The sequence below is a fragment of the Clarias gariepinus genome, chromosome 22 (assembly GCF_024256425.1).
Source record: "Clarias gariepinus isolate MV-2021 ecotype Netherlands chromosome 22, CGAR_prim_01v2, whole genome shotgun sequence".
Classification (NCBI taxonomy): domain Eukaryota; kingdom Metazoa; phylum Chordata; class Actinopteri; order Siluriformes; family Clariidae; genus Clarias; species Clarias gariepinus.
The window spans coordinates 21,528,431-21,589,421 of NC_071121.1; the positions used below are offsets into that span (position 1 = coordinate 21,528,431).

Here is a 60,991-nt window from a genome sequence, read left to right on the forward strand (position 1 = left end):
ATTGATGCGATCTGGAATCAGGGTGAGCTTTCTTTAAGGAGTGCTTGGTAAAGAGTTGAGTGGAAAGGGTGCAGAATATGTATCAGGAAATATAATATTTTAATCATTATTATATTTATAATAATTATTATCGTTAATTGGTGGGCGCGAGCGTGTATCCTGCGTGTAGGCTGTAACAGGAGAAACAGTTTTCGCGCGGCGGTGGCGCGCGCGCTCGGGGGTTTGGTGTGATCGCGGCGCGCGGCTCCAATCTCTTCCCACACTCGGCGCTGAGTGACGTCACCAGGCTGCCTCGGCTGAGCTCGCGGCTCCGTACGGCGCACACGGTCGGGAGAATAAAATGCTGCTCTCCGCACCGCCAAGGACAGGAACCAGCCCGTACAACGGCTACACGCACCGGACCGGCAAAAAGGTAAGCGCTGGACGGAGCCGCGTGACCGCTCGGTTTGTTTTTTTTTATTATTAATATTATTTTTGCGTGGCTTTTATTCTGAGCAGAATTTCCGCGGCCGCGAGCTGCAGTGTCCTTGAAAGTGGAGCGTACGGGAAAGGAAAGGAAGGTGGTGGTGGTGCTGTGTGTGTCGGGGGGAGCGGTGGGGTGGGTGTGTGTGTGTGGGGGGGTGAGAGAACGAGTGTGTGTATCCCGTACCGGAGAGCGTAAACCGCCTGTGTAGCGGGACAGAGAGGGAGGATGAGGTGCGGGAGCGCTTGGAGGAATTCCGGGTGTTTTTCTCGCGCGAGCTGTCCGGGGAAGTTGAGCTCGCGCGGACTGTGGACGGTGCACGCGGCCGGCGGTTTAAAGGGAGACAGCAAAGCGAAGCGCGTGACATCAAAGCGTGCAATTCATTAGGACGGATTAATGATTTGCGTTTCCGAATAAATGACATTGTATTTGTGTGTGTGTGTGTGTGGCGGGGGTTGTTTGTTCGGGGTGGGGGGTAGATAGTAAATGAGTTTAACCAAGTTTGAGTCATTTGCCCCACCCCTAAATACTCTTAGCATGATGCAAAAATGGCTTGTAATTATTAAGGGTTGGGGGGGGGGGTGTTTCAAAAAGACTCCTGTGTTCCTCTTATTACACCAAAAATGTCCCTAAACACTAAACACTGATTTAACTTGCTTAGTTAGATTTTTATCACTCATAGAATATAGTACATTAAACCTACATTTCGTTTTTCCACTTCAATGGTACTCACAATGATGCACCTTTTTATGCTTGTAGTTAATCTTACTCATGGAAAAGTATAAGGTTTAAAATAATTCAACACATTATACAGAAAACACCGTGTAGTCTAGAGTCCCTGCTTTCCAGTGGACGTAAGTAAACATTCTACACTAAACTACTTTTTTTTTCTGTAATCACGAATAAGGTTTTTGATAAACAAAGCAATTTGTTGCCTAGTACATTTCCAGATGTTACGGATGAACCCCCGAGCAACTGTTTTGGCACTCCGGGACGAAGGAGGCTGCTGCATGCTCAGCGCAGTGCTGAACGCCCTGGCAAGGTCATCATCTTCCCAGCTAAGGACAGCCAAACAACACAGACTCAGTCCCCGAATCCAGACCTGTGGATTACTCAGTTGGCTGAAGCGTATGAGTACAGGCTCAGGGGTTTGGCAGGTTACATTCGACGCCTTGAGTGTGCATGCCTAGGATGAAAAGTTGTGCTTTCATTTCAATGAAAATTTCAATCCAGATCTAAACACTGCTGGATCAACGTGTGCAGATGAAAATTTTAACATTTAAGTTAGCTTTATTAGTGAATAGAGATCGCTGCCAATGGGGTGGTTGTGATGATACAAAAGAAAGGATGTGTATTTTACGGAGCTGGAGGAAGAACGTCTTGTGAATAATTACACTGCATCCTTGTTGCTACCTGATATTGCAGATGCTGGATTACATTAGAGTGCATCAGCTGTGGCTTTAAGAACACTATTCTAACTGTCATCATAACCACAGCATCTGTGCAACTATAACTCTGAGATATGGCACTGTAAACTCAATGTTTGGACAGGAATAGTTTATAGGGAGCAAAAAAAAAAAGGTAAATCTGCTGATGTCTTGATAAACATAAATTTTCTTTTTTTAAATACTTACGCAATCTAAACAAAAGAAGTTAAGAAGTTTATCGAGGGACACATCGGATCACTTTCTGGCAGCGATTTTCTGCTATGTTTGCTAAAAAGCCGAACCAAAAAAAAAAAAAATTAGTTTGACTAAATAATAAAGCTGACTCATCATCTCACACATTAATGATGTTTCCTCTCCAGATTCCTAATGAAGACATCCAACTAAACTCTAACTAAACTGTCATTTCTTTTCTCCAAGACAAGGGATGCATTTTGTTGTTCCAGGCACAGAAAACTAAAGGAGGGGACAAAGAGTACTCTCCCCATGCAGGGCTGATAGAAAGCACCAGCGCAAGTGTGTATAGAGTTGAGTTTTGAAACGAGTCTCTGAGAGAATTTTGGCTCCTTCCTGCACGCTTGGCAGGGATGCAGATCGCTCAGATTAATGACTTGGAATTCCTGGAATTCCCAGCTCGAGCAACGCGCTCACATCTGGAGGTGTCGGCGGCTGCAAAGTCAAAGCTTTTTTATTTTTTCTATTTTTTTTTTTTTTCAGGAAACTTGACAGCTTCATACGTGAATAAGGCACAGGGAGGGGAAGGCTGTCGAAATTGAAGTGCAGAGTAACCCCTCATCTGTAGTTTTTTTTTTTTTTTTACGAGAAAAAAGTGGGAGGAGGGAAGCGGGCACAGAAGGCGCCGAGTGATTTTTCTTCCCTTTTGGTCTTTCTCTGGTGCTTTCAGTTAAACCAATGGCTTTGCATTTTATTCATCAGAGTGATGCGATTTCGAAATTAGGATCAGTTTCGAAATGCAAAACGGTCTGTTTCTGAGGTACTTGAAGGCGCCCAAAATACTAGACTAGAGTTTTATTTTTTTTTGTTTTTCCGTCTTTGCTTCAAACACACCTGATCCCCCTCAAAAGCTAATTAGGAATCACTCAATAAGTTGGATCAGGTGTGTTTTGAAGCAGAGAGGACTTGAAACAGTGCTTTCTTATGGATTCTAATGATATTTGCTTACTTGGTTCCTGTCCACTTTTTAGTGTTGGTCTGTAGTTAAACAGGATTAGATAAGTTATAGACATGTAATACATAGATAAATATAAACAGGCATTTGTATATAACTTTTGGAGGCATAACTAAAATGTCTCTAAAATGTCTTCTCCTTACAACCCAAGCAACACAACCTGCAAAAGATCATCCACATTTAAATGACCACTAGGCCAATCCACATGTTAGAGCCCCCAGGATAAAATATCCAACTTAACTGCAGAAATAAACATGTTTACTTTTGGTCGCCATAGCTAGATTTTCCATTCGTGACAGCTGTACAGAGGTAAATTTTTATGTGACTCATTGGTTAAAATTATATTAAGCCATAACATTATGGATAATTAGGGGCGTGGCTGATTTGAGTAACAATGAGCGACACTGCAGCTGTCAAACCTCTAACTGTATGCTATGCATCACTTTAGCCAACCATCTAAAGGAATGGTCGTATAACTTACCACAAGAAACGTAGAAGTTGACACGGGATGATGTGTAGGGTATTGATGATGCGGTTCAATCAAACGCAAAGTAAAGTTACCGTATTAACAGCCAGACCCATTCGTTCCACCCATTTGACCGTTTATGGATTAACATGGGGTTTAGGTGGAGTCCGCTCCTGCCAAGATGGCGACACCCAGAGCTCCTACAATAGAGCTTCAAAACCATTCTTCAGAAAACCTATGCGTGACATCACAGTGGGTTTGACAAGTTATTTTAATACAGAAGAATATAATGTATGAGACTTCTTTGAGACTTCATAGCCATCTGAGACCTTTTAACCAAACGAACATCTGGGGGAGATTTTGTTTTGGTGTGATGTGTTAGACAGCATCGTCCTCTAGAATTATTCAGATAAATGAAATGGTGTTCATCCCTAAAGTACAGCGTTATAGAGTTTCATTGCATTGAAAGCTTCAAATTGTTGTGGCTGAACACCTTATTAAGATAATTTACGGGGTTTAACTGCCATCAAATGATCTTCAAGTAAACAGCAGTAATGTATAATAAACATATTTGAATTATTTCTGCTCATATGCTACAGATAAAGTTTTTATCCAGGGTCGCTACAGCAGATCATCCCATCTGCACATTTTTTCGCTTTTGGCTAAGGTTTTTATGCCGGATGAATTCACTACTTAGTCCCAGTGTACTACATTTCCCCTGATCATGATTTTGTATTCAGCTTGCCCTGGTGTACCCATCCTGATAAAATACATCTGGTTTTCATAAAGACGCAGTGCACGATTTGCATGATTTTTATTTTTATTTTTTGCATAGTTGATAAAACATTCCCCTTCTCCAGCTGAAGAGTGTACCTCGTGTTCCTGGTGCTTCCAACCCAATAGCAGATATATTATCTGTCCTCTTGACTAGACTTTCATTATCAGACCACATATCTCTGGGATGTGATGATAGAGCCCTCACGTGTGTATGGCGCAGTGAAGGAGAGCCTCCGTGATTGAATTAGGCAGAGACTGAGATGTACCAGCGTGTGCTTTGCTGGTATTGATTTGTCCATGACCGGGTGTTTGCTCTGCAGCTTGTCACGATGAGCAAAGCCTCGCTCAACAGAAACGAGAAGGTTCAAATCGGCAGAGGCGCAGAGGCTCGTGGAACGTGAGAAAAACCCCAGGGCTTGCTGGGAGAATGTCTCTGACATAGATTTGACATTTTAACTATACTTCACCAGTAGTGCCGGTGACGGTGAAAGGAATAACTTTGCTAAAGGCATTCTTGTTAATTAAGTCATTTGTAATGGATAAGAAAACATCAGAACATGACTCAATGTATACACTCTTAAAGAATCCGCATCTGGTGCTTTGTTTCTGCTTATTTGTCATCTATCTGATGGCTTTAGGCGGGAGTCGAGTTGCATCTCACCTTGAGCAGGACGAATGGGTTTGGCAGACGGGGAGCTTTTCAGTCATCAGCTATTCTCACGCTGAAGTGAAGCAAGCAGACCGGAGACTGTCTTAACGAGACAGTGACTTCTCACTGCCCCCCAGCACATGAGAGAGATTAGCGCCGGACGCTAACAAGCTCAGCCCCCAATTAGACAAGCCTCAATGGCCAAGCCTGACCTGAAGAGGAGCGGAATGGGCCAACGAGTGCTGCATGGCACAGACAGCATCTATGTTGAAAGCGTTTCCCTGAATAGGAAAAAGGTCTCTCGAAACGGGAATAAGGCTCTTGAAAGGCTTTCAAAATCCTTTAAACATGATCCCTGCCAATTCCAAAGAGGAGGCTGAGAAACGTTAGATAGGGGTAATGCGAGTGCAGATAAATGTTTTTCTTGGGTGGGAGATGGCAGCTGTGGATATTTCAGCATACTTTCAGAGATCACAGAAATGGAGGAAACATGTCTGGTCCAGGGGAAGTAGGTGTCTGGTACAACCGACAGAGCCATTTTAAATTAGTTGTGGTTCCACCTAAAGCGTAGCACATATCCGAGGTCGTGGGTGTGCGTTTAGAGGAACGCCAAGTACATGTGAAGAACGTGCAAGTTTGAGGCGGATTACACAAAGGAAAAAGATATTTTATAACAGCGGGGTTCAAAATACAACCATTTCCAATAATTGGTGGGAGTGAAATATCTTTAGGTTGGATAATATTTCACGAGCGTGATCCCACCACCTGCGCGAAGACCAGAACTAACCTTACCGTGGGTTTTATGAGATTAGAAAGACCACATCGAGCACTTTTGCAGTCCACTTAGGAAGCTTAACCTTCATGACAGGTAGTCCCTGGAAGCCGCCCGTCCCGAATTTCAAACATCCGCAGCCACACAAGTGCTCTCGGAGCCCGCATTAAACTGGTCCATTGTTCTCTGTCCGTGGTCTGATTTCACAGGCCTTCTAATGAAATCTTCCATCCCTGCCTGCCCCTGTGACTGATGAGGAGTTAATTGGAAAAGTAAGCAGAGCCTTGCAAAGAGGGGGGAAAGTGGGGGCAAGGCCGTTTCCAGCCCTACACAAGAGATCAATCTGTAGTGCTTTGATTATAAAGAGTCTGAGTGATTCCTGCACCTGCACAAGAACTAAAAGCAAAACACTTATCTTGCGGGTTTTTAGACGGTAAGAAGCAGCAAAATTATACACTCGGGATGTATTCATCTTCAGTAAGTGCTTTAACCCAGGTCAGGGTTACAATAGAGCGTCGGTTGGAATATACCCTGATTAAGATGTGTATCATGCACCTATTCACACCTTTGGGTGGTTAAGAGTAGACAGTTTACCCAGTGTTTTTTATTTTTTATTTTTTTGGAGATGGGAAGGAAACCAGAGAACCCGAATTAAACCCACAGGCAGAGCATGCACAGAAAGTTTACGGACAGTAGCCTAACGTCAGGATTAAACTGGGGACCCTGAAACATACCGATGTCTTATTAACTGACACCTTAGGTTTTTATCTTTTTAAATAAATAAATAAATAAATAAATAAATAATCGAACCCCTTCGGCACCTCCAATACCAGAATTCTCCATGTTTCTTGTGAGTAGTTCAATGTTACTGGAGGAACCGCGTCTCAGCTTATTTTCTCCTATTTGTTTTTAGCAGGCGTATGTGTCCTCCACCCAACAGATGGCACCTCCCAGTCCCAACCCCACAACCAGCAGTAACGGGAGCAGCAGCGGAGGGGACCAGCTGAGCAAAACCAACCTCTATATCCGCGGCCTCCACCCAGGGACCACAGACCAAGACCTGGTTAAACTCTGTCAGCCGTGAGTGTAACATGCACATGTACAGTGAAGGGTAGGCTTATGGAATATAACTGAATATGAATCAATTATTCAAAATAAACAGATCATATGATCAAAGAAGATACAAGACAGATATGAATATATGGTGTACGGTTTTTTGTGGGACAAGAAAAAATACCTGGGTTTAAAACAGAAAACAAATGCAGATGTACATATTTGGAGCATTAAACAAAAACAGTGGGGAAATTTAAAACTGAAATAGTCGCAAAAGGATTTCTGTTAGAGTTAATCAATGCAATCGATTATTTGCGTGTACAGAAAAATATAGAGCAAGAATAAAGGAACTAAATGTCATTGGCAAGGTGGGTATTTAGATTTACATACAATATTTGGATCAGACTGAGTTGAGAGAGACATTTTTAGAGATTTCGAATGACACTTCAAATGTTTACCTTATGTAACATATGCCAGTAAAAAGAAATATACGTCTCGCGCCTTTCAAGAAATACTCCTAATCCCTTGCAGGTATGCTCCAACGTTTATTTTACATGCATGTATGCTTTAAGCATGATTTGTCTCTCTTACTGTTTTTCTTCTCATTTTACTTTCGTTACGGTGAACCCGGTAAACTCGTATCGCTTATCTTTAGCTTAGATGACCCCACTGTGGAATGAAACCCTGCAGCAGGCTGTAACTTGTGGTAAAGTCAACAGGGGTTTGGGTTTCAAACAAAGCTCTTTCTAGTTGGCAGCACTAAGCCTTTACAACAAGTAGGCATGATTGCGCTTCCCCTGAACCTCCCTCCTTCCCTTCCTCCCTTCCTAAGCCTCACTTCCTTTTACGGCTAGAAAAAAAAAACGAAGGAGGGGTCTCGACTCTTCCAACCAAGGAGCTCCGAAGCATTTCTCCTTATCCGAGCCATACATTGTTTCTATAGGACACCCTTGATTTTTGGAAAAACAAGTAAAAATTGCTTTACTCTATGGAAAATACTCTCTTACTGAGGCTTAAAACTTCAGCTTCACCTCTGAGAATGGGTTTTTCCTTAACTGTTGTGCTCCATCCAGGCCTTTTTTTTTTTTTTGAAGGGAAATTTGCTGTGGGAGAAAAAGGAGGGTCAAAAGTTAAAATGGTAATTTTTGGTAGAGATGAAGGAAGGCAGACAGAACAAGAGAAAGAGAGAGAGAGGCCCTCTTACTTTAACTGTAACAGTCTGGATGAAACATGGTTGATGTGGCCGCCCAGCCCTACAGGAAACTGCAAGCCCAAGGGGAAAGAGAAAGACAAACAAGGGTAACAACTGGGAGGGAGAGAGGAGGGAAACAGAGAGCAGGAGAAAGAAGGGGATGAGATTGAGAGAGAGTGGCAGGAAAAGAGAGAGGTAAGGGGAAGGTGACCGGGAATGAGAGTTAGAGTAGGAGAGTGAGAGATGCACTTTATGTGTCAGGTGTTCCCAAGGCTAATGGTGGCAGCTGGTAAAGAAGACGTTTGCAAGGGTAATGACTCTTAGAAATAGCCGAGCAGTGCTCACCGGCGTATTCATATTCCGCATCATGTTTATGCAAAGATCTCAAACCTGAAAAAGCAAAGCTAACCTTTTAACCCTTAATGATTAGGTTTTATTTGTTACACTGATTGAGCAGAACCTCAAACAATCCTGGCTCACAGTGTCTTCTCCCTGTCCAAATGATATGATGTTGATCCCCCAATGATAGACATGTGAGTAAAGAAATATTTCATCATCAATCAACACAATGTGTGCTCGTGCTTGTATAAACAGGAAGGCACCCGGTTGGCTCTGATGTGACATCACACTGCTGCCACTGTTCCGCTCCTCTTTTTAATCACACACATTTCATTTACATTTCCCGATCATCGCTACTTTGTTTGTTATTTGTGCTCTATCAGCATGCATAATCCTGTTCTGAGCATTATATGTGGTTAGGATGTTGAACACAAGGTCATGAGTCCAAATCCTATCACTGCCAAAGTCTCTCTGGATAGGGGTGTCCACCGAATGCCAGAAATCTAGGTGTAAACATAGTAGTGGTCACACTGTGAGATTGTAATCCAAACGTTTTAACGCACAATGCCACTGCTGGTAAGTCATAACACCCTGAAGCTGAATCATAAAATAGATCTGATCCAGTCCACATCCATCCATCTTCTTTATACACTGCTCAGCCAAAAAAAGAAAAGTCACACGTTGGACTGCTGAGATAAGCTTATAAAACTTTTTTTTTTTTTTTTCGGTCCAGAGTCGCATTAATTTCTCTCCAAGATCTTGTATTGATGATGGGAGAGTCGAAGTGCTGCGTAAAGTCTTCTTCAGCACATCGCAAAGATTCTTAGTGGGGTTTAGGATTGGATACTGTCCCAAGGACCATGCGTGAAAAGGATGTCTCATGCCCCCTGAACCACTCTGTCTTTCATGAGTCTGATGAATCCTGGCATCATAACATCAGGGAAGAAAAACTTACTTTAACTATTTAACATAACCGTAAGTTCTATTGTAAGTGATTTCTAATTACGATTATTAAATATTGCAGAAGAATAATTTGATGTTTCTGAAGCACATCAACATGTTTTGTGTCTTCAGACAGAGTGTGTCTTCATGCATGGTTGTTTAAGAAATGGTAAGCTGCATCTGTTAAGGTTAAATAACGTGTTACCAGCTGAAAACATATTAATCACTACAGTAATTGTCCATTGCAAGCTTCTTAACTATTTGCTTAGTTACATCCAGGTGGTGGTGTTTTTGGCTTGTGTGCAGAGTGTCTAGTTAATATTAACATAGTTGGCTTCTGATAGTACAGCAGGAGTATTTCTGGCCTGTTTTCGATGAGGACCAGGGATCGATTCTCAGACAGAGAACCCCTGTCACGATGGTGCACAAGTCACAGCACTCTCAGTAATGGGCCCAAGCCAGGATAAAATCAGGGAGGGGTGCATCAGGAAAGGCATCCGGTGTAAAAAGTAGTGCCAAATTAAATACGCAGGTCGGATGATTCACTCTGGTGACCCTTTCCTGACTTGTATATGCCCATACTTGTCATCTTTGCTATGCTTTTAAAAGGACATATTAAAAAAAAAACTTAAGCTGGATATCTTTAAGCTCTTTAAAAGATTTTTGTGCTCACTGGCAAATTTCCATTTGCAATTAAAGCTCTGTGTACTAATCACTAATTCCTAATTAAGCCAGCTCTGCATACTGTGTCAGAGTGCCTGGTTGATTTTGGCCACATACACACTTACGCACACACACACACACACTCACACATACACACGAGTCCTCAATGGCTTTAAATAAAGGCTGCACATTGAAGCTATAGTTCTCCAAGCCAAGTGCTCTACAAAGTCAGAAAGGCATTAGTTAGTCCATCAGGCATGTAATTGCTCCAGAGTGATTATCCTATCTTATGTTTGCCTGAAATCAGTTAATACCTTTCTGAAACAGGCTAATGCTATACTAGCTAGCAAGGCTATACTGTGCGGCAATTTGTTAAGGTGCGGTAGCTGACGTTAGAAGTATGTATGAAATACCATAACAGTTTTGGAATGTGCTTTGTTTAAAAATACATATCAAGAGTACATATAATTGTCCTGAAAAACTATTTAGTTTGGGTAAACCAGTGACCACTGCAGGCTCAGATTCCAGTCATTGGCTGACATGAGCAGAACCCAAAGTAGCCTACGACCGTTGTATACCGTGCACCGGGGGGTATTCAGCATGTTATGCTTTCTGAGATGCTTTTCTGTTTATCTTGGTTTTAAACAGTGTTTATTTGAGTTACCATAGCCTTTCTGGTTGTCTGTCCTTTTTTCTTTTACTTCTCTTCTTTACAGGGTGTTTCTGTCTGCAGATCTTTTTTTTTTTCTTCTTTTGCGCACCATCCTCTCTTAACTCTGGGGACTGCTGAGTGTGAATTCCCAAGAGATCAGCAGTTTCTGAAAACAAACTGTCTGGCACCAACAACCGTGCAACAGCCTGAAGTTCTTCTTACACATAGGATATATAACATCGCTGGCTTTCTTCAGTCTGGTAAACTGACAGGTTTCTGTCATTCAGGCATACATCACTTTTGCATCAGTGTTCTTTAGGGCTTCGCCCAGACATAGACAGGGACATCCAGAGTATGTGCCATGACAAATCCCAGACGGTATGATTGGTTACGAGAGTTCAGTCTTAATAAGATCTTCACTGAGAGTGAAATGTAAGCCAATCCTAAAACATGAATGCGGGGCTAAAACAGCAGTGTCCCTTTAGTGCATTATAGTTTCTCTAGCACTGTGTTGTAAATATTTATTTATTGAATATTTATTTATTTATTTATTATTAAATCTTACCGTTAGTGTAAAACCCTTTAACGAGTATCATTTAATCTTATTTTGGACAAAAAGATTGTTCGTTCATTGTCAGTCCTACGTTAGTACAAGTACATGTTAACCTTATGAATACCTAGTTGTTAATGTGTTGCGCATAGTTTAGATTTGTACCATATTGAAAGTAATCGGTCTATAAGGCTGCGTTCACGCTGCTGGTCGACGTGGGCCAAATCTGATGTTTTTCTCATATATGACTCATATCTGATCTGATTTTGTCATGCCAGTGTGAACAGCCCAAACCACATAGAATCAAATCTTTTCATTTCTGATGTAGGGCGCTCCCATATGTGGCCATAAATCACCTTTATTATTTATTTATCGTACCATCCACGTGCCATCGGACAATAAAAGTAAAATATTTGTATGCCGGAAAAGACAGCAGCATATTATATAAGCAACCACTTTTCAGACTAAATCAAGATGAAAGGTGCTGGGTTTTGCATGCAAAAAAGAAGCAGTTGCAACAGGGTAACAACGTAAAAATAATGTGGCGCTTCAGATTGAGCTTCGTGTGTAAACAAACAAAATTACGCACAGGTGCGGAGCGCACAGGTTTATTTACTCACTCAGTCATCGTCTATAAGCCTTTATTCTGTATTTAGGGTCGCAGGGACCTGGAGCCTATCCTAGGAGGCTTAGGGCACGAGGCAGGGTACACCCTGGACAGGGTGCCAATCCATCGCAGGGCATACACACATGGGCAATTTGGGAACGCCAATAAACATAATGGCAAGAACATGCAAACTCCATGCACACAGAGACAGGAATCGAGCCTAGCCGGGAATCGAACCCAGGCCCTGGAGGTGCAAGGCGACGGTGTTAACCACTACACCACTGTGCCGGCCAGGTTTATTTAATTCGGAACAATTTTTTTCCCATTGCAATCTAAACTGTTATATGAAGCGCCTGATCTTTGTCTGCATGGATTTCATTGTTAATTTGCGTACAGTTCTTTCTACTAATATGATTTCATTTACATTTAATAGAACCATAAACATATTTCTCTCAAAGATTATGTTGGATAAGATAAAAAAAAAGAAGGAAAAACAAATGTAATTTTCCCTCACAATGAATGTCAGGCTATGATCGAGTTGCCGTCTACTTACAGCATGTGCCATTGTGATATGGTCATAATGAGTTCAGATTGTAATCAGATCCTTGATGTCAAAATGTCTGTGATGCGAATGAGTCATAGTGAAACCTTTGTACTTTAGAGGAGTACCAAGGTTGAACCTTTTTTTTTCCTATAAAAGACGAATCCCAAACTCTCAGATGTATAAATCTCTCATTTCGGTTTCATTATATTGTCTTGTATATTGTTTAATATTGTAAAATTATACTGTAAATGCTAGGTGTGATGTTACTTGGAGCGGAGGGGCATTAGGACCCAGTGGGCTGTTAGCACTGTGGTGCAGGGCAGACAAGGAGAACTCTCAGGTTACACTGCAAGCACATGCCAGGGGAAAGGAGGCCTCTCTCTTTCCCTTTTCTCTCCCTCTCTCCAGCTCATCCTCCTTTTACCCTTTCTTTCTCAGCCTCCCTGGAGATCTCCTCTCCTGCATCCAATCAACACACCCATATGCAGCGTGGGCCATATATCTTTTATATCTCTGCACTCCCAAGATATGCAAAACAGGTCTGTGTGGACAATAGCGTCCATTATTGAGAGCATGGTTCCTCTATGTTGAGGTGACCCCTCATAAATGGTTCATGCAAACAATGCAAATGACGACAGGAAACAGTGGAAGAAGAAAAAAAAAACCACACACACATACACAAATAGCATTCTTTATGGACAAGGAATATCAATGCCAAGGCAACAGATGACAGCAGGGTGCTCTTGGCATTTCTTATTAACTAAACGTCTAACTTATACGGTTTCTGAGTTTATTTCTTTATGTTATTTGTAAATCATTTGGATAAATCACTGTTTAAAATAAATGAATAAATCCATGTCACGAGACATGCATAAAGTGTGCATACTAGCTGGGTTTCTTCCAGTATAAACATTCGGTGCATTTAAGACAGAGGCTACCTCATACTGGTGCACTTATAGCTTTGTACTATTTATTATTCCAGTGTACAAGAGAGGAAGAACTCCTCAATATGCTGAACGAATGTCTGAATAAATGAACCATTCCTGTAGCAATAATTCAAATAAATTATCCAGCGCAAAGCAATTTACCAGTCATGATTATATAGGAAAGTTCATTATCAGAGATCCTCCGAATGCTCACCTATTTCCTCACACACTTTTCTTTCTGAACAGCATTGCAAATATAACCGATTTACATAGAGACTACTTAAACACGTTTCTTATGCGTCTGGAACAGCAAAAGGCTCCAAAAACCTTTTTTTTTTTATTTATTTTTTTATTTAATTGGATAAAGGTGATTGATATTGGCCTGTAGTTTGACAGTTGACAAAGGTCATGGTCAAGCGTCTAAAATCAGTGTTTTGATAAGTACTGATTTATGAACATAGCCAGTGCCAAGACAGGCATCTAATTGTTTAAGGTGAAAGTACAGTCACACACACTGCACTGCATAACATCCATTTAGGCATAACGTCTGTGTTCTTATAGGGTTATAAATGAATTCAGAAATCCTGATCGAAGAACGTGATGACGCAGACATATAGCAGACAGCGGGTGTAGTGAAAGCAGCGGCTTCGACACATGCATCTCATGTCTCTTATATGCAACTAACTGCACTGCCATGTGGATGATTATAGAGTATATAGTGCATTACAATATTGGAAGCCCTTTTCATTAAAACGTTTTGATGATTATGGCTTACAGCTCATCAATATCAAATGAATTTATCAAAAAGATGGAGAAAAAGAATTAACCAAACATACATTCTAAAAAATTCTGTTTATTTATGCATTTAATACTCGGTCAGAGACCAGGTTGCTTTGACAGCTCGTCTTGACATGTATTGATTATAAAATATATGAGATTCACTTTTTGATGTAAATTCCCGAAAAGAAAAGAAAACAAATTGCTTTACTCTATTCAAATCTTTCATGCACTGTATATAATCTGTAATATGGTCATATGTACTGTATGTCCTGATAATCATATAAAACCTAGTTTTCTTGCCTATGTATAAACAGTATTATTATTTCAATGTGAACTTTCCATAGACTGAAAATTTTCTGTCTAACACAAAATGTTTTTTTTTTTTTTTGGTCATGGTTAAAAAAAATCTTCTAGTCTTTGGTATTTAAGCTTCAGTGGGTGTCTTGTTCCTAGTTAATTTACATGACCAGGATCTGGATTGTTCTGTCCAGGGTTGTTTCCCTTTTGTTCGGAGTCCCGGGGGCATGCTTGCTTTCCATTCTTTTTTATTTTCAAGCATGACATGCAGTGTTGACTCTAATCCATCTGTCATTTCCTTGAGTTATATGGGGTAAGAGAGGGTGAACCAATCAAGGTTGACTTGACATTACATCGTTTGAACGTCACAGAATCATGTATTTTCTTTATGCTGCGTAATGTGCTGTTGTAGTTTCAGTGATTTTAAGTGTTATACAGTCATTTCCATGAACACATTTATCTAAAGTAACTGGATATACTTTAGGAAGTTAAGAGATAAGATAACTTCTATGCTTCCATTACCCTAGAGGCTAACACACCACCTATCACAAGCAGACAACCTCAGCCCCTCATTAACCTTAGTTTGTTGTCCTGAAGGAGGCCGTTTCAAAGCCACCTCTTGATCTGCTCCAGCACTTAGCTCTGCCCTGACATTAACACTCAGGGTAAAAGACTTTGCCTCTAATTTAAACTTCTCAGCCAGATTATTCATGAACAAGCTATGTGGCAGATGAAAGGTGTAATGCGAAACACTGATTACCTCAAGCAATAATAAAAGGGTAAGAGAAAGGAAATGTGGAAAGATGTGTGTTTAAAAACAAGTTTGTCTGTGTGTTTTGTGCCCAAAAGGTATGGCAAGATTGTGTCAACCAAGGCCATCCTGGACAAGACCACTAACAAGTGCAAAGGTAGGATGTGTTCTCAATTTGATGTTTGCATGCGAGTCGGCCTCAAAGCCTTGTTTCCTCGGTGGCAAGTGTGTGTGTGTGTGTCTGTGTGTCATGATGTAACAGCACTGAGATTGCTGTTGATTAATTCCACATCTGTTGACCTGAATCATTACTGTGTGTGTGTGTGTGTGTGTGTGTGTGTGTGTGTGTGTTCTGTTCATGTGGTACAGGTAGCCAGATTGAGCTGATAGCAGAAAGCAGGAAACAGTTGTAGCTTAACCTATTGACTTCAACCAGATGCTGCTAAAAAACATCAGTTAGAAATCCTTTGGTGCACGTTCAGTAGTTGAGCTTGTATTATGCAGATCTAGTACTTGTCAAAGCTTACATACACTCAACAGCCTCTTCATTAGGTGCACCTTGCTAGTACTGGTTTGAACCTGGTTTACCTTTAAAACTGCCTTTATTCTTCATGGCCTAAGATTCAACAAGGTGCTGGAAACATTCCTCAGATATTTTGGTCCATATTGACATGAGAGCATGGATGCAGTGAGAGAGGACATGAAGTTAGTTGGTGTGAGAGAAGAGGATGCAGAGGATAGGGTTAGATGGAGGCAAAGGATTCGCTGTGGTGACCCCTGAAAGGGAACAGCCGAAAGACAAAGAAGATTGACATGAGAGCATCACGCAGTTGCTGCAGATTTGTTGGTTGTACATTCAATTCAATTTTATTTATATAGCACTTTTAACAATAGTCATTGTCTCAGAGGAGCTTTACAAAATGAAAAGAAAATTTAGGGAAGTGTGTATGAGTGAGTAAAAATATGTTTAGACAATAATGAGATTGTGAGGTCGTCCCTGATGAGCAAGCCGCTGCGACCGTGGCAAGGAAAAAGTTTCTGAGATGGCAAGAGGAAGAAACCTTGAGAGGAACCAGACTCAACAGCGGACCCATTCTCATTTGGGTGAAACGGATAACAGGAATTATATAACAACGTCATGTGTGTTAAGCTGCTGGAAGTTCAATATAACATAAGTTGTCCAAGTTGTCCAGTTCAGTTGTCCAGAGTCCAGTTCAGCACAAGGATGAGTCTGAAGGTGCAGAGGACAAAGTGGGGTCTGGATCACTGGAAGCTCAGGAGCAGCATGTGGAGATCGAAACCCTCATTAGAGCAGAATCCAGCTGGAGATGGTCCTTCTCTGGATGCCTCAAGATCTTCGCAGGGTTGGCCTCTGCCTACTGGAGCTGGCACAATCTGCAGATGCCTCTGGATGGGTAGAGAAAGTAAGAGGGTGGAAAAGAATTAGCGTAGATGCCGTTAAGGATAGTAGCACCACTAGATAGGAGTGTGCATTTAGATATACTAGAATATGAGGTTATGTGATAAATTATGTGTATGCCAGATTAAAGAGATGTGTCTTGAGTCTACTTTTATTTCAAAGCTTACAAGCTAAATATGAGAACACTCTACCCCCTTTTTTACATTTTGATATTCTGGGAACTACCAGAAACCAGATCATTTTAGCTTTGTGATATGGCGTATTATCCTGCTGGACATAAAGGGATGGAGATGGTCAGTAACAATGCTCTATGGCATTTACATGAGTCTTAATTGGTACTAAAGTCTCTCAAGAAAATATCCCCCACACCATACCACCACCACCACCACCACAAACCTGAACGACTGATACAATGCAGGATTGTAAATCGTCCGATTTTGGTGAGCCCATGCAAATCATATGACAGGAACTGTTTGCTTTTTTTAAGATCATTTTCTGTAAATCCTAGAGCTGGTTGTGAATATATCACAGTAAATCACAGTTTTGGAAACATACAGACCAGCTGTCTGGCACCAAGAAACACGCCACGTTCAAAATCACTTAAATCACATTACTTCCCTTTTCTGATGCTTTGAATTACAGCACATTGTCTTGTCCATGTCTACATGCCTAAATGCATCTATCCATATGTGTGCACTTCTAATCAGATATCTAACCCTGTTTGTGTTTGTGTGTGTGTGTGTGTGTGTGTGTGTGTAGGCTATGGTTTTGTTGATTTTGACAGTCCCGCATCTGCACAGAAAGCTGTTACAGCACTGAAGGCCACTGGAGTTCAGGCTCAGATGGCAAAGGTAAGGGGAAACTAATCTGAAAATGTCTGCAGTGCCCATGTTAAAGAAATCCTGCTTTCTACTCATTGCATCTGTGGAATAGGTCATTATTAGAGAAATGTTTTTTTTGTTTTTCTTCTTAAAACTTATCTGTCACTCATAGGATGGAGACGTATGTGTGTTCCCACAGTCTCTCACAGGGACCGTCATATCAAGTAGTCAAAAGTGTGCTGTATGCGAAATGTATCGAATATTCAATTTAGGCAAAGATAAGTCGAGAAATACCTTATCTCCCTGATCCAAAAACCTTGAAAAGGTTTTAATCCTAAACATTGTTTACATGCATCCTAAAGCACTTTAATGATCACTTTTCAGGCTGGTTATTCCAATTGTGATAGAAAAGCATGTATTTTTTTCACCATAAATAAAACCTTGATGTTGGTGAAGTTATTCTCAGGGGTAGCATAGAAATCCTGGTGTAAATCTCTTTCTTACTACATCACGGAATCCTCATTTAAATATAGTGAAACCTCTGATTGCGAGTAACGCGGTTTGCGAGTGTTAAGCAAGACAAAGCAAGAGCAAAGATTTTTAATAAATTTTGACCTGGAAAACAAACAAGTCTTGGTTTACGAGTACCGAGTATCATGTATCATGCAGATGCTCCTTGTTTTGACCCCAAGCGTCACGTCTGGCGCTGCGGAATTGTGGGTAATCGTCTCCCCTGCTCAGTCTTTGTACGCGTCTCTTATTGGTATAATCAACATCCGTGCACGCGTGTACTGTTTAATATAACATATATTATTTCTTATGGAAACTGGCTTTGATTCACAAGTGTTTTGAAATACAAGCCTGCTTCTATAACAAATTATGCTTGTAATCCAAGGTTCCACTGTATTGTGAACTTAGTACTTTAACTTTTTTCCCCCAGAGGCTATCCTTGTAAACAAACTCGTGGGCCATACCTCAGCAACCAGACACGATACACTAATTAGCCAAGTCAAGTCAAGTAGGCAACCTCATACAGTACTGTTCAGTACACTGTGAAACGAAACAGCATTTCTCCAGGATCAAGGTTCTGATTTGGTTTGTCTTAGCTAGTCAGCTGTCCAACATTATTAACATAAATGAAGAGAACTAACTAGCTAACTAGGCCACCTAATTAGCTGAGTAGCTAAGACAAATCAAACTGACAGCATAAATTGACAAAACTATTTAAGTACCATACAAAGACAACAAAAAAGACCACGTAAAGTGCAAACAAGAGCAGCATCTTGACAACATGACACAAAGCACAATACTGTGATAGTGAGTCGGGGTATTGCAAGTAAATGATGTAAAAATTGCAGCAGAGACAGTGAAGAGTACTTGTGCAAGTCACAGCTAGTGATATAAGTATTGTGCAAAAAAATCAGGTTGGTGTGTGAAATTTTTAACTTAATCCAAGTGAAGGTGGTATAGTGGGTAGCAGTGGTGCCAGGGTTGGTCAAGTTTCTCAAGTTGGTCAAGTTTGGTCATTTTTCCCTGCTTGCTTGATGGGTTTCCTCTGAGTACTCTGTTTCTCTTTGAAGTTGAGTTCAAGTGTTGCTGATTGGTGTTTCCACATTTCCCTGTAGGTTGACAGAGGTTTGGGTCCTCATCAGTATAACTTCCCCTTAAAGCAAGGCTGTTAAATCTTCTCCAGAAAGAGCCGGCGTTTGAGCAGGTTTTCATTCCAACCAAGAAAAAGCCACACCTGATTGTGAGCTATTGAAAGCTGATTAAGCTGGTATAATCAGGTGTGGCTTCTGCTTGTTTGGAATGACAACCTACACACACACACACACTAGACCTTTCTGTAAAAGATGTCATGACTGCTTAACAAGTACAAGAAAAAAAGTATTCCTTTAATGACAGTTCTCCATTTAAGGATGAAACTTTAGCTCAGTCTTAAACCAAGCTGTCTAGAACAGTAATAAGCATGAAGTTTTCTTTACCTAAAATAGTATGAAGCAGGATTATCTTTGGAGAAATAAAGGAATAAGAGGTAATGAGTGTTCTGTTATAGGGCTGCTATTTAGCCTGTGGCCTGTGAGACAGCGTGTGTGTGTGTGTGTGTGTGTGTGAGGGTGTCAGGCCGTGAAAATAGTGTCGTCAACTCCATTAAGCCCGAGCATGTTCAGCACTGAACTTACTCAGAATAAACAAGGAGTGCCAGAGGGTCCTGTTTCCGCACTAAGAGCCTGACTCTTACTCTATTACCCCTCTCTTATTCGCTTTCTCTCCATCTCTCTCTCCTTCTCTCTTTCCAACGCCACTCCTATCTCTCTCACTCTGTCTCTCTACTTTCTATCTTTCCATCATGTTTGTCTCTATTAATGTCCCATCCTTATGTTGATGCCGATTTTGAATATGTTTTTATAAGATTTAGGCTGTGGGTGAAGTTGATGTCACACAAGTTTGGAGGTGTAGCCTTTCCTCTCACATAATAATAAAGTGGCGTTTCTTATTACCTTCCACTCCAGACTTAATTACAACCATTTTAGAGTCTCTTAGCACCCTGACCTATTTAGGAATGTAAGAAGTGTGTGGTAACTGCCTCAAGCTTCAGAGCACCTCCCTTTTTCTTCCATAAGAAAAAAGCAAATAATCTCAAAATACGGTGCGAAAAAATCTCCTTCAGCACAGGTCACTGCAGTTACGCATCCATTATTCATGACATGGAGATGAAGCAGTAATGCATTTACAGCTTTTTAATTTCATCTCTACACCGGCGTAATTAATATGCAAAGCGGCGTCAGGGTGAACTGCAGGTCCGCCATATCCCAGCTGTCTTTACAATTCTTGGAGATAGTTTTGGGGGTAAGTGACACCGGGTGCAGCTGAGACGTTGGCTAACAAGTTGCACTTAAGCCGCATGATGGAGAGAGAGAAAGGTGTGCGAACATCCTCCTCGGTGAAAAGCCACCTCCTGTTGCAGCGGAATATGAAAAAGAAAAAAAAAAAAACTAATTGGCTGAGGGCATGCATAAGCATGCATTCTCTGGATGTATTTGCGCTCAGGTGAGGGTGCATATCATGCTATGTGCTGTCATGTTACAGGGCCAATTAGGATGTGCATATGGTAATAAGTTGACAACCCGAACATCTCCAAGCCGGTTTTCTTGGCATCTTTTATCTAGATGTAAGCTGAAGATGTAAGTCAATGAATAATTGTCTGGACTTGGTACTGACTGCCATGCCAGTGGAATACATATTCAAAGACACACACATACACACATTATAGCCGCTTTTCTTGTAATATTGAAGTCTAAAGATAGTAGTGCTGTTACGCTATTAACTCTGCCTCAAACCCATCTCAAACCCATCCTTCTTGCTCTTTTTATTCACTGTGGATCAAATTACATCTTATATTCCACCGAAACGTCCTTTACTCTCATATATCACACTTAGCTCATGCTCCTATAGCATCGTTAACCCAACCTCACATTCTTCATCATGCACTTTAATTCATTCTATACACTTTCATTCAACCCAATCTCAAACTTCCTTCATCTGCTATCTCTTACACGCGGCTCACGCTCTTCCTTCACCCATCATATTATATTCATACCGAACTCTTTTATCATTCATCATTCAGCTCAAGAACTCAAACTTTTTCTTCACGTCGTCCACTTCTTCATCCATCGATTTCTTACATACAGCTCAAACCCCTTCTTCATCCATCCATTTCTTATATTCAACTCACACTTTTCTTCCATCCAGCGTCCGATATTCATCCTGAACTCATCTTTCATTTGTCATCCAGCTCAAGAACTCAAACTCTTTCTTCACGTCATCTACTTATACAAAACTGAACCTTTTCATTCATCCGACGATTACATTCATAAAACTTTTTCTTCATTCACAGTGCTTTTATATTGAGCCCATACTCTTCCTTCATCTCTCATTCTCTTCCATACAAATCAAACCCTTAGTTCACTTTTTATGTGCTTATACATACAGCTCAAACTCTTCCTTCATCAATCACTTTTTTATATTCAACTTATACTCTTCCTCCATCTCTCATTCTTTTACATACAACTCATACTTCTACAAACTTAATTCTTTTGATTGTGTAAAGCTGCTTTGTGAAAATGTAAATCGTTAAAAGCACTATACAAATAAAATTTAATTGAATTGAATACTTATTCTTCATTCTTTATCCTCTCATACTCAACTCCAACTCTTCTTCCTTGTATTCATCTCACACTCTTCCATCATCTTTCATCCTCCAACATCCAACTCTTACTAAATATGTCACTCTTTAATACCTCAAAACCTTCATCTGTCCTTCTTTTATATTCAACTCAGTTTTCATCTATCATACTTTATTACTCTACTCACCTTTTTCAACACCTGCCATCCTCATGTTCAACTCAAGCTCTTCTTTTTTGCTCCTATAGCATAGTACTCTCAAACTTTTCTATTAAACTCTGTAGTAAAGGGCCTCCGAGTGGCGCAGTGATGAAGTGCTCGCCCTATCATTCGGAGATCGCGAGTTTGATTCTTGGGTGATGGTGTAACCTCTTGCAGCTGATTGGTCGAGCTCTTTCTGGGGGAAGGGATGAGAGGTAGTTAGTGCTCCCACATTAATGACGGCTCTACACCAACCAGGGACGCCTGCGAGCTCACGCAAGCGGAAGGAGCGGATCGCGCTGTCCTCCGAGTGTGTTACGCCGCCCCCAACGGTGCGTGAGCGAGCAGTTCGGTAAGATGCGGTCGGCTGGTGTCACATGATTCGGAGGAAACGCGTGACAGTCTTCGGCCCACCCGGCTGAGTGGTAGTAGAAGCCTTAATGTGGAGTGCCCCTAGTGACAGGGAGGAATTGGACATGACTAAATTAGGGAGGAATTCAGGGGAAAATCCCCAAAAAACTTTGTATTTTTGTACTTTTGTTTCATACTAAACTTTCCCTTTGTGTTTTCACAACAGTTAATGGAAACTCAAATTCTTGTCGTATTACAAAATGCTTACAGATCTAATATTCAGTCTCTTTCTGTAGCAACAGGAGCAGGATCCTACCAACCTCTATATCTCCAACTTGCCCCTGTCCATGGATGAACAGGAGCTGGAGAGCATGCTGAAGCCCTTCAGTCAGGTCATCTCCACACGCATTCTCCGTGATGCCAACGGTGCCAGTAGAGGAGTCGGCTTCGCCAGGTAAATTCAGCCTGCCTTTTTCAAGACACACACACACACACACCACACACACACACAAAAAGATATAATTCAAGCCTATGTGTTCTGTGTTGTGCTTTGATGGTATAAACATAATGAGTAAAATCCTTAACAGGATGGAATCGACAGAAAAATGCGAGGCTGTTATTCAGCATTTCAATGGGAAATACATCAAGACACCACCTGGAGTGGCAGGTAAATGATGATTTCAGTGTATTTTTGAGCCTGTTTAATAGATATTTGTCAGTTGTTTAATTCAGTTTTTTTTTTTTGTTCAGTGCCTACAGAACCTCTGCTGTGCAAGTTTGCCGATGGAGGACAGAGGAAACGTCAGAGTCAGGGGAAATATCTTCTAAATGGTCGGCCGTGGACGAGAGATGGGGATACGGTGAGAAATTATAATAATTAAAAATAAAATACTGTATAATATTTGTTTCTTGCACCAAACATTTGTCTTGTTTATTCATCCCCAGTCATGTCTTTTTTATTCATTAAATTTATAAGATTGTTTGGGCAATAACCAAAAACTGTTGATTAGTTTTCTATAACTGGAGTTCTTACACTCGGTTCTCTTCACCGCAGGGTGGAATGATGCTGACCTATGACCCGACCCCGACCCTACAGAATGGGTGAGTTATTTATTTTGTGCTTTTTTAGCCAGATATACAGTGCTGTGCAAAAGTCTCGACTCTGCGTCAGTCGTTTCACCATAATAAATTAAATTGAATGATGTAGATTAAAGAAACAGGCACAATATTTTACTGCAAAGAGCCTGAATATACAACTTTAAACTTGTTTGTTTACAACAACCTCAGCAGCAGCCTCATTTCCCCTCTTGACTGTTCCAATCATGCGCTAAATTAGATGTCTTATATACTTGAATGATTCACAATAAGGGACAAAAACCTGCCAAAAAATGGGAGGCAAAAAAAGAAGTCTTTCAGGAAGAGAAGCCTGGAGAAACTATTCCTCAAGACTACATGAAAAAATACTTCATCCAGCTCTTTGGAGGCGAAATATAAAGAGAAGAGGGTTGGCTCAAGCCTTCTGCGCAGTACTGTACTAACACTAACACTGCATCCTCTGCTAGATAATGGAGAATCATTTATCACCAGTACAGCTAGAGCTGTTAAAGTGGCATGTTTGTATTTGTGTGCGTGTCTCCCCCTGCAGGTTCTTCTCCTCTCCCTACTGCATTGCTCCCAACAGAATGATCACACAAACCTCCGTCTCTCCCTACATGCATTCCCCTGTTTCAACATACCAGGTCAGGGCTGTTTTCATGCCTCACAGTAGTTTTTTTTTTTTTCCTACTTAAAATCTTGTTATTTCTTGCAGCCCTGTCTGTCTGTGTGCCAACACAAAGTCCATATAAAGTTAATAAGAGTACGGAGGTGTTCAGTCACAGTGTTTGAAATGTCAACTATAGAAGGTCAGGGAAACTTTTTTTTTTTTTTTAAACCACATTTTTATTCAGTTTTGTCAAGGTTTTTTTGGAGGATTTTTAGATTTTCTTAGATCCATCTTTAATTCACATATTCTGTAGGGTTCCACAGTGATGCTTAAAGGTATTTTTTTTCCCAGTGTGCATGACCTAAGAGCCATTATTATTTTACTCTTGATTTCTAAAATTAATATTTTATAGTAAATTATTATTTTAAAGTTTCCAACATGAGGACTAATTCTAGGTCTAGTGCACCTAGAGCTGCGTATACGTTTAAAAATGTATTATTATTATTTTTCCAAATATATTTTAGCTCGTTTCATAAGGCTTTGGGCGACAATTGTGCAGGTTCACCTTTAAAGTGTTTCTTTTCTCAAGTGCTTTCAGTGCTGTCATGTTTATTTATTAATACAAGCGGCGTTCAAGTCAAACTGGGACGTGTGATGAATGAAACAGATTTGTAGAAGACATGAGATAAAAGTTTACAGAAATGTAATTGTGCAAATATTTAAAGAAGGCAGTACGTCTGTGAATGATGATCCCAGCTGAGGTGGCTCAGAGCCCACTGCAGTCATTCTCATAGGGTTATAATTGTGGTGCTAACCGCTACGCTAACATGCTGCCACTCTCATAACTGTGTTCTGTTATTTCGCGCAATTAAAAGGCCCGGTTTGACTCAAACACCCTTGTAATTAGGGATTTAAGCCTCCCTAAAAAACAAACAAACCAAAAAAAAACACGAAGCATATATATACAGTGTGTACAGTGCATTTAGATAGTATTCACAGTGCTTCACTTTTTTTACATTTTCAAAATGGATTAAATTAATTATTTTTCTCAGTAATTCTACCAAAAAATATTTCATAAAGACAACAAAAAAGAAAAGCGTTATAATAAATAATCACATGTACATAAGTATTCACAGCCTTTGCCATGACACTCAAAATTGAGCTCAGGTGCATCGTGTTTCCATTGATCCTCATCCGTGAGATGTTTCATCAACTCAATTGGAGTCCACATGGGGTAAATTCAGTTGATTAGACATTACAGTGGAACCTCGGATTGCGAGCATAATTTGTTCCAGAAGCGTGCTCGTATATCAAAACACGTGTATATCTCCATCTGATCAACAATTTGTTTAACAAACTTAAACAAATTAATCTGCACTTTAAATTTAAAGAGAATCGTGTCTGTAGACAAAATTTATGGACAATTGTTGCTCATCTTGCAAAACTTTCGCAAACCAGGTTACTCGCAATCCAAGCTTCCACTGTATTTGGAAAGACACACATGTCTATATAAGGTCCCACAGTTAACAGGGCATGTCAGAGCACAAACCAAGCCATGAAGTCCAAGGAATTGTTTGTAGACCCAGAGACAGGATTGTGTCGGGTTACAGAAAAATTTCCGCAGCATTGAAGTCCAGATGAGCACAGTGGCCTCAATCATCCATAAATGGAATACGTTTGGAAGCACCAGGACTGTTCTTAGAGTGGCCCGTATGGCCAAAGTGAGCAACCTGGGAGAGGAGGGCCTTAGTCAGGAAAGTGACCAATAACCCGATGGTCACTCTGAAAGAGCTCCAGCATCTCTGTGATGAGAGAGGAACCTTCCAGAAGACTAACCATCTTTGCAGCACTTCACCACTCAGGCCTGCATGGTAGAGTGGCCATATGAAAGCCACTCCTCAGTAAAAGCCACATGACAGCTGCTTGAAGTTTGCCAAAAGGCACCTGAAGGACTATCAGACCATGAGATTTTTTTTTTCTTGTTGAGGCACCTTTGGCGCCAATTACAGCCTCAAGTCTTTTTGAGTATGATGCTACAAGATGGTTGTTCTTCTGGAAGGTTCTCCTCTCTCCACAGAGAAACACTAGCTCTTTCAGAGTGCTCATCGGGTTCTTGGTCACCTTCCTGACTAAAGCCTTTTTCCCCCGATCGCTAACTTCGGCTGGGCAGCCCAGTCCTCGTGATTCCAAACTTCTTTCATGTTGTCTTTATGGGGTATTGTTTGTAGAATTTTGAGATAAATAATGAATTGAATCCGATTTGAAATAAGGCTGTAACATAGCAAAATGTGAAAAAAGTGAAGCGCTGTGAATACTGTCTGGATGCACTGTATATATATATATATATATACGGTATATACGGTATATATACTATATATATACAGTATAATTTTTTAATAAACAACTATATATATATATATATATATATATATATAATGTGTGCTTACTTGACAAAAAACAATTCTTTCCTTTACGACAGGTTCACAATCCATCCTGGATGCACCATCAGTCGTACCTCATGCAGCCCACAGTAGGTCTTCCACTGCAGCAGCGTGTCATCCATTAATTTACTGCTCCTACTGTATGCTTCTTATTTCATTTGCACATATTTTTGTTTGTGTGACTTCCACAGGGACCACTGCTTACCCCAACCATGGATCACGGTCTATCCATCCAGCCTGCTGCCATGATGCCACTGACCCAGCAGCTCAGCCATCTTTCCCTCGGCAGCAGCGGCACGGTGAGTCCCTAACGCTCAACACCATGCCAACCGCGACAGTCATGAGTTATGATGTTTTCTACCCCAGCGCTGTTCATTTCTCAGAGCAGATCGGCCAGAAGGTGTTAATTAACGTTCTAGAACAGCAGCTCTGACAGAAGCTCTGACTGCAAGGCAAATCACAGGTTTATATTAAAGGTGGTTGTTATGCACAGTATAATAGTTTGGCGAAGGTTTCTGTAAGGAGACATTATGATGTAACATTTATGGAAGACAAAACAGTTTTTATGTGAATGTTCAAGAGGATTTAAAACTTCAGGGCAGAATTTTATTGAAAAATAATCGACTTCTGAGTGGTAACACTTGGCCACATCTCAAACCCACATTCTTGATTATTTTCACCTAACAGCATGCCTCATCATGTTTTACTCCTGACATTTTTTCAATTGTAATACGATTCTCTCCTCTCGATGTTTTCAGTATATACCTGCAAACACAGCTATGCAAGGGACTTACATACCCCAGTACACCCAAGTGCCTCCTGCCAGTGTCACAGTCGAGGTAAAGCAGCAACAGTAACCGAGTAGAGTTGATTGTTTTCCCCGAATATATCTGTTGCTCACATGTTAAATAACACTGTAGGAAAACGGCGTCCAGCAGCCGCAGGTTACTATCGAGGCAGCCACGGAGCATCCGGCATTTTCCTACCAGCATGGCAAATGAAGAAAAAGGTGGGTTTCCTTGTTCATAAAAGAGAGAGTGATTTGTTTTGAGTGCTACAAGTTCTACCAGTCCAACATGATATAAGATGTATGAATTTATTTTCACCTGGGCTGCATTGTGGCCTCGCGCTTCCAGGATCGAGGGTTTGGGTTTGGGTTTGAGTCACGCCTGGGGTCTGCGTGGGTGGAGTTTGCTTGTTCTCCGCGCGTTTGGTGGGTTTCCTCCCACGACCCAAAAATATGCAGATTAGCCTAATCGCCGTTCCCAAATTGCCTGAGTGAGTGCGTGTTCGCTTGTGCCTTGTAATGTATTGGCACCCGGTACATCCCACTGTTACACTAGTGCTTGTATACCATCGAGGTAGAAGGTTTTTATCCATGAAGTCTTGTGCTCGCGACCCTGTACACGATAAGCGGTATAGAATGAATGAATGAATGAATGAATGAATGAATGAATGAACAGTTTCATCTGACCCAGCCAGTTTAGGATGTGCAAAATGTGTGTTTTGTAGTTACAACATTATTCTTTTAAAATCTTCCATGTGTGTCAGAGACGCTTTTCTGCTCCAGTACCAGTCTCATAAACAAAGCGTTTTTTCTCCTACAGAACTCCCGCTTTTCTGTGCGTTTTCCTTATTCTGATAATAGATGTGAAAGCTTTTGACCTGCAGCTGCATGATGTTATACTCTAAATTCCGAAAGCATTAATGAGCAGGAGTCCCGGTGTTCATCATAAAGTGCCCAGTGAGTGAGTGCAGTTACGTACCAAAGCCCCGTCGACACCTTGAATTTGATCACTAGGAAGATCTAGAACACTGAAAGCTGCAGGAAATTCCTTGTGCACTTCAATTGACAGCGTGTCTGTTTGGTCCCGCAGTTCATCCATGCAGGAATCAGCAGTCAGCGTGTCTCCAGTTTCTGCTGCTGTGGACATCAAAGGAGAGACACTGACATCTAAAGGAGCCTGTCCCCTAGTCAATTAAAGGAACCAGACATTAATTCTACTGGAGACTCTTTCAAGAGTACAGAGACCAAGCAATGGAAAGTTTAACCTCTTTTGGCAGCATTAAAAACAACATGAAGGAAGCTATTGACTCACAAAGGAGGGCAATGAAAGCTAGCAAACATTCACACATGTACAAACACACATGGTCTCTCTCTCTCTCTCTCTCTCTCTCACACACACACACACACACACTTTTTGTTTGGCACCTAAAATACACCTTTATTTGGTCATCCAGTGTGAAACAGAGACCATTTTAGAACAGTAGTTAGTAGTTTATTTTTAAACTATTTTTCTTTTTCTTTCATTTCCCACACTTGTTTGAAATCTGTGACTGCTTTACAAGTCTGTTTTAGAGGTAGTCTTTTGTACATAGAAAAGGCAATGTTTTTTTTTTTGCAGGTTTTGCTGCATTTTTTTATTGAATATCAAAAATTTTAATTAAATATGGAACAAGCTGCTTAAACGTGACTCGAAAGCAGTTAAAAACCCCGGTGGAAAAAAAAAAATGCTCCGTTGTAGACGTCCACATCACCCAGCAGTATGACGTGACTCACAGTTGCTATTTTTAACGAAGGTCAGATTTTATTAATAGTGAAATCAAGATCATAGACATGCTGTTCTGCCTCTGTCCCTAAAATGCTGCTTTGTCTCAGAATCGAGGTCCTACTCTTTTGAGATTTTTTTTTTCTTATTTAATAAGAAATTGTCTTTTTTTTTTCCAGAAAACTGACAGAAAACTTTCCTAAAATAATTAAATGCCAGCATAGCATGGACTTCTGCATACGTTTGTGATATTTCACATCCATGTGACTTTCAAAAACAGGTACATGATTTACACCCAGGCCCGGCACATACCCTGTCCCTGACCATTAAATGTTGACTAAAATAGTGCAATTCCAAATAGCAATGGATTTCCAGGTCCATCACCTGATCTGGAGTTGGGAGAACCTCTTTCGTCTGATGGCTCGGCTCAGTGCAGTCTATATGGGTACTGAAATGTTTGAAGACTATATGCACATAGCGTCACAACCTTTAACTAATGCCAAATTCAGGAGGAATCACACACACACACACTGCCCTGCATCAAGCAAAGAAAACAACTAAGGAGATTTTAAATGTGTAAAACTAGGTTAAAAACCCTTCAACACCTTATCAAAAGATGAAAACATAATTCTGAAACGGCAACGTTGTGGATGAAACATGGTTGGAAAAAAATTCATGAATGAAGATTACTTAAACACTTGGTGAAGTTGCATGGTAAATATATATATATATATATATATATATATATATACACACACACACACAATATGATGAGAACTTACAGGATTGGGACCTGAGTCTTTTTACCCGAGTCCATCCAGGTAAAAAGGGAAACGCATAAAGTGATGGAAAATGTCCACTGTACAAGTCTCTGGATGCAGCATTATGATCTGGGTTTACTTCAGGTGGTCAGGTGTAGGCTCAGCAACTTCACCTGATGATCTGAATGTACTAGATAAGCAGGTTGTCATATCTATGGAGACTTGGCATGGGTATATTACAGAAATAAAATCATGAAAGGGTTGTTCTGGGAGTACAAGGAATCATTTTCACACATGAACTGGCCATCACATCATCAAAGCTAAAGGTGATTGAATAAAATCCTAAAGCGTATGACTTTTTTTGGGGGGGGCAGGCAATGTATTTGTACATTGTCTAAGGCAATCACATTATGATGACAGGTCAAACTTCTGACAATGAATATCCTTAAGTCATAATAACATGGTTGTTTATTTTTTTTTAAACAGTTAATCAGCAGAGAAGAATCTATCAGTTGCTAGGTTACTCTTATATCTGTGTTACAATACATCAGGTAATCTGGTAGGTAGTCAAGCATGGTGTTATTATTAGTTTTTTGTCTATAATTTGAATGTTATTACCAACGAAAATATATAGCAGACTAATGTCAGTGTTATGCACCATGCACACACATTCTGTCACACTTTACTGGATACACAGCAATTACGTGGCAAATTGACTACACTAAAAGTTGGTCTAGCCAATTTGTCTACCTACATGTTTTGGCCAGTTAAAGGAAACCCAGATTGACACAAAGTTAAGAACTCCTTACAGACTTTCCCCTAACTCAGTGTTCAACCAGTAACCCTAAAGCTCTGATGTACATGCCAAAATCTCCCAAAAAACATTGATGAAGTGATCCAGGATATATTTTTTTCCAAAAAAACACCCATCATGCTGCTATCCTTAATGTCTTACCTCATACACATCATGTGGATAACTGACTCTTCCATGGTGACCTACTAATAAAAGTGGTGGCACAACATTAGAAGATAATATTGTGACAATTAGGTAGATCAGTTACCAAGGAACCATGAGGTCAGATGGTACACCTCACCTAGCAAAAATTGCCCCTTAGGTGAGCCCATCCATGGATAGCTTCCCTAGTGGGACTTCACAATGGTGAAGCAGAGGCACTAATGACAAGTTTTAGCAAGATGCAACTGAACCTCTTTGATGATGGCAAAACAAATCACTGACAACCATGGCTCTACCTGATGAGACTGAGGTTCTGCGCATCACTGTCACCTGTAATCATTATGTCTTAAATGGTTTGATACCTAGTTAATTATAATTCTTTGGTTGAAGCTGGACTTCCTCCCACAATCATAATGAACCTTACTAACCAATGACCTTTTCTATAATGGTGAACTTGCAAAGGATTATTTTTTGCCCAGTAAGCACCCTATAGTACAATTTGGACCAGATGATTGACCAGAGGATGATCAGTCATGGCTTCTCTTAACATAGTGTTATGTTATCTAAGGGTTTCACAGCACAGCGCTGAGTTCAGAGTGGTGAAATAGAATAAACATTCAGGTTAATTTTATTCAGAACAAGGGCAGATTTGAAGAGAAGCTCCAGGGAAAGATTGTATTTACATTACCACTTTCAGCACTTCATAGCAAAGTCTTGGTATGCACAAATATTAAGGGTGTAAGGTACACAAAAGTCACGGTTTGGTATTTATTAACTTTTTTTAAGCATGCAGTGTTTGTGAGCAGTACAGGCTTATAGGAGGTGTTTGTCAGGTTAAGGCGGCAGACTTTTCTCCCCTTTGTGGTTTAAACATTTAAAAAGCATTTAGGTATGTTTGAATTTAGAAGTGCACACATATAGTATATACACACATAAATGACTTTCAAACTTTTTGAAAATCTTAACACACTAATTAAATTATGTTAATTTATTTGTGAACTGAGTTAATTGAGGAAATTGCCCAGAATAGGTTACAGCTAGATCGTATTCACTCGGATCACAACCTCCAACCTGAACAGAACATTGTGTACCGAATGAAGCGGTCCAAATACATGTATTTTTAGTGTAGAGCATTTTTGAGCAATTATACTGTTTTTATATTTTTTCTGGCAAAATTCATCTGCAATCAATAAGCAAGCAAAAAATGAATTGTACAGCAAGTCAATCCAGGGACCCTCAGCCTCAGGATTTTATTTCTGGAAAGCCCAGATCTACATACAAAATAATAATAAAAGGTACAAAAAATGTATTAAATATCACTTCAGTTTTTCTGTGTTGACACGGTATGTACAATAGCTCCAAATATAGTGAAGACAAAACTAGAAACAGCTGCAAGTATCTAAATATAGTACACTTACATTAAGAGAGGCGAATATCCCCTGGGGTCGATATATAAAAAAAACAAAAAAAAAACAAGGATGCTATACTGCTGGTTTTATTTACAGGTCAAGCTGCCCTACACGGACCTCTATACAAATAAATCACGCTGATCCGATTTGCCACTCTGCCGCATGTCCCATCCTGTAGCAAAAATAACCGTCGCAAAGTGTTTGTTGGCTACCATGTGGAGCCTCGGCTGAATTAACCTTCCTCAGAAAGAAATCAGACTGAAGTCATAACTGCTGTCAATTAGACCTTTGCAGGTACAAGTGCAATTATGCTATTATGTAATAAAAAATCTCTGTGGCACATTAGTTCAGAAATGTTTTGTAAAATACAAATGTTTTTGACATCAAAAATATAGTGTTATTTTGCAAGTTTGGTTTTCTTATAAAAAATTGGGATTGTCAGATTTATAGCTTTATCCAAAAAAATAAAAAAGTCTAATTTAAAACAATAACAATTATGACTTTGAATAGGGAGTGAGAATTCTGAACTCAACATTGCTGAAAGAAAAAAAAAAGAAGAAATAAATAAATGTTAAAAAGAAAAAACAGTTGATGGAGCATACAGTTACAAGTTCTTCATAGGTGGCATAGAACTCGGATAGAAAACTTGCAGAGACAGAAAAAGGCAAAAGCATGCCAGGTAGTTGTTGAATGTTACAGAGAACATGAGTGAATAATTATGAGAAAAACACTTGGGCTTCGCAGGGTCCATTTGCAGGTGTCCTTAATAATTCAAACAGGCTGGGCATCAGCAAAATAGGACACCAGCTAAAAAAGTGTCAATGCACCACTTCTATGTCTGTTTTTTACTCAAGTGTCCAATCTGAGGTATCAAGTTCAATTTAAAAAATAAAAAAAAAAACCTCTGAGATAGAGCATTGTGTCATTGCTTTCCCAGGCACATCTTCGCAACACTGTCTTATCGCAAAAGTTTCCGGTTTAAGATCTCCCACACCATCCGCCTCCTGAAATACGGCATGTGTTTCTAAAAAAAAAAAAAGGCATCATGTCATAACGGCTCTAAAAATGAAAGAATAAAATAAAAAAATCAAATACCCACAACACACACTTCAGAAGCATCAATTAACAAGCCTACCTGTGTAAATGTGATTGGTTTGTCTTTGGTGATGTATTCAGCATACTTGCATGTAAACATCCCACAGTCACTACCATTCATTTGCTGGGGAATCTCCTAGAGGGTTTTATACAGAGAGAGGATCATAATTTTGCCACCTTTTTAATGTTGATCCGAACAATTATGCATCAGCGAACAAACATACAACAGCGTGTACTTTATAATGACAATTAAAATGTTTACACATGAAATATATTACTGAATTTGGCTTTGAGATTTAAAAAGGACCACATTACAAAGAAGCAAACCACCAAAAAAACCACCACTACTCCACTACGTGTTACTAGAAATGGAAAACATGAAAAGAATGACAAGCAAATTTTAACCGAAGGCAGATTAAGTTTTGCTGTACCATGCACATAAAAAAAATATTTTTGTATTATTTATCTTAATGATACAGGCTTCAGAATCCTGTGTGACTGTTTAACTTACATTGCGTTTTTTACTATGAAGAATCCAGTCTGAGGTAACAAACTCTTTCTTCTTTTTGTCCTCACTTTCCTGCTTCAAATAATTTCTGTGGAATAGAAACATGGCCATTAATTTCCACACAAAAAGTCTAGACAACAGTTATATGACCGGCATAAATTAAACATATAAAATGCAATGGATTTATGTAAAATGAGCCATCCCCGGTTCATTTTCTCACTCTGGAAAAGTGCTTACAGCAAAATCCGACACGCCTCGTCATTTTTCCCACCCATGGAGTCAAAATATGTGATGGCCTTTTTGCGGAAATCCACAACCTGACCGGGACACGAGAGAGGAAGAGAGAGAGAGAGAGAGAGAGAGAGAGAGATAACAAACATGGCTTAAAACTACAGAAACCATTTCATATTTTCATCTTTCTATTTCATACAGCTTCAGCATGTATTTATATCATAAGGAATTATCCAGGGCTTTGGAATAACATCTCAGCTAAAACGGAAAAATGCAAACCATGCGAATAAAGGAAACAATAATGAGCAGAAATCACTTTAAGTGTGCCTGAACTGAAAAGCACCGATTCTAGGAAAAGCTGTGTGACTTACAGAGAGACACCAGTGCACTCCTAGGTGGACAGGCACCAGGATAATGTCAACAGAGAAGATGTCCACCTTCTTGGTCCAGCGTCGGACAGCTGAATATCCCGAGCTGCGCAGCTTTGGAAAGAAAAAAGTGTTGAAGGTGTAGACAGAAGGCAGGTGGGGGGACTTGCTGCGCTCCACCAGCATATTCATGTAGAAGTTTATCACCTGTACATAAAGAGGTAGATTTGATGATTTCTCTCAGACATTAGCTATAATTTTTACACCTTTAGCAAAAAAAAAATATATAAAAATTAAGCATTAAGAAATAATGTATTAAAAATAAATTAAGCATATGAATTGGTCATGTGGCAAAAATAACATTATTCCTGCATTCTTGCCAGTGCAGGTTGCCTCCAATTTGTTGAAGTCACACTGACCTCATCGTTGAGCCAGTTGAGGTGGCTAAGGGTCTGCAGGTCCTTTCTGGTGATAGTGAGGCGGAATCCCTCGCTGAGCACATCGTCCTGACTTCCTCCTCTTAGTGCATGGCTTACCTCATTTTCCATGGCCTGCATGCCACATGTACAATTTTAATATTCCTTGTTAGAGCACACCATCACACTTATTATGTCTGTAAACTATAATAGGGTCATCACGTTTAAAAAGTGTGTTAAGGCAGCAGAATCATTTTACTGCACACCGGAACTGGTGTTGAAGATATCTGATCTAGGATAGCGTTATAATATTGATGTACAAAAGCTATGACCCGAGATATAGTGATTTTAATGATTTAGATACATTAGCTAGATCTTTGGCTGTTCAACTGTTATGTAGACTAAAGCAGGCAGTTTCTTTTTTACCTCTGTCAATTCAGGAAATTCCTGTTCCTCTGCTTCAGGCTTGGGTTCTTCAACAACAGTCGTTACAGGAACCTCTTTTTCTAGAGGGACCCGCACACGCAGCTCCACACCTTTCAAATTAGCTCTACCCTCGCCAGAAATACGCTATTTCACACAAAATTATGTACAGAAAGTGAGAAATAAGAAATGCTGCAAACACAGCGAGAAAAGTATGTATAGGGGAGGCACCTAGCTCACCTGACGCAGAAGCTGAAACGCTAGAGCCTCCTGCTCCTCTATTAGCTTCCGTCTCTCCCGAGCACGAGCATCATAAAGGCTTGTCCTATATGCACACGGGTAGGACACAAATGTAAACTGATGTTACGATAACTGGATTATAAGTTAACTGAATTCAAGAAAGAAACAGGACAGAAAAAACACTTACAGTTCTTTGATCCACAACTCTGCTTGAAAACATGGCATGCTGCAAAGATGGAGGAAAGAAACTTGTTAACTCCCGAAGAATAATAAGAGAGCATGTTTCCCAGACGATGGTCTTGCCATGTCTGGGACGGTATTGTTTCAGTGATTTGGGGAAAGCTCGTTCCGGACGCGGACTCCTATTCCAAGATACTCGTAAACCAAATTGAATTTTCCCATAAGAAATAACAGAAACTCAAATTATTCGTTCCACAGCCCCCAAAAAGAAAATTTTAACTAAATATTAAGTGAAAATAAAACAAATTAACCTGCACTTTACGTTTCTAAAAATAAATAAATAAATAAATAAATAAATCCCGACAGATAAGTGTTTCTGTTTGTGCGCACAGGCGTATGTGTGTGTGTTTGTGTGTGTGAGAGACGCTAAAGTAAGGAGCCCCTCCCCCACTCCACCATCTCGTCTTACAGTTACCCTTCCTCCCCTCTTTTCACACATTTGCGCGCACACAACAGAAACACTGTTTTATCTGAAAAAATAAACAAGAAATCTTTCTAACGACACTCGATTGAGCGACACACAAACAAAATTACTGATGTAAAGTAAAAATTAAACCTGCACTTTACCTTCAAAAAGAATCGCGACAGAGCAGTGTTTCTGTGTAGAGCAAAGAGAAAGAGTGTGTGTGTTTGTGGAGGTGAAAGTAGGAGGAGTCTGTGTGTGTGGCACGGTGTTCAATGACGCGCGCTCACAGGCAAAAAGAGCAGGCTAAGCCTTGAGCAGAAAGAGAAAATTTATTTTTTACCTCTCTAATGAGACTTGCTTTTGTTTTACACGCGCTGTACACACACGCATACGTACACACACAAAATAAAATGTTTTACGCGCACACACATGACGCTCTGCGTCAAAACTAAGACTTGTGCGTTTTCCGAGTCAAAATGTATTAGAAATCTTTGCTCGTCTTGCGAAACACTCGCAATCCGCGTTACTCACAATCTGAGGTTTCACTGTACATGACAACTTGTGTCTTCTAAACACTCTTTTTCCAAGAAATACAATTACCAGATAAATAGCTGTAAAATATAAAATATATTTTTAAGAGAGAGTGCTAAGGAACAACATCCACCACCAAATAATAAGCACCATATTATGTAACACTGTATAAGGGAATTTGACTAGCTAAACAAGACGGGATAAAGAATCTGTGCAATTTGCCTACATTTTCATACCTAGACCAAATAAGGAAAGCATTACACAACAAGTAGGATTTGCCTGTTGGGTGCATGGCTGAATTTACTTTCTTAGAAATGAAACTTTCTTAGTGTAGAAATTAGTAATGTTATAAATTCACACACCTTGCTGACCAAAAACAAACAAACAAACAAACAAAAAAATATATTCGTATTGCTCATGTAAAATTGTATACTTTGTGTCTCATGAAGAGCTGAATATCAACAAATCAGCTTCATAATCTTTACCTGGAGCCCTCTGTTCTCTTGCCATGTTGCTCCTTCACAAAAATCACAGAATCCCCATCATGAGCTGTTAACAGAAAAAGCACACAAAACAAATTAAAACACACAAATCTTCCTAAATACCATGTATACCAAGCTATACACAGAGCCGGCGTGTAATAATATTCATAATGCTTAGTCAAACATCACAGTTTACTACAGATAACCATAACGCTGTTGATTCGGGCTGTATATGGAGCTTTGGGAACATGACTGGATCACAGATGGCGGCCCCGCTGTGTTGCTCCTACGCACCGAATTACTCACATATGTAACATACTTAGCAAAATAAACAGGTTGTGGATCATTTACCAGCTTTTCTTTACAGTGATTAGATTTATTACAGAGCAAGTTGTCTAACATGGCTAACTAAATGAAGACAGTCACATGGTTTGGTTGCTATGCGAGCGTGTTACGTTAGCAATCAAAACAGCTGTCGCACAAAAAGAACGCATCATAAAATTTTACTAGTCAATAGTAATACTGAGGGGAAAATACTAAAAAAAACAAATGAACAAAAAAAAAACTGTATATATCATAACTGTCAGTGGGACATGCCATATCCAGAGTAAACATTTTACTTTTATAAAAGCTATAGAAGTACCAGAGTGCACACCAGATGACTGTGTGTCCTGAGAAGAAGTATCTTGGAGAGCCGGCGGTGATGGCACTGACCGCTCGGCCAACCCTGTTTTTCTTGTGATGTATTTGCCGTCTGAATCAGGATACCAGGACTGTGTTTCAGGCCCGTTGGAGAGTGCACAAGGACTGTGCATCGTGCTCGAGGTCTGGGGACTAGGTGACAAGCTGGATAAACCGAAAGAGGACTCTCCTGCTCCTGAGCCTGTTGGCGAGGCACACTGTAGCAGTCTGCGACTTGATGTCAGGAAACTGGAACTGCAAAGCCAAATTCCAGTAAATATACACAGTCCTGAATGATAATGTAGAAACAGTCTTGCATGACACTCACAAATCCCGATGTGATCGAATCCCTGGGTTAGAACTGCTGTCACTGACGAAGGATGACTGCCCACCGGACACCATGGATAGTAACTGTCTGTACACCTCCTTCTCCTCTTCACGGACAGACTGAAAAAATTAGCAACAGCGAGAGAGTGCATTCATAAGATAAGAACACTTGTTTTTGCCACTTTTTTGTAGCATGACTAGATCAGAAAGTGTCAGACCTCTTGTGCTGTGCAGTGAGTTCTGCCTCTCCAGTGACGACTGGAGGAGCCGACAGAGGGATTCTGCACAACTCGAATAGGAAAGGTTTTTTCATACATGCTGGTGTAAGATGTGTTCCCTGTGCTTGACCCAGGTGTCGAAAATTGGCTGAGGAAAAAAAAAAAAAAAAAAGTTGCACATCGTTACATCTTTGTAATTTTTGTTTCAACACAAAGCTAATATTGATATATTTCAGTAACCATAATCTATTTAAACCATTTGTTAAATGATGCTTAGTCATTAAGTCTAGGTATGACTGAATGTATTTATCAAAGGTTGAAACACCCGGTTTGAGCATCACATTTATGACTTATAAATACAAAAGGTTGTACTGTTAGAATGTTTCAACCAGAGCAAGACTTGCACTCCCATTGCATAATGCTCACTGTTTCCTTACATAAGAAATGAAGGGAAAAAAAACAACAAAACAAAAACATTTCACCATGTGCCATTGAATTTAATATATAATTAGCTTTGATGTTATTTTGCCAGATCCCTTTGCTCAACATCTATTGTTTTTTCCCCCCAACCAAATCAGGACACAGCCTCTTTTGGGGAATTTTTACTACATAAAAGTGTACAGCAAACCTAAGGGGACGTACTTTGGTGATCTTTGCGCTCTGATGTAAAGCGGTCGGCCGAGTCGTGGAGATGGGCATGGTTTAGAAGTGCAAGTAGTAACAGAATGACCGTTGGTTTTGTACGTCTCATGGGATGGAACACTTGCTTGTACATGTTGTTTGCTGACCTCTGTTATTGTGACAGACTTTTCGGTTCTTAGAGAGTCTGTAAGAAAAAAAGAGGAAAAATGGTAGAGAGAAACACCGACAAGAAAGAAATTTGAAGGAAAATATTTGTCATGCTACCTGATTTAATGATGGTCTTCCATTCAAAAGCTGTTGGGGGAGCGATGAATGCGTCCTTGTGCTTTTCATGGTGTCTTTCGACCAACTGAGAGGGAAAACATCCATAAATGAATACAAACATTAATTCCATAATGTCAGATAAATAACTTGTATAGAGAATGTAAAACAATGAATGTAATTTTTATCTTAGCTAGTCTATAGACATTAAAAGGTTACATGACCAAAGTAGACAGACTATTAAGCGGAAATCTAACGACAGTGGAAAGCCAAACGTAACTTAATTTCTACACTTTTAATTACATTTAACTGTGGCCATTTTCCCTCAACTGCAGAATATAAAGTTACCACAGAAAAACGCAACACAGCATAAGATTCATATTCACTGTACGTCAGGTTTCAACATAGTGTCTACAAACAGTGCAGCACCTTGCTTTCATTCCACACATTTCCTGATGAATTGGCTACATCAGATGATGGTATTTGGGTTCCAGGTGGGCCAGGGGAAGCAGGTAGCACGTTCCTCAACGTTGGACTGACGCTGTTGCGCATCCACAAAGCAACACTGGAGCCATGGGTCTTCACCCCTTCAGCAGCATTCTTCATTGTGTCCATAATATCTCCTTTAACACACATAACCAAGGGGACCATGTGTCAAATTTTGGTAAACGCCATAAACTGTATTGTCGAGGCTGAATGGAATAATGACTTACCCATTCTAAACTTTTTGACAGCTCTGTCATCTTCGTGATTAATACCATCCCCATCTTCCAAACTGTCAAACACAGAAGGTTTGTTACAGGTTGTGAAACAATGACAATAAGGAGCATACAAGCAGTTATATTTATTAAGTTATATATTTCAACAATGATGAACAATACCACACAACCATGCCTTAAACACCCTGAAGAACTTCTTAAGCTTCAGAACACGTAAGTCTACTCAGGAAGTTTTTTTTTTTTTTTTTAACATTTTACTCACAATAGCTGGTGCACCAGACACAAACTTGTGCTAAAGTGGTTAGTAAGGCTGACTTGTTTGTAGTTCTGGAACCAAATCAATACTCGGGATGGAAATCACCAAAGAAACAGTGGATTCTACGTATATCATGACATATAGGTGGTGATTCAATTTGTATTGCAATTCTCCAAATATAACAATTTTATAAAAACTTGAGGATTTTAGGGGAACAGCAACATTTTACCACCTCAAATGCAAACATACATAAATATATCAATTAACACACACACATTATATATATATATTATATGCAGTCGTCGGTATAAAGGGATACGAGCAGAATCACCACTGACCAGATGTTTGGATTGTTCTCAGCACACCTGTCACATGGTAGTGTGTGGCACATCCAAACTAGGTTTTCCAGCAACAAAATGATGTATAAACCAAACTCCACACGCTACCATATAAATACTAAGCATACCATTCCAAATTACAAATACAGGATGACCGGGACTTCATTTCTGCTAGTCCCTATCCTGTGATAAATTAGGAAAGGGAGAGAGGGTGGATAACCCGTGTGAGGTTACAGGAGCAGAGGTACAGTCAGTAACTATAGACCTCCAGCATCCTGCTGCTGCACCTGTGTGTCTAACCACGTGTCTGATTGCTTTCCCACTGTGCTGTACTGACTGCACGAGTTTCTTCCCGCCCACTTTTCAGTGGCTTCCTGATCCGACTAAAAGCCGGGAAACCAGCTCCAAACTTTCCCCCACATTACTCGTCCACACCTTACTAAAGTATAACTCAGACCTTCTCACCTCTCTAATGGTCTTTTTCTCTGTGAAGGAGTGTCTCGAACATGGACGGGCTCAGCAGCCGGCACTCCGTTGCGTAGAGTCGCAAGTCTACTTTCAATCCATTCGCAGAATTTATTGAACATCTTGAAGCTCGTGTGAGGAAACTCCAAAAGCCACACCGGTCAAAGACACTTAACGTCAACGAACTCCAGCATCCGCGGAACTCCCGCGCGCGCCCTGCGCATGCTAGTGGATAATTACCTGCTAACTTAGCTTTGTTAGCCGACTAGCCTACTCCTCATGTCCAGTAAACGCGCCTAGCTAGCTCGCCAAGCTTAAACCTAAAGCTATCGACAACTACCTAGCTAACTAGCTAGTTAGCCTACGATGCTAATACCAACGATAACTGACGAATTGAAAGAATCCGTCCAACTCAGCCACCTCAGAACCGTTTTCTGCCTACGTCACTATCTGTGGCTGTTTTTCCCCCCTACTGAGTCCGGAGTTTTAAAAAAAATACTCTGAATGAAAAAGAGCACATAAACTTATTTTTACACGATAACCTCTCCCGCTTCTTCCTCATTTAAAACCACAACATGGCCGAAAGCCGCGTCTTGACACAAATGCTTCTCATTGGCTCAGATGCGGCGCGCGCGTGCAGTATTCTGAGGCACGATTCGCCCAGCCAGCTGAAAAAAAAAAAAAGAATCCCGCTGTGTTACGTCACAACATCAATCTTTAAACATATATTTATGAGATAATGTCTTTTCTCCACCTGGCATCGTAGCACGCTATATAAATGTAGAATATTAAAAATAATTAATCATTAACGTTAATGAAAAACTTCTGGTCACAGAATATCAACAAATTCACTACTGCACTTTCACTTTCTGTCTGTGAATCCAAAAGGCATCTTTGCACCATTCATTATTTGTATATAATAATGTGATTCACAGTGGCTTAGTGGGTATCATTGTCGCCTTTCACCTCCAGGGTCGGGGTTTGATTCCTGCCTCGGGGTCTGTGTGCATGAAGTTTTCATGTCCTCTTCATGCTTGGTGGGTTGCCTCCGGGTATTCTGGTTTCCTCCCACAGGTGCAGGTGAGGCTGATTGACATTCCCAAATTGCCTGTATTTTGTGAATGAATGTGTGAGTGTAAGTGTGTGGGCCCTGCAATGGATTGGCACCCTGTCCAGGGGGTACGCCGCCTCATGCCCTACATCTCCTGGGATAGGCTCCAGGTGCTTTGTGACTCTGTACACAGGATAAAGCGGTATAGACGATAAGTGAGTGAGTACTATACTGTATTTTACAGACGTTCATGTATGTACATGTGTGTATTGCACATACAGTATGTTTAGATTATTTGAGCATGTTTTTTTTTCTTAGTACGTCTTTTTTTTTTGCAAAGTTATACTGTATATTACTATATATACCATACCTATGCACCTTCTGTACATTAATCACTCCTTCTCACCCCTGTACATATGGACCTATACCATTATTTACCACAATCATTATTTATTAAAAATAGGCAATTTTTGCACTTCTGGTTAAATGCTAACTGCATTTAACTGGCTCTGTACATGTATTTTTTTCACAATGACAGTAAAGTTAAATCTAATCTAATCAAATCCTATCTAATCTTGTTCTTTCTATATCATTCTATCCAAAATAACAAAAACTTAACTACAAAGTAAGACTTAAACCAACTATCAATCCACACATCCATTCTGCATTGGGTCACATGGGCCCTGTAGCCTGTCCCAGGAAACTTCAGGTATAATGTGGGAAAAACCCTGGATGGTGTGCCAATGTTTTGGTGGGCACAAGCACTCACACTCAGTCACATGCTACGGTGCTAAGTATGGCACTATGGCATTAATGCCAACCAGCCTACAATGTAAGACTTTAGTCTGTGGGAGGAAACAAGAGTACCCCGACCTTGGAGGAGTTTAAGTCAAACCAGATTAAAAAACAATCTTTATTTCTTGATATAATCTCCTGCCACACTGAAGCACTCATCCCAGTGTTTTACTAGTGCTTGGATATCATCATGGTCGAAAGTTTTCCCAGTATACTTGGAACTGGGATCAGACTGCTTGCTTCATGGCTCACATATCTAGAATGTTTAAACCATTACATACAGCCAAGACCCCCACCCCCACCCCACTACAGTCTTATTAAAAATATTTTTGGCTGTCAGCTAGTTTACATGAACAGTTGAACAATGTTAAGGAAGATTATCATAAATAAGTAATTTTCATGCAAGTCATGAGAATTATGCAAATACAGTACAAAAAAAATCTGTATAAACCACTCATGCAGAAACATAGTTTTCGAAAAAGCATTAAAACAAACATACAGTATATTAGCTGTGTATACAAGCTTTACCAAATATGTAACATAAAAATTACCTACAGTATGTGCACATTGATCTTATGTAGATCTACAAGAGAGAAACACAGAAACTGCAGAACAGCCTAAAGAAATGTATCTAGTAACGATTGTTTTATTCGTGTAGGTGTTTTTCATGTAACATACAGTAACTGCAAATCTATTTCAGACAAAAAGTCTTCAGTTTCCTGCTTTATATTACAGCACATGTGAGATACTGGCACTGTATAGGTAACATTTTTCTTTAGTTACAGACAAAATATTCTCTATTTCAAAGCTGTAGTTCTCAACATCCCATTTCAGAAATACAGAACAAAGATCTGGGGTGAACACCAGAGCAGAAGAGAAGCTTACCTCAAGGACCAAACAGTACAATGAAACACTGAGTGAACAGGATCATTCAAACCTGAATTATGAATCGAACAAAGAAAGGAGGCTACAGGGAACATGGAGTTACAGTACTTCATGCTGTATTGTGTTGGGAAGGTATCTCCATCTTGTGAGGCTCACTGCACTTCTTGTTAATATTGTTTTGAATATGGCAGAGGTGAAGTTTTAAATTACCATGACTCATCATGGATTAGTTGTATTTTTACCTTTTTATGCAATATGTCCACGTCCAAATTTTAGACATTTCTGCTAACATGCTTAAATATTTATTTTGTTGGCCTTTGATTACAACACACATTGGGTCGCTTCCAAATTGGGTCCTGGAATATGTCTATGCCATCAAGGAAGAAAAGACGGGATAACCTGGTCATTCAGTACATTCAGGCCGTCAGCTGGCTTCATTTTATTGCCACATAGTTTTGCTGAACGTAGGCCTGACCAACTGAACCAACTCCAGATCATAAAACTGTCTCCACAGGCGCTTTATGTGCTTCCCTTCTTATCCTGATCCACCCATCACTCTGGAATAGGGTCAAACTACTCCAACCACATACGTAACTGTTCTCCATCGTTCCAAAGTTCAATCTTTTAGTTAGTCTCACTAACAAGTCTTAGATTGGTCTCACTAACAAGTGGTTTTCCGATGAGCACACAACCATTTAGTCCCAATCCTGTGAGTTCCCATCACATTCTACATTACTGTCAATTTTTTTTTCTTTTCTTTTTTTTTTTACCATTCATCTCCAATGTGATCTCCAATTGTGGACATTCATGATTTTTTGTTTTTGACCGCACTTCTTCTGTGAAGTTGAGGACTAAGCACTATTTTTCCAGGTGTTAATAATGCTGCAGTTCAGAACCCAACAAGACTCAATTCAGCGATTTCTTTCCGTGTTTGCTTGATGCAGGTCAATAATATTTTCTCGAGCAAATTCAACAAACGTTTGACTGGGTAATTTTACATGTCTTCTGAATTTTTGATGATAAGCCGGAACTAATTCATATGCACGTAACACTGCCGCTTTAATCGCGTCATAATCCAAACTTTGTTCTAACGTTAGAGCAGAGCACACCTCCTGTGCTTTCCCTAACAGTTTACACCGCAAAAGCAAAGGCCAAATATTCCTAGGCCACTGTAATGTGGTCGCAATGCGTTCAAAAACAGTGAAGTACGTGTCGACTTTACTCTCCCTAAATGACGGAACTAACGAGATTTGTTTGCTAATATCGAACTCAGAGGAACTTAGCGGTGCTGTTTGCGACGCTGCAGGGAGACCCTTTTGCCTCTGGAAAGGAACTCAGAGGTTGGCCATTCTTTAACTGGAGCTCGAGCTCTTTCCGACGAACATCACGCTGCGTCTCAAGCTCTGTGCGTCTCGGATCTGTAGCAGCTGACTCTGATATTGTTGGCGGCTGAGTTCCAGCTCTAGATCTTTCAAGCGGACTGCCAACATTTTATCATCCAATAAAGATGGGGGAACGGCATCTATACCAAAGACTACGTCAGATTTGAGTTCCGCCTTAGCAGCACCCAAACCGTCAGATAGTTCAAGGTGAGAAGCAAAACCTGAAACCACACCCGCTTCCGGTAATATCCTTTGTTTCGTGAGCTCCGTGCGCAACACCTCTTTAATCTCCCTCTTAAGTGCAGTATGAGGAATGATAATATCAAAGAAATCCACAATCAGTAATAAATCATCCTTACGGCACTTTTCAAATTGTTCATGTGTGGGGGCGATTGTAAACTTATCAAATTAAAATTTCGACATCACGCAACCTGATTTTCCTCCCATGATGATGCTAAATTGACCTTGTTTTGCTGATGGAAAGGTACGTAGTGTGTAGCGGACGAGCCCCCAATTTATGTTACGCCCCGTCTAGGGTGAAGGCACAACATGAAAGCAATATAATTAACCTTATTAACGCAAATAAGCAATAGTTTAATAGAAAAACAATGATTTTTACAAATGAAAGTGGGAGAATTGACTTCAGGAGCCGATCAGGCCAAAATAACAAACAATAAGCAACTAATATTAAACCCCCTAATATCCCTATTTACAAATACATATAAGGGACGTAACACCAGCAAACACAGCTTGCAACCAAGGAACCTGCATAGTTAATATTGCAATACCGCTAAAATTGTTATGCAAACAATATCAATCAGGATGGTCTTTTTTATAAAAATTTTATACTTACATGACCAAAAGGAATAATAAAAGCCAGGATCAGTCCACATATGAAGAATGAGGTGCATATGACTGACAGCACACGCTGGCAAGAAGTCACAACAATCTAAAAAAGAAATGTGACTAATATCTTCTTTAGATATTATGTCTGTTAAGAGTCGTAAAGAAAATATAAAATAAACTTAAGAGAGTAAACTCTCTTTGTGCAGAGTTCTTTGGGTAGCTTTGTCACACTTTTTCATGCAAAACCCAGGAGCCTACATTAGGTTTTTTGTTTCCATCTAAAAACTGATCTGTTATGTTGCTTTTTTTTACAGGCATGCAAATATTCTTCTGTAATCTTCTTCATTTATCAATTTTTACATTATGTTTAATAATAGTTTTTTTATTTATTACATAATAATGCAAACATAATAAACATACATAAGAAAATTTGTACTAAAGATATTATGGCGCCTAAGACTCTTGCATAAATAAGCTTCAGCTAGTCCAGAATGCAGCAGCGAGAGTCCTCACTAGAACCAGAAGATATGAGCACATCACCCCTATCTTATCTTTACTCCATTGGCTCCCTGTGAAATTTCGCATTGATTTTAAAATACTACTCTTGACATATAAAGCATTAAATGGTCTCGCGCCGCAGTACCTGAGCGAACTGCTAGTGTCTTACGATCCGCCTTGCCTATTATGAAAAATACAGCTGGGGGCAGAGCTTTTTCTTACAAAGCCCCCAAATTATGGAATAGTCTTCCAAATAGTGTTCGGGACTCAGACACAGTCTCAGCGTTTAAGTCCAGGCTAAAAACCTATTTATTTAGCCAAGCATTTTTATAAATTGATTTGTCTTGGGTAAAGGGGCAGATCTGGGGGACTCATGGATGTAGAGTATTATGGTGAACTGGTATGTTTAGATGCTGTCTTCCCCACTCTCATTGATCACTCAGGTTTGTTGACGGTGAGGTGATTGTTTGCTTTACATCTCAGGAAACCCTCATGTCTGTGTTTCCTTCTGGCTCTCCCTTTTAGTTATGCTGTCATAGTTAGTCCTGCCGGAGTCTCTGCTTGCACTCTACACTAAATACTGTATACATTCACATTATACATTATGTGACTGCGACCATACCTAACTCTTATGTTATCTCTCCTCTTCTGCTCTCCCCCCCTCTCTCTCTTCCCTCTCTATGTCGAGCTACACATGTCGTTCCTGAGCTGCCAGTGACTCCCTTTGCCCTCCGGACCTGTCTGACCCATCCTGGTGCCCCGCTTCTAGTTGGAGATCTCGTTGCATGGATGCCCTGTGTGTCTGTCTGGGATGCCTCTGGTGTATGGGGACGGTTTCACTCTACTATAAAGACAGTTCTGGCCTTGACTCGTGTTGACAGCTGTTTCTCTGAGGACTTAACTTGTCTGTTGCTCGATAGTTCAAGACTGTTATTACCTACAAGTCTCTCTGAGTCTCCAATAACTACCTGGACTCCATATTAACATCAATTATTATCAACTGTTATAGCTCAACTTGCTGCCACCTAACACACAGTATAAACCTCCAACTGAGGATGGGTTTCCTGTTGAGTCCGGTTCCTCTCAAGGTTTCTTCCTATTACCATCTCAGGGAGTTTTTCCTTGCCACTTTCACCCGCGGCTTGCTCGCCAGGGACAATCTGCTCATCTTAAATCATGCACACTTACATTCCATACAGACTTAAATAATTCTTTTGATTGTGTAAAGCTGCTTTGCAACAATGACAATTGTTAAAAGCGCTATACAAATAAAATTGAATTGAATTGAACATTAGGATTTGTGCCACAGTAACTGGAGCTTCCTCCTTAAACATCCAATATGGTGTTAATGAGCAAAAGAAATATCATTAGATACCGACTTGATTGTCTAATAATATTGTCTCTGGATGCTTTAGGCTTGGAAGAAATTGCTTAAGCAAGGGGAAACAGTAACAAAAATAGTTCTGATGCAGATAATACTTCCTGATCATTTGGAGAAACCTGAGAGCAGCGGTTTCAGCCAGACAATAATTTATAATATGATATTTTATTTTATCAGTGCCCCATGTGCATGCAAATTCACACACTCATGTATAATGAGTGTGTGAATTTGCATGCACATGGGGCACTGACTTCTGCTCCCAAGCACATCCTTGATAGCATACTCACATCATAAATTACATGCGATGATTACAGTACACCAATAATTACATGTGACCTAAAAAATTTATAATTTCCCCATGGGAGGATTTAATGTCATTTCATGAATAGGTGTCTGTAAAGGAGTGTCATGGTGGTGTAGGATTTATCACTGTGGCCTCGTCCCTCCAGGGCTGATGGTTTGATTCTCGCCACAGGTGATTCTGTGTGGGTGGAAATTGCATATTCTCCTTGTGCTTGGTAGGTTTCCTCCAGGTACTCCGGTTTCCTCCCACAGTTCAAATTTTCAAAAATTAGGCTAATTGGTGTTCCCAAATTGCGTGTAGTGTTTGACTTGCGATGGATTGGCGCCATATCTCCTGGGATATGCGCCAAGCCCCACGGCCCTGTACATGAAAAAGATGATGTCTGTGAAGGTTCTTAGTCACCCACGTGAGGTTATCTGGAAGTTGATCAATGTCAACTGTACTTCTTTCTTAAGCTTTCTTTCGCTTACTCCAGTCAAGGGGTCGCCACAGCAAACCACCCAATCCGCACACAACTTGGCACAGGGTTTATGCCGGATGCCCTTTGTGATGCAACCCTGAGACTGGCACGGCATGCAGTGGCTGGGTAGTATTTGGTGTGGCAGCTTCACAACCTGAAGCCTTAAATGCTCAGATCGACAACCTAGAGCATTAGCTGCCTGAACCAAAATTGCCCAACTGGATTTCTACCTTGTTAGGTCGGGATGTTCCATGACTTATCCAAGTAGTTTCTTTAGTCTGAGCGACCCCTTGACTGGAGTCTTGTTTTGAAGTTAATAAGATTCCCCATACAGTATTTGTATCTTCTAAGGTCAACGATCCTCCCCTGACTGAAAGGGCTGGTTAGGTGAAGAATGAAGACATTGAGCATAGAGGAGAGTAGGTGAGGGGGAGAGTTGTTAGGAAGACCTCTAATAAAGAGAGGGATTAGGAGGAGTTGTTAAAACATAATGACCAGAGAGAGCAGGGTAGGTCCTTTCATGTGGCCTTTCTGGTGAAGTGGAGTAGGAAAAATAGGAAACAGGTTGTCCCTAAGACCTTTAATTTTACATAGATAGCCTCTTACAAACCTCTATCTCAAACCATCTATCCTCTCTGTTCAAGATTTGTACATTTCTGTCCTCAAATGTGATCCTCTAGTCCTTCAGGTGAAGGTACACTGGTGAGTCTGATCCTGAGACGTTGTTTTGTCTACCCAGTGTAGAGCTCTGAACACTCTTCACCACACTGCATATATTCAATTTCTCTTCTTATGTTTCAGTGCCCGGTCTTAGGTGTGGACAAGTCTCTGTCTTAGTGTGTTTGTGGATTTGAAATGACCTGGTATGTGGTGTTTTTAGGAAATCCTTTTTCGCTTCTCAGACACTCCAGGCACTAATTGGATGATAAGGTTTTTCCGTTGGCTCTGAGTCTCAGCTCACTCTGTCGTCCTTCAGTGGATCTGGAAGCTATTTTGTTAAAAGCTATTCCACTTAGGATATCCGCAGGCCTTAAGAGCTGTCTTAAGATGCTTGTTTTCTTTCTTGGCTCCAGTGGAGGTGGAGAGGTTTTTATGACTGGATAGGCTTTTATAAACCATTAGACTACACTGCCCTCTACAGTCATGTTAACATACATCACCTGAGCTATGATTAAAATAGAGATCCTATGATGTCCTCACATTCTAGCCTTGATTTATAAAATTGATTTTGAAAAAATATATATATTGAACTATCCTTGCACTGTCTTGTTTCATATTGTTTCTTTTAGCTAAACCTGTATAAATTTCCATTTAAAATGTGTGCGATTTAAAGCATTAGCCACAAGGGGGCAGAAAAGAGCATGAAGAGCAGAAATGGTGTGGAGTTACCTGCAGTGGCCTCCTCATAGCTTGGAGGTGGAGGAGGCAATGATGAACCTTCATTCGACTTGTTTACCAGTAAAACCAGTAAATAAGAAGATTAAGAAATATGGCAACAATTTTAAAACATTACCTTTTTTCATTACTTTGCTCTATGCTGTGCCTCATCGCACTACACTGCTCACGCTCACGCACCTGCTCATCGTCTATACCACTTAATCATGGGGCCTGGAGCCTATCCCGGGAGACTTAGGGCATGAGGCAAGGTACACACACATACTGTACACACATTCACAAGCAATGCTACTACAAGCAATTTGGGAACACCAGTTATCTAACCAGCATGTCTTTGGACTGTGGGAGGAAAACAGAGCAACCAGAGGAAACTTACCAAGCACAGGGAGAACATGCAAACCTTGCAGTGCTAATTACTAAGCCATCGCACCGCCCTTCACCCTCACCCACTCATCATTACCTGTATTCAGGGTCGCGGGGGGCCTGGAATCCATCACAGGGCACACAGACATACACACTCATTCACACACTATGGGTAATTTGAAAACACCAGTTAATGTCTTCGGACTGCAGGAGGAAACTGGAGTACCCAGAGGAAACCCATAAGCACAGGGAGAACATGCAAACTCCATGCACACAAAGACGGGAATCGAGCCTGGCCAAGAATCGAACCCGGACCCTGGAGGTGTAAGGCGACAGTGCTAACCACTACACCACTGTGCCGCCTTCGCCCTATACCATCAAGGATTATTTTTTTTTATAGGAGCATGATCAGTTATGTTTTATTACCCCTATTTAATCTGAGGCAATATTGCAATAAGTGGACTATGTTCAAATTTTTGGAAATATCCATGATGCCTATAAAACCCATAAAAACACATCCTATATAAAGCTAATTTTATAGCAGGGATAAAAAGAAAAGATAAAAGTACATAGTAGAGGAAGGCAATAAACATTTATGGGGAAAACAACAAATATTTCTCCTTTAAACATCTGATACAGTAACAATATGAAATAATTTATGTATTTTAAACGCAATATCATAGGCTTGTGTGAAATCTCTCATGGTATGTTATTTACACCGATCAGCCATAACAAAATGATCTGCCTAATATTGTGTACGTCTCTCTGGTGTTACTAAACCAACTCTGAACCATCAAGGCATGGTCTCCACCAGACCTCTGAAGGTGGACTGTGGTATCTGGCACCAAGTTCTCTAAGCTCCAAGGTGGGGCATTCTTGATTAGAATTGTTTGTCCAGCACATCCCGCAGATGCTCAATCGGATTCAGATGCGGGAAATTTAGAGGCCAAGTGAACACCTTGAACACTTTATCATGTTCCTCAATCTATTCGTAAATAAGTCTACAGTGTGGGAGGGCTTATTATCCTCCTGAAAGAGGCCATAATACTTGGTCTGCAACAATATTTTGGTAGGTGTTACAGTATGTGTAACAAAGTAACACTGTCCAGAGCATCACCAGTTTCTTCACTGGCATGCCTTCTTCCCATAGTGCATCCTTGAGCCATATATTGCCCAGCTAAGGCACATGCAAAAAGGAAAAATGCCCTATCGATACAGGTGACCCTTTCCCATTGCTCCCCGGGACAGTTCTGCATGGGCACTCCTATACAGCCCCAAACACAGCAAGCTGTGATGCTCTGTGGGTTCTGATTCCTTTCTGTCATAGCCAGTGATAACTTTTGCAGCACATTATGATACAGGCCCTTCTTTGCTTTCCATGTGGAATAATGAGCCTTCGACACCCATGTTTCTGTCACCAGTTCACCGGTTGCCCTTCCTTGGACTACTTTTGGTAGGTACTAACCACTGTGGCGATGACGCAGGTTAGGCTAATCATCGTTGCATGTGTTTGTTGCCGAGTGTAGTGGTGCAGGTGCCTGGGCCGGTCAACATTTGTGTAGGATGTGTAGTGTGTAGTGTGTGTGTGTATGATCATAGTCATGTCGTCATTGTGCTAATGTCATAGGGCTTTGGCTCTAATAATGATAATGTGAATATCTCATGTGTATTTATTCACCCAAACCATGGAAAATATGAATCTAAAAATATCAATATCATTTTCATTTCCATAAAAAAGACGTTTCCTTATATAATCTAAGCATTAGCTGTACATTTAAGTTTTTTTTTTACAAAACAGGTTTTAGCATTTCAACCTGGTATGAAATGAGGCAGTTGTTCACAAAACTACTATGATGAAAGTAAAAAAGTTTGGGGTATAAACCTAGTTAGTTTTTTTTTTTTTATCTTACCAGAGCCTTTTAGCATATATATATATATAAATACATAAAAAAAATACAGACTGATCAGACGTTATATCATATACAGTATCATATTATCATCATACCATAACATTACACAGCTTAAAAGAAAAGCATTAATTAAATGGTAAATTAAATTTTAAACACACACACAGCATTTGTTAAATACATACAAAATACACAAAATAAATAATTTCTATATAGTACAGTGCATATGATTAAATGGTTTCCATTTTTTTATGAGGAATTAAAGGACAAAAACACTCTAACCAAAAAACAAAAAAAGGTTTTTATTACTTGTGCAGCTTTTACAGGGAAATGTTGTCAGTCGGTCCCAAATATAAAACAGGCAGGTCCACTATGTAAAAGTGTAACCCCTTGAAAGTTTAGGAACATATTTCAAGTTTCACTCTTGTTAATGATATACTGTCTCTTTTACCTTAATAACTCTATTATTAATAGTTTATAAATAATATACATTAGGATGAGTAATCGTGACTTTAAGAGGTAAACTTATTATTTAAAACAGCCAAAAAAGTCTAAAAGGCAGATGATTCAATACTTTTAGTCATACAGGCAGCCATGAAGCATCATAATATATGACGTCATATAAATATTCAGTGTATGTTTCAGAATTATAAATCGCAGAACGTACAACAGGAAAATGTGCATTATACCCAGAGGTACTGTTATAACAAGCTGCATTTGCAAACAATTGTAATGCATGCATACAAGTCTAAATATGACCTAATCAATATCAGTTACAAACGGAATAAAACATTTATCTGTAAAGAAAAGCATTTACACAAAACATGTATGTGACCCATCACATCAAATCAGGTATTAAGTGGCGTTGTGGGAGATTTGAGTTAGGCTTATTCTTAGATTACTTGTTTAATAAGCTCCATTGTGATTCCAAGTTTATTACTGTATCATGTCCAGTTGCTTAGATACAGTGTCAGGAAGTTAAGTTATTTATCGTCTAATTTTGGCCGAAATTGAAGATTCCTACTGCGCAACGTAATACCTAATGAAATATAATGGGTCACATATTACATTATAACAAAATGACTTAATGAGGCAGCATTTATAAACTATCCTAACCTCTAGTGTTCGACAATATACGACACAATCATTAACAAAGCATGGCAACTCGTATATAAATACACGTACAGACCCAGAATCAAAAAAGCGAGAATAGTGAGAAAAGCAACAATGACTAATGTAGCTAAGTATCCTTGAGTTATTAAGATAATTCAGAAATAATAAAATGGTGCACCTCATAAATCAATGCACTCATCGAGCATGCCGATAGTTTAGCTGAGCTTGGAGATGATAATTTTTTTAATAACGCAAGTTTTATTTGTTTCATGTCAGCGATTTGCCAAACGGTCCATTAAAAAAGTATTATAATAAGAAAATTAGAATTAAACTAAATAAATCAATTACAGTTTCATTTAACATTTTCCGTGCTTGAAATCAGACAAATAAAATACAACATTTTATGTTACTGAGCAAAAAGTGGTTACAAAGCTGTTCCAAAAGGAGCTGACACTGGAGACTCCTTCCGTAAAAATTAATCACCATTAAAGTTTTTCCAATATGTTTTTATCAGATGCCTGTCATACAAGTGAATAGGTTGATGTGATGTATAAATGATAACATATTACAACGAATGTGTTGATAAAAATATATCATTCTGACCAATCAAGAATTCAAAAGAGCTGCAGTAGAAACAAATAGACCCTCTTGTTTTTGCTATAAATAAGATGACACAATTACTTTTACTTTTTATTTCTTTACACAGTCCTGTAAACTTTGAAGATCTTTGCTAGCAGTGTATTATGGGTAAAACACACAGTGTCTCAGCTACACATACTACACAACATAGGCATAAATAGTAAGGATCACCGCGGACCCTGATAGGATATTATCACGATACCTAGGTGCCGATTCGATCTGTATTGCAATTCTAATAATATCATGATACAATATTAAAAATAATAAAAATTCAAAGTGTTAGTAAAAATTCTAAACAAATTTAAAAAATAATTTCCTGATAAGAGATGATGTGCTGGCTGCCCATGCGTATTATACTGTAGTGTTATAGATTTTTTTTAAATGATCGATAAATCAATAAGAAAACAACTGGACTTGGATTTGGGACGCATGCTTAAAGCGCTATGGAAAGTTGGCACATATTTTCAATGGCAACAATAAGCTTTAGATACTGCAGAAGCTCTCCGGTTACAGAGTCAGTTCTGGAACACCAGTTGCCAAAAAAAACTCCACGAGAAATCACACAGATCCCTTGGTCACAAACAACCTTGAAAAACAACAGACAACACACGTAGTGAACCTGCAAATAACAGTTAAACAACAGTCAGTTTGTTCCACTGCAGCACTTAAGGTTGTTGTAAACTACTGTGTTTAGTCTAGTCACGTTGTTTTCGAGCTGTATAGCAAGGAGGGAGTCCCGGTGAAAAAGGGTTCATGTACCAAACCTTATAGGTCATGTACCAGCTCAAAACACCTAAAAAAGTGCCTAGAATCTTTTGGATCATGTTATGGAAGTATACCGAGGTGCAAACAAACATCCACACCCAGATGATTGCAATAGCATTGAGTGCGAGGTACAGGGCATCAAGGATGGTGGTTCTGTTTCGGGACTGTTGAACAAGATGAAGCATCGGAACTATCTCCTCAACGATTAAGAGCGTAGAGTATGATAGAATGAAGGAGTGGCCAGAAATGTCGAAACCGTCCCAAAAGTGTCCGGCACTTTTACACTCTGCCTTCGTGCCGAATCCCTCCTGGATCGCTTGCATGTCTTGCAACTTGTAGCATGCTCCCGTGATATCTTCAATGTAGAAAAATATCTCGGTGAAGAAGTACCAAATAGCTGTGGCTACCACAAGAGACATGAGGCGTTTGACCACGAAGATAAGGTTTTTGTTGTAGGAGTTGGACAAAAATATAAACGGTAGTAACAGGACCAGGTTCCATCCCCAGGAAAATTTCACAAAATATCTGGAAAAAAACAGAATAAAAGGCAATTAACAACCAAGAGAAGGTTTTCTTCCATACTACCAACTTGAAAATGACTTGGTTTACGAAAAAAGTTACACCGTATATGATTGGTTATTTTCTGTTTCTCATTTGCACAGTATTAAAGATGAGGGTAGGTGACATCATACATAACACAACATAATGCACACTAGAGCTGCGAAATTAATCACATAAAAATCTAAATCTTGATATGAACCCATGCAATTTTCCAATTGCAAAATACTGCAATTTTTTTACAGGTAATGTATGTATATATCAGGAATTTTTGCTGAGTTTGTCAAAAATTATCCACAGGCCAGTTACATAAAACTTCTGTTGGTCGCATCAGCGCTTTTCGTTTAAGGCTACTGTTTCCCCGGTCGCTGCTGTGCAGGTGTGAACGTGTGATATCAGTTCATTTGTAACCACTGTGTAAGCAAAAATAGAAGAACAGCGTGCAGTGATTCGTATTTTGTGGTCTGAGGATGTACTTGGTGAAACAGCTCACAGAAGAGCATAAACAGAAGCGTTTGATCAGCATAGCCCAGGTTAACCAATCACTGATCAGCATGGCTCAGGTTAACCAATCACGAATCAGCATGGCTTAAATTAATCTGAACAGCAAATGTCCAGTCAACCAATCACTGATTAGAATGGCCCAGGTTAACCAATTACTGATCAACATGGTTTAAATTAATCTGATCAGCATATGCTAAATCAACCAATCACTGATCAGCATGGCTTAAATTAATCTGATCAGCATATGTCCAGTCAACCAATCACTGATCAGCATGGCTCACGTTAACCAATCACTGATCAGCATGGATTATTTGTCCCACTTTTATGCTTTCTTGTTCTTAAAAAAAAACCTTCTTGTCAGATATATTTTGAAATACAATACTTAAAGTTATTTTATCCAAAACTGTTTTCCTGACTGTTCTCTACCAGGGTTACCTGGAGCCCAGCATGGAGGAGCTAGGTGACGTGGGCTAGCTCATTAGCACCACTCAGACGTGAGACTTGCGTAAACAAGACTAAAATGACATTTTTAGCTTTAATATATTCCGTCACAGCACCACTCAGACGCACAGAACTATCATGAGAATATTACACCACCCATAATACACAGAACTATCATGAGAATATAATTAACTAAGTATAATAAGCGAATTAACCAGGTGACACGGCTGCACTTACACGTTCAGAAAGTTTCTGCTGTTGCTGAAGTACGAGCTCGGGATCACGTCCAGTCCCTTCAGTAACGACCCTGTAAGTGAAACAGCAAAGAAAAAAAACGCCAAACATTTTCGGGTGTATTCATTATTAAACACCAGAAAAGAAGGCGATTTCTTCACGACTCCGCTTAACACAGACATTGTGTCTCAACACCAGTAAGTGAATTAACAGGCGCTTCAAACGATCAATGACAAGAAAGATCAAGCACGAGTCACTTCCGGGTTCGTCAGAGCTACGAGGTAACGCCCTCTTTTAAAGTGACAGGCGCAAAAATGTAGAGTTTGGCCAGTACTTACTATTGTGTGCTCACATGAAGTGATATCAGAAAGTTTTAAGATTAGCTGTGTTTAAAAGGAAGTACTTTATTACTTATTTCTTCTTATAAGGGCTTAAGCACTATAGGGTGTACAGGACCCTCTTGTTTTCCTAAGCATTATTATAATTTTTTCCCCACCCTTTTGGACTTTTTGTGGGTCTTAACACAGTACACATCGTCAATCACGGATATCCTGCCCTATTTTAAAACATTTGCATTCAATTATTTTACTGTCTCATCACCGTACTGTGCTTAAAGTCATCTGTAAATGTCGATCATCTTTACGCCTTCATTCACAAGAAATTTGATCAAATCCTGGTTTGACTTAAACACACTTTGTATTTAATATTAAAGTAAGGTATGTTAATTGACAGTGTCACAGGACAGGTTTGACACATTTTGACACCATAAAATTATAAATTTATACATTATTTCATAAATTAATTTACTGGTAAGCTAAGGAGCATTAAAGCATTTGCCATAAAAAAAAATAAAAAAAAAAAAATATATATATATATATATATATACACACACAGACACATCACAAATGTTAACACTCACACATTCATATCTTTCTTACACACACACACGCATGCATATATCACACACATCACAAATGTTAACACTCACGCACTCGCATCTCTCTCACATGCATGCACGCAGAAACACACACACAAACACACACACCTTTCTTTCTCGCTGTCACACATTCTAACCCTCACACACACACACAAACACACTCTAACGCACTCAACAAAAATTTAGGGCCCAAACTCATATCCCTGTATAGTGTGTAATGTGTGCAAGTGGGCTCTTCTGCGATGGCTTTTTTTGAGGCCTTCAAATACACATTCAAAGACACTGAAATAAAACACTCAGGTTGTGCTGTGCCCCCCGGGTGGCGATGGCACAGGGTGCTTGGGCCCATCATCATTGCTCACAACTATATTTTCTTTTTTTTTTTTCTTTACATTTTGTATTAATTATTTTTATTTGAATATTTTTAGGTTTTGGAACAAATAATCTAAGTTTCCATTATTTCTTATGGAGACATTCACTTTGATATACAAGAACACAGTGCTGGTTTGTGGGGTTGTGAGGCCCTAGGCGAGGTCATGAAAACTGGGCCCACTGGCGTAATTGTGTATTGTGCATTTCAGCGTCTGCAATTAAGAATGTGTATGAAAAGTCTGTTTTTCGTCTGAATTAAATGCTAAAGAAATCTCAGACATTAACACATTTGTTTTTCTTAACCTATTTATGTTTAATATTTAATTCAATCAATAAGAAAACAACTAGACTTTCAGACAACACATGTAGTAAACCTGCAAATAACCCTGGTCTACCATCAAGTCATAGCTTTGCATGCCAGTTTGTTCCACTGCAGCACTTAAAGTTGTTGTAAACTACTGTGTTTAGTCTAGTCACGTTGTTTTCGAGCTGTATAGCAAGGAGGGAGTCCCGGTGAAAAAGGGTTCATGTACCAAACTTTATATGTTATGTACCAGCTCAAAACACCTAAAAAAGTGCCTAGAATATTTTGGATCATGGTATGGAAGATGCAAACAAACATCCACACCCAGATGATTGCAATAGCATTGAGTGCGAGGTACAGGGCATCAAGGACAGTGGTTCTGTTTTGGGACTGTTGAACAAGATGAAGTATCGGAACTATCTCCTCAACGATTAAGAGCGTCGAGTAAGATAGAATGAAGAAGTGGCCAGAAATGTCGAAACCGTCCCAAAGGTGTCCGGCACTTTTACACTCTGCCTTTGTGCCGAATCCCTCCTGGATCGATTGCATGTCTTGCGACTCGTAGCATGCTCCCGTGACATCTTCAATGTAGAAAAATATCTCGGTGAAGAAGTACCAAATAGCTGTGGCTACCACAAGAGACATGAGGCGTTTTGTTGTAGGAGTTGGACAGAAATATAAACGGTAGGAACAGGACTAGGTTCCATCCCCAGGAAAATTTCACAAAATTTCTGGAAAAAACAGAATAAAAAAGCAATTAACAACCAAGAGAGTGTTTCTTCCATACTACTAACTTAAAAATGACTTAGAATTGGTTTACAAAGAAATTTACACTGTATATGATTGTTTATTTTCTGTTTCTCATTTGCACAGTATAAAAGGCGAGGGTAGGCGACATCATACATAACACACCATAATGCACACTAGAATAACCAGTTTAACCAGGTGACACGTCTGCACTTACACATTCAGAAGGTTTCTGCTGTTGCTGAAGTACGAGCTCGGGACCAAGTCCAGTCCCTTCAGTAACGACCCTATAAGTGAAACAGCAAAGAAAAAAAACGCCAAATATTTTTTCGGGTGTATTCATCATTAAACACCAGAAAAGAAGGCAATTTCTTCACGACTCTGCTTAACGCTGACATTGTGTCTCAACACCAGTAAGTGAATTAACAGGCGCTTCAAACGATCAATGACAAGAAAGATCAAGCACGAGTCACTTCTGGGTTCGTCAGAGCTACGAGGTAACGCCCTCTTTTAAAAGTGACGGGCGCAAAAATGTAGAGTTTGGCCAGTACTTACTATTGAGTGCTCACATGAAGTGGTATCAGAAAGTTTTGAGATTAGCTGTGTTTAAAAGCAAGTACTTTATTACTTATTTCTTCTTATAAGGGCCCAAGCACAGGGTGCGCAGGACCCTCTTGTTTTTTTAGGGATTAATTTTTCCCCCCTTTTCGGACTTTTTGGTGCTCTTAATACCTACACATCACAAATGTTAACACTCACATACTTACGAACGCACTCTCTCATACATACATACATGCACAAACACACTCATATCACACACATACGCACTCACATCTCTCTCACACATAAGACAGACACAGGCATGCATGCATAAACACACTCATACATCACACACATACTCATGTACATCACAAATGTTAACACTCACACCTCTCACACTCACACATATACACAGACACACACACACCAGCTTTTAGGAAGTCTTAACATAAAATTTCCCCTATTCTACACACACACATCTTTCACTCTTGCACATTATATTATATTCAGTGACACGTTCAGTGACATCACATTGGGTAACATCATAGTGTGATGCTTACTTTTCAGCATCTGCGGCCTTTGAACACGAGCAAAGATTTTTCATACACTTTGACTTGAAAAACGAGCATTGTCTTGGTTTACGAGCACTGAGTATCATGTTTCACACATGCGCTTCTTGTTTTAATGGCGAGCGTCACGTGATCACCACTGAGCCAACGGTTTTTATCTCTCTTGTGCTGCGGAATCGTCTCGCCTGCTGGGTCTTAGTGTTCGTCTCTTACTGGTATAATCAACATCTGTGCACGCGTGTACTGTTTACTATAACACTGTGACCCTGTGTGTGTGTGATTTTATTTTGTGTTCGGAAGCGCGTGTGTACAGCGCACTGTTATACTGTTTCTTATAACACACGTGTGCGCGCACAAGTAAAGCAAAAGAAATTCCTAATACAGAGGTTAAAAATCTATTTTTTTCCTCATCACGGTGTGTGTGTGTGTGTGTGTGCGCGCATAATTTGACACTGTGCCGGCTATGTGTGTGTGTGAAACCCCCTTCACAAACACACGCGCGCGCAGAAATCTCTGAAGAAACTCTGCTCTGTCGCAAATCTTTTCAGAGCTAAGGTGCTGGTTCATTTGTTTGTTTGTTTTACTTTACAGCAGTGATTCGGTTAGTTTGCGCTCACACGAGTGTCATTGGCGATGTTTATTGCTAATTTTCAGATAAAACAGTGTAGCGGGAGAGAGACGTTGATTTATGACTGCTGTTTACGGAAGTGTAGTCCAGTGCGGGAGATGCATTGTGGGTAATACAGTCTGGTGTGTGTAAACGCAAATAGGAGATGTAAGCTAGGATATTGAGCCTGAGTTTTGTTTTTCAGTAGTTTTTTTTTGTTGCTGGATTTAAATGCAGGATCCACCCAAAAGTTTGTACTATAACCTGACAATGCAGCAAATAAATGAACAGGCTTCGACGAGTTTGTCCATCTCATCATTACACGAGGCTGTTATGCTGTCGCGAGCAACATTGAAATAAAGCGGAGAAACTGTAATCATTTTGAAGAGAACAACAGTCTTTCCGTTAAAGTGTGTGTGTGTGTGTGTGTGTTTAAAGGAGAGGAGAAAGTTTTAATGTGTAAGATGAGAAGGGGGAGACAGGAGGGGCTGAAAGCAAGAGTCTCCACTTATTCTAGCCTCACACACACACAGCACCTGCACGCACAAATGGAAACACTTATCTGCCGGGATTTATTTTTTACTTTTTTGAAAGGTAAAGTGCAGGGTAATTTGTTTTATTTTTACTTTATATTTTGTATTAATTATTTTTATGTTTTTTTTTTTTTGGCTGTAGAATGAATAATTTAAGTT

General features: G+C 39.9%; 3 protein-coding genes and 1 pseudogene across 5 annotated transcripts; 1 reads left to right on the top strand and 3 right to left on the bottom strand.

Moving 5' to 3' along the window:
• The first annotated feature begins 212 nt into the window (after positions 1–212).
• rbms2b (RNA binding motif, single stranded interacting protein 2b) lies at positions 213–29,420 on the top strand. 2 transcript variants are annotated; one of them, XM_053483349.1, is made up of 14 exons: positions 213–412; positions 6,675–6,841; positions 15,156–15,214; positions 17,237–17,328; positions 22,332–22,489; positions 22,623–22,702; positions 22,786–22,895; positions 23,090–23,136; positions 23,681–23,774; positions 26,220–26,270; positions 26,373–26,480; positions 26,940–27,020; positions 27,102–27,190; positions 28,059–29,420. In XM_053483349.1, exons 1-13 carry the CDS (start codon positions 341–343, stop codon positions 27,180–27,182), a joined length of 1,200 nt encoding a protein of 399 aa, XP_053339324.1. In that variant the 5' UTR covers positions 213–340; the 3' UTR covers positions 27,183–27,190; positions 28,059–29,420. The 2 variants fall into 2 exon arrangements, with proteins under 2 accessions (XP_053339324.1, XP_053339325.1); XM_053483350.1 differs by having other exon boundaries at positions 326–412; positions 6,678–6,841.
• Positions 29,421–31,671: 2,251 nt separating this feature from the next.
• senp1 (SUMO specific peptidase 1) lies at positions 31,672–41,275 on the bottom strand. Of its 2 annotated transcripts, none has more exons than XM_053483371.1 (18): positions 40,703–41,275; positions 39,638–39,699; positions 39,354–39,547; positions 38,928–39,012; positions 38,664–38,847; positions 38,022–38,169; positions 37,805–37,923; positions 37,451–37,731; positions 36,799–36,862; positions 35,324–35,362; positions 35,137–35,221; positions 34,900–35,043; positions 34,477–34,608; positions 34,061–34,264; positions 33,696–33,775; positions 33,462–33,546; positions 32,991–33,086; positions 31,672–32,879 (listed from the first exon to the last, which is right to left on the bottom strand). In XM_053483371.1, exons 1-18 carry the CDS (start codon positions 40,822–40,824, stop codon positions 32,814–32,816), a joined length of 2,190 nt encoding a protein of 729 aa, XP_053339346.1. In that variant the 5' UTR covers positions 40,825–41,275; the 3' UTR covers positions 31,672–32,813. The 2 variants fall into 2 exon arrangements, with proteins under 2 accessions (XP_053339346.1, XP_053339345.1); XM_053483370.1 differs by having other exon boundaries at positions 37,439–37,731.
• Positions 41,276–52,256: 10,981 nt separating this feature from the next.
• fitm2 (fat storage inducing transmembrane protein 2) lies at positions 52,257–56,470 on the bottom strand. The gene is made up of 2 exons (XM_053482011.1): positions 56,227–56,470; positions 52,257–55,011 (listed from the first exon to the last, which is right to left on the bottom strand). The coding sequence occupies exons 1-2, from the start codon at positions 56,403–56,405 to the stop codon at positions 54,417–54,419; spliced, it is 774 nt and encodes a 257-aa protein (XP_053337986.1). The 5' UTR covers positions 56,406–56,470; the 3' UTR covers positions 52,257–54,416.
• A 1,465-nt stretch (positions 56,471–57,935) lies between these two features.
• Positions 57,936–58,981, bottom strand: LOC128510810 (acyl-coenzyme A diphosphatase FITM2-like; annotated as a pseudogene).
• Positions 58,982–60,991: the final 2,010 nt, after the last annotated feature.

Bases quoted from the DNA above. Each gene is read 5' to 3' on its own strand.
- rbms2b (XM_053483349.1), top strand. From the start codon at position 341: ATGCTGCTCTCCGCACCGCCAAGGACAGGAACCAGCCCGTACAACGGC. The intron at 17,329-22,331 runs GTAAGGGGAAAC...CTCTTTCTGTAG, and splicing joins TTCAGGCTCAGATGGCAAAG to CAACAGGAGCAGGATCCTAC. The intron at 27,021-27,101 runs GTAAAGCAGCAA...ATAACACTGTAG, and splicing joins CTGCCAGTGTCACAGTCGAG to GAAAACGGCGTCCAGCAGCC.
- senp1 (XM_053483370.1), bottom strand. From the start codon at position 40,824: ATGTTCAATAAATTCTGCGAATGGATTGAAAGTAGACTTGCGACTCTA. The intron at 39,013-39,353 runs GTGCTGCACTGT...TTTCCCTCTCAG, and splicing joins ATGTGTGGAATGAAAGCAAG to TTGGTCGAAAGACACCATGA. The intron at 33,087-33,461 runs GTAAGTTAAACA...AAAACCCTCTAG, and splicing joins TTCATAGTAAAAAACGCAAT to GAGATTCCCCAGCAAATGAA.
- fitm2 (XM_053482011.1), bottom strand. From the start codon at position 56,405: ATGTCTGTGTTAAGCGGAGTCGTGAAGAAATCGCCTTCTTTTCTGGTG. The intron at 55,012-56,226 runs GTAAGTGCAGCC...GTTTTTTTCCAG, and splicing joins AGCAGAAACTTTCTGAACGT to ATATTTTGTGAAATTTTCCT.